Source organism: Silurus aristotelis (assembly GCF_946808225.1).
Source record: "Silurus aristotelis genome assembly, chromosome: 8".
Classification (NCBI taxonomy): domain Eukaryota; kingdom Metazoa; phylum Chordata; class Actinopteri; order Siluriformes; family Siluridae; genus Silurus; species Silurus aristotelis.
Window position 1 is genome coordinate 8,886,339 of NC_139581.1, and position 72,089 is coordinate 8,958,427.

The following is a 72,089-nucleotide window of genomic DNA, read 5'->3' on the forward strand; positions in this document are numbered from 1 at the left end:
ATGCTACCATTTTAGAAGGATGAGAACCTTCACAATAAACCCCATTTATCAACAGTCTACTACAATAGCTCAAGACCACAGGATGCATAAATAGTTATGCATTTACGCACCTATTACTGCACACCTATACAATGGGATTGAATGAATGGTGGCCCTTCGAGGATCAAGTTTTCTTCCTCATACCATCTCAGGGAGTTTTTCCTTGCCACTGACTTGCTTATCAGGAATAAACAATTATAAGGAACTATCTTATATGCAATAAACTTACACATTCTTATATATATATATATATATATATATATATATATGTATATATATATATATATATATTTATATATATATATATATATATATATATATATATCCTTATTATCGCATTATCTCTGTAAAAATAAAAATTGATTTGAAATGAATTGAGTTTATCAAATACTTATGAGACTAAATTTTAAATTTCTGACAACTTTCATCTACAAAGCATATACTAGAAGAAAATAATTACCAATAATTTGTAGTTTGTAGTAAAATTTACAGTTTATTTCATAGTAAGACACAATCTAGTCCAGCACATAACTGAGAGTGAGAGGTTTTGCCAATGGTCTTGTAAAACCGAATGGCGTTTGACATTGCTGGTATTTTTAACTCAATCTCTGGGTCACTAACTCACTAGTGCCTTAATCTCAACTACTAGTTGCACCACTGGACACATGTGGAGGGCACGAGAACTCTGAATGGCTTGCACAGGATCACGTGAGGTGCCCAAATGCACCCATACACACGCACGCGCAAAACACGTTCCCCTCCATTCCCCTTCCAAATCAGACACGGGCGGGCGCACGCACAGGCACGCGCGCACCCGGTGTGAAAGTGGGTTTTTAGCACAGCCCTGACGTCACTCCCGCACGTCACCTTCTCTAGGCTCCACTCGGCGGTGATCCGTGGACGAGTCTGGAGCGTCTCTGCGTCTCTCGGTGCCCGTGATGCTGTTTGCTGAGGACCGGAGGAGAGGCTGGTGAGCGCTTATTTAAAGGATGCTGCATGGGTTTACGGCGCTGCAGTGGCTCTGCATCCTCTCATTCCCACCCTGAGCATGGACAACTAAAGCAGGACTAAAACGGGACTACAGGAGGACTAAACACGCACATATCCACATCAAGAGGGAATTTGGTGTTTCCTCTTTATTAATAAAAACAAATACAAATTCCCACAGGAGACACTTAGCACTTCATCATGTCGGCCAAAGAGAGATTTAAAGCAAGCATGAGCAAAGAGAGCGTCACTCTGCTGCCCTGTTTCTACTTTGTGGAGGTAAGATTTCGCTCCACCAGAGACACATTTACACCCTGCAGGGACTTACTGGACCTGCTGGACCTATTACGCTGCCCGGTGATGAATTAACATGCCTACAGCATCCATGTGTGCCCGGTTGTAGGTGTTAATTCAATGCCGTCAGGTCTAAGAGCACCATGTAGGCATTAACTCAGCATCACGAGGTTCATTTGTACCCACTAGGTATTAATTAATCACTGTGCACTCATTTACTATTGTACAAATAATACAAATGAATTATTGCAGATATAATTTCAAAGCTCTCAAGTTGAGCTCATTTGATTTATTCATCTCAGTCTGGATGACTGGGATGTAGGGACCTCAGTTTGATCTTGAGCATTGGTTCATGTCATGTTTTCACAGCTTCAGTGTGGGATTTCTCTGGGTTCATTGGTTTCCTCCCACTTCCAAAGATCTAGTCAGTATGTGCAGTAGGTTGGTCCAACTAAGATGTTTTATTGCTTTATGCACAGTGTTCCAAGGACTGACTCAGAATCTACCATGACCCTGCCAAGGATAAAGAGGTAGAGATGAATGAGTGCAAATGATGTCATTTAGTTTGAATAATTATTTTTAATAAATCAGCATTGCAAGGTTTCTTTTAATCCTGCAGGTGTTTACTTCAATACTGCAAGAATTAGCTGAATACTTTCAGATCTTCTTTTAATATTAATACTGTAAAAGTTGATTCACTAACCCTAAAATTGTAATTTTAATGTGGAAAATGTATTGGAATGCTGCAATACGTAATTGTGTTAATCCAGCACTCTCATTCAAATGAATTAATTCACATTTCAGGTGACGGCTCTTTACATTTGAACCTGTAGTTGTAATTTCAATACAAAATCTAACTACTGTTCATTCAGGATTCATTTAGAGATCATCCAGCATTATGTATGATTATGTATGCTCCGTTTGTGGGCTGGGTGTTGATTTTACACTGTAGGATTTGAATTTAAACCATGTAAGGTGTTAATGAGTGGGCAGCATGGTGCTGGAGCGGATTGCCTCCTCACAGTTCCTCGATCGATCCTCAACTCAGGTTACTGTCTTGTGGGCTTCCTGCAGGATCTATGGTTTCCTAGTGGTGGAAAAAATGCCCATAGACAGATTGAGTATGCGTTGCACATGGGTGTGAATTTGTGTGTGTGTGTGTGTGTGTGTGTGTGTGTGTGTGTGTGTGTGTGTGTGTGTGTGTGTGTGTGTGTGTGGTGGCTGCAGTAGATTGGCAAGAGTTTATTAAACTCTATCACATAAATCAAACCTGGAGTTGTGTAATCAGGTTTATTTGAATTATGAAGATACCTGAATATGTTGATTCAAAAGCAGGACAGTTTTAAAATGGGAAATAAATTAAAAAATTATATTAAAGTTTTGGGAATTTTTTCCCAACACTGTTGAGGTTCATCCTCCAGTGAGAATCCATCCTGTGTATACATTAATACAGAGTCAATCCAGAAATAGCCAAACACTGTAGGTGTTTATCCAAAAATTTAACACAAGAAATACCCCATTTAGCACAGTAAAAAAGAAGACATCATGCTGAAGGATGGATATTATTTTAGACCAGTGGTATACTACTTCAGTATTGGGGAATTATTCATTTCCTTTGCTCAAAAAGATGTGAATTAACTATATTAATTAATACACAAAGATCAGCTCTGACAGAAGTGTTGGTTGTAATTCAAATCACAGAGTAATAATAATATAATATAATATATATAATATATATAATAATGCTCTATTACTATAGTAACAGCGTTTTCACAGGAGATTGACCTCTATAGTGGATGCTTCACAAGAGCATTTTACTAATGATAAGCCAGTTTAAAAGCATGTGCTGTTATGTAAACAAAGATAGAGAGATTTTAACAATTATGGAATGAGTTTCCAGTGTCAGCAATGTCAGCTGTCAGTGTGCTTCCCACAACAGCCAGGTCTCCAGGGCAAAGGACTTTGTGTTTGCTCTGTAGTTGTTCTTTAGAAAAGCTAAGAAAGGGATGTGGTAGCTCAGTGTTTAAGGCATTGGACTTTGAATTGGAAGGTCGCAAGTTCAAAACCCAGCACCACCAAAATGCCATTGCTGGGACCTTGAGCATATAAATAAAATAGTGGTTTGAGAGACAACAAGTTGTACAATAAAAGCTGCTATACCTGACAACAAGAACAAACTCTTATATCTCATAACACTATTTTTTTTAATCTGACAGCACATCCAGCAAGTAAGTTAATCTTTATACTAGGCATCTATCAGCGTAGTTTTGTCAGTTGGCTGTCCTGGTCTGACAACATTTCCTTATAATTAAAAGCCAAATTGTCTGCCCATGATCTACACCAATCACTACCCAATGACACCAGTTTGCTGTAACTTTTAGAGGAGAATAGCATGACCTTGTGTCGGTATATAAAGCAAAATGACTACTTCATACACGGCATATAAGTGTTCTCCTCTCTTATTTAAGTAAGACTAAAAACTAAGACAGTGTGCTCATGAGAAATATACTAATCCATAACCGTACCACAGGACAGCAGCCATGTGGTTTACGTCCTCCCAGGGGTCACACGTTATTTAGACAACAGCTCACAACCTTCCTCAGTGTAGTAAGTTAATAAGGATTAGATCATATCTCTTATTTACTTTATGGTTGTAATATCCAAAGTTCGAGCAGAAATGTATCCCATACATGTCGACACCAGAGCAGCACTAAACCAGCCATGTGAGAATGCTTGGAAGATCCATCACCACACAGCAGAGTAATCTCGGCATTTATGCGACAATGATATGAAGATAAATCGTAAAACATGTCTACCGTTTACAGCCACATGACTGATATACCATCATGATTATGAGAGGGTTTATGAGTCATTTTATTGCAGCATGATGGTAGACTCTGGACAACGGGTCTTATTGCAGAATTTATGTAAGCTGTACTCTAAGCTATAATCTGTTTCCAGCATAAATACCGGAAATACCAGACTTTCAGCCATTCAGCCAAAAATGTCATTTATAATTTCATTCTTGAAATGAAATCTAGTCGATCAACCATTTTGTTTGGTGTCCTGAATTAGCCTCTTTTAGTTTACTATTAGCGTTCTTTACTTTTTCAATATTTTTGCTAATTTTTTGGGTGCATAGATGCTTATATCTACCCTTTTAATATTTCAGCTACCCATTTAATATTTTCACTAACATTATTTCCACATAAGCAGCCTCATAAGTAAAAACATTTCAGTGAAACTGAATCTATAGTTTCATTTGAATCGCTTGCCTGAGTCTGATGCTCATTAAACTGTGTGCTGAGAAAAGGATGTGATTTGCCTTTTAAATAGCACTTGCTACAGTTTATAGCTCTGCAATGTCTTTTTGTTCATTTTTATGGTTGTCAAAAACCTCAAGCAGGTTTATGGTGTTTTTGTTTACTCTGGAGTTGTTTCTTATGTCTTGTATATGGATTGCATCCTGATTAGATTTTAACTGCACATATTTGCACTTGTCAAACATGTCCTCAATACACTCAAATTCAGTTTCTGTATTGTACTTATACACCTGACCAGCTTCCTCTGCTGCTCATTGTGATTGTTTATTACTTTTTCATTCTCTATATAGTCTTTAACCTCATTGATTGTAATATATTTTAAACTTTAGGAAATTTTATTTAGCTTTGCGGGATTTACACTTTGATAGTATCTAGTAGGGATGGTAAGATTCACCTACTCTTATAGGTACATCGTCAGAAAAGTTAACGAAGCGATGTATTTCTTTTCAAAAGTGTGCATTGGATACAAGTTGGCATTTGTATCGTGATGCATCGTTTTGAACATATTTGCATCAGTAAAGACGATTTATTTATATAATTATTAGTAGTAGATGCGCTATACTTTTATTATTTAAAAAGTGACCAAAAATTTTAACCAATATTTTAGATTGATATCTTCTTGCTAAACTGTTTCTCAAGCACGTTCTCTTAGCACCACTGCTGCTCTTCCAGGATCTTCCGTGCGCAATTTCAGTTTTGCGGCACGCACTTCTGGGCGGCCATCTTGCTCTTTTTCCCGCGCCTCCCGGTATTTAAGGACACCAAGGACAATACGTTAGCTCGAGGCCAGATTATTTTCCCAGCTCCCTAGCCCGTGAGATTATTCGTGCCACTCTGTCTGCTCTGGATTCCTCATCCTGATCCAGTTCCCGTTCCTGACCCCTGTTCTGCTCTGCTTCTGGTTTGTTCTCCGGACTTTTTTGGATTTGGTTTTCTCGCACTGTCCTCTTGTTCTGTTTGCCGGCTTTTGATTTTTTTTTTTTTACCGTTTTTCGGTTTTGGTTTTGTCTTTCCTGCATCGCCCTGTTTGCCAGTGTTTCAGACCCTGGACTGTTTTTGGGCTGTGTGTTTGCCTTGCCCCATTGCTCAGTTTTTTGTTTTTATTAAAGCCTGTTTTCTCTGTATGCATCCCGCATTTTGTTCCTCCCCTCCCAGTCCTCACCCTCCCAGTCTCCACTCACCTGCTTTCCTGACAGAATAATCGGGCTGTGCGTCGTGTCCCGATGATCACTGACAGCTATGTGAATAAGACTTATCACAATACTGACTGAGGCTTGTCCTGAGAGTCACATAGAATATAGATTAACATGCATCTTCTTGGTTACAAAACAGGGAAAGAACGTCTGGATTTATTTCATCTTTTTTTCTCTTTTTTTTTTTGCACCAAAAAGGACTGTTTGTGAAAGGGCCATGCATTAGTCATGTGGCCATGCGTTAGTAAGTCAGAAGGCACTTAAACAAATTTTGGATTTACTGTCTGTCTGAACCACATTGTGTTGAATTAAAATGAAATCGGATCACAATGCATTATAATAGAAGTGAATAGTATTGCATAAGTAGCTGCTTCATATACAGTGAGGAAAATAAGTATTTGAACACCCTGCTATTTTGCAAGTTCTCCCACTTAGAAATCATGGAGGGGTCTGAAATAATGAGACCTGGAATAATGACCCAAAAGTTCTATTTTGGTCTCATCTAACCACATGACTTTCTCCCATGACTCCTCTGGATCATCCAAATGGTCATTGGCAAACTTAAGACGTGCCTGGACATGTGCTGGTTTAAGCAGGAAAACCTTTTGTGCCATGCATGATTTCAAACCAGGAAAGACCTTTAGTGTATTACCAACAGTAACCTTGGAAACGGTGGTCCCAGCTCTTTTCAGGTCATTAACCAGCTCCTACCATGTAGTTCTGGGCTGACTTCTCACCTTCCTTAGAATCATTGAGACCCCACGAGGTGAGATCTTGCATGGAGCCCCAGTCGGAGGGAGATTGACACTCATGTTTAGCTTCTTCCATTTTCTAATGATTGCTCCAACAGTGGACCTTTTTTCACCAAGCTGCTTGGCAATTTCCCCGTAGCCCTTTCCAGCCTTGTGGAGGTGTACAATTTTGTCTCTAGTGTCTTTGGACAGCTCTTTGGTCTTGGCCATGTTAGTAGTTGGATTCTTACTGATTGTATGGGGTGGACAGGTGTCTTTATGCAGCTAACGACCTCAAACAGGTGCATCTAATTTAGGATAATAAATGTAGTGGAGGTGGACATTTTAAAGGCAGACTAACAGGTCTTTGAGGGTCAGAATTCTAGCTGTTAGACAGGTGTTCAAATACTTATTTGCAGCTGTATCATACAAATAAATAGTTTAAAAATCATATATTGTGATTTCTGGATTTTTTGTTTTTAGATTATGTCTCTCACAGTGGACATGCACCTACGATGACAATTTCAGACCCCTTGTCAGGGATTCACCCTGCCACGCCCCCCTCTGTAGCTGTCAGGGATTCACCCTGCCACGCCCCCCTCTGTAGCTGTCAGGGATTCACCCTGCCACGCCCCCCTCGATAGCAGTCACGCTGCTTTCCAAGATTACCGACAGCTGTGGCTCATTAAAGAACAGACTACTTAAACTCACGTTCTTGAGTCACAGGCTGTCGGTCGTTATATTGTCAAGCTGGACAATCGCGTGGCTGCTCGACCGCCGGCTGTATATCCGAATTCCACTTCCGACTTGGATTACTCATTGCCGAAGGCTTTATGGATTATGCTTGGGACATTCGAAATCATAGCGGACAACGCGTATCGAGCGGATGTCTTTGTTTGTTGTTTTCAACGGCTTATGAGTGTTTTTGTGTTGTACGGTTGTTGAAATAAAAGGACAATGATCGGACTATATCGGCTTCCGCGTCTGCAGCCTGACAGAACGACCGACCTATACCGAACGCGGATTCGCCATTCCACGATTCCGACCGCAACGGATCGGCAGCTGAACCCGGCTTCGGATTTCCTCCGGAAGCTCAGTGCCGCTTCTCGCGGTTCAGATCCACAGAAGCCGGATCATGAGAGCGCGGCTGCGCCACGCCCCTCAGAGAGCGCGAGGGGATTACCGGCTCGTTACTCGGGGAAAAAAGACGAATTGGGCGGATTTCTGCAAGGCATCGGCGAGTATGTGGCTGTTAACATTTCCCGGTTTCCTTCCGAACGAGCCAAGATTGCCCTCTGTATTTCCCTCCTGTCTGGTGAAGTTCTTGCCAAAGCCAGCTCACTATGGAGCGCCAAAGGGGGCAAATTCGGCTCACTCGCCGAATTCAGCGGGCTGCTTCTGGGGAAGTTGGGGATAGAGGTGGTGGATCTCCACTACAGTCCCCTTGAGGAGGAAGGTGCTCCATTCCAAGGTTCTCAAGAGCACGCGGCTCCGTGCCGGATCTCCCATGAGCCTGCAGCTCAGCCCCAATGTTTTGATGAGAGGGCTGCTTCATCTCAGGGTCTCTACCAGCGTGCTGCTGTGTTCCGGGGTTTTCGTGGACGCACCACACCATCTCCTAGCGTCGGCGAGCACACCATGCCGTCACAGAGCTTCTACAGGCGTGCCGCTCTGTTCCGAGGTTCCCGTGGGCGTGCCACGCCGCCACAGTGTCTCCAGGAGCGCGCTTTCCCGCCACAGAGTCTTCACGAGAGCGCCGCGCCGCCACAGAGTCTTCACGAGAGCGCCGCGCCGCCACAGAGTCTTCACGAGAGCGCCGCGCCGCCACAGAGTCTTCACGAGAGCGCCGCGCCGCCACAGAGTCTTCACGAGAGCGCCGCGCCGCCACAGAGTCTTCACGAGAGTCTTCACGAGAGCGCCGCGCCGCCACAGTGTCTCCAGGAGCGTGCTTTCCTGCCACAAAGTCGTCACGAGAGCGCCGCGCCGCCACAGTGTCTCCAGGAGCGTGCTTTCCCGCCGCCACAGACCCGTCACGAGAGCGCCGAGCCGACACCTCCGGTCACAGAAGGCGAAGTGACTCCTCTGAGTCCCTCTCCAGACGACGCCACATCCCAGAGCCCCTTCCAAGGCGACATCTCGCCCACGGAAAGCTCGGCTCCGCCCCAGGTCCCTCAAGAGAGCTCCGCCCAGCTCCAGGTCCCTCAAGAGAGCTCCGCCCAGCTCCAGGTCCCTCAAGAGAGCTCCGCCCAGCTCCAGGTCCGTCAAGAGAGCTCCGCCCAGCTCCTGGCTCCTCAAGAGGGCACGACTCTGTTTCAGGCTCCTTCCGAGAGCTCGTCTCCGCCTCCGAGCGACCCCACGAGCTTGTCTCCGCTTCAGTGTCCCGAAGAGAGCTCCACTGATGTCGTGGACCTCCAGGCGAGCCCTTCTCCGCTCGTGGATCTCCAGGCAGGCTTCACCCCATTTCCAGGCTGCCCAGTAGGCTCCGATCTGCTCCTAAGGGTCCCAAGGAGCGCTCCTACGCCCAGGGGTTTCCCTGTGCACTCACCCCGGCTCCAGGACTGCGAAAGGGAAGTCGAACCGCTGCCCCCGGGTTCCACCGAAGGCGACGGCTCACCCCACAGTCCCACAGAAGGCGACGTCTCGCCCCCGGGCTCCACAGAAGGCGACGTCTCGCCCCCGGGCTCCACAGAAGGCGACGTTTTGCCCCCGGGCTCCACAGAAGGCGACGTCTCGCCCCCGGGCTCCACAGAAGGCGACGTCTCGCCCCCGGGCTCCACAGAAGGCGACGGAATGCCCCCGAGTCCTCTTCAGGGCGAAGGATCGCATCCAGGCTCCACGCAGGGCGAAGGATCGCATCCAAGCTCCACGCAGGGCGAAGGATCGCATCCAAGCTCCACAGAGGGCGACGTCTCGCCCCCAGGTCCTCTTCAGGACGACGGATCGCCCCCAGGATTCCCGCATGGCGACGTCAGTCCTCCAGGTCCCTCTGACGGCGACGGCGGTCCTCCAGGTCCCTCTGACGGCGACGTCGGTCCTCCAGGTCCCTATGACGGCGACGTCGGTCCTCCAGGTCCCTCTGACGGCGAACGTCGGTCCTCCAGGTCCCTCAGAGGGTGGTACGACGTTCCTGGTCTCCGCCCGGGACGTCCTCCACTCCCCGGTCATTGTCATGGTTGCCATCCAGTTCCGGTTCCCCGCCATGGAGGTCGCTCCGGCTCCAATCCCCGCCAAGGGCTTTACTCAGCCTCCCGTCAGCACCGAGGGCGTGGCTCCGTTCCGGATCCTCCTGCAAGGTGTTGTTCCGTTCCGGCTCTCCGCAGAGGATGCTCACCAGGCCTCCGTTGCTCCCAGGCGTCTAAGGAGGCCTTCCTCGGAGTGCCCTGGCCCGCCTGGCATAGGTGGGTTTTGGGGCGTCAGGTGTCGGGGACTGTCAGGGATTCACCCTGCCACGCCCCCCTCTGTAGCTGTCAGGGATTCACCCTGCCACGCCCCCCCCCTGTAGCTGTCAGGGATTCACCCTGCCACGCCCCCCTCGATAGCAGTCACGCTGCTTTCCAAGATTACCGACAGCTGTGGCTCATTAAAGAACAGACTACTTAAACTCACGTTCTTGAGTCACAGGCTGTCGGTCGTTATATTGTCAAGCTGGACAATCGCGTGGCTGCTCGACCGCCGGCTGTATATCCGAATTCCACTTCCGACTTGGATTACTCATTGCCGAAGGCTTTATGGATTATGCTTGGGACATTCGAACTCATAGCGGACAACGCGTATCGAGCGGATGTCTTTGTTTGTTGTTTTCAACGGCTTATGAGTGTTTTTGTGTTGTACGGTTGTTGAAATAAAAGGACAATGATCGGACTATATCGGCTTCCGCGTCTGCAGCCTGACACCCCTCCATGATTTCTAAGTGGGAGAACTTGCAAAATAGCAGGGTGTTTAAATACTTATTTTCCTCACTGTATATCTTTTATGTGTCATATTGATAGCAAGGCATTAAGGTGCGAATTGCATCGGCTTCAGTTATGGAGCTGCACATCGCTAATATCTAGTTAAATGATGTCTCCAACCGCCTGAAAATGTGCATTTTTATACAGGTAATTCCTACAAGAGTATATACTAACGCTCCAGAGAAAATAGAAAAAAGACATGGTTTGGTTTATTGGTCGCATGTTGTGTGAGCGGTTATACAGTATTCCTTTAATTTAGTCTGAACTATTCTTTTGATTTCCTTGGTGCCCTCTACAGAACTGGATTTTTTCCTGCCATTGAATTCACTGCATAAGTCACATTTAATAAACAGTGTTGTAGCCTAAAGCTTGCAAAGCTCAATTTTGTTGTTTGCGCCACACTGAGTTATGTTCTTAGACCCAAAGAGTGACCATAATCATTTCTTTTTGTTCAGTGATCAGACAACATTTTATGAGCTGCTTAAAATAGACTTAAAACATCTGTTTCCTGAAAAGGGATTCTCTCTGTGATCATGTCATATCCTTGTTTTAGCACCTTCCTGTCATTACACGTGTTTCTCAAAGTACAGGGGCACAGGAATGGAGCACAAAAGTGGATCTATTTTTCAACATTGTGTATAGTCAACTGGAAGCAGTAATGTATATAAAGCCATTTCATTTCATTCATTCACTTCTTTTACATACAGTATATCTACAGTAAATGGATTGCAGTGTATACAGGAGTAGTATTGTACTTAAAATCCAATTAAAATTTAATATCTATGAAATGTACAGACAAAAATATCTTTCAGTGTGACTAACTTAAATGTGCCTCTATTCCTATTCACATGCCTGGGGTGTAACATCGGCAATGTGAGAGTTCAGGCTGAAGTCAAGACTGCCATAGTCGAATTCCAAGACCAGGATTAGCTAAATCTGACACAAGCTGAGTCTTTATGGACTTGAGGCCAAGTCAGGATCGAGTCTAAATTCAAAACTGAGAATGAAAACTATAAATCAAGCCAATACTTTGTTTTGTTTTTTGTTTGTTTTTTTTCTGAACAAATTTCACTTAAGAATAGTCTACAATTCTATCTTGGTCTTACTGTTATGTAAATGCATTATGGGTTATAATGAAATTAACAACGTGCTATAAAGGTGTTAACAGGCGATGATTTCAAAAATGAGAGCTAGAATGTACAATACTCACACTGTAATTCCTCAGCTCTGTAAACTTAGCTAAGCTGTACAAGAAACTTTGTACAGGCAAAATACACCATTTTGCCAAAGGTTTGCAGACACTTGGCCACAAGTATGGTATGTGCTTTTTAAACATCGCATTTCACATCTAGTATCAATTAGCCATTATGATTCCCTTTACTCTTCTGGAAAGATGTTCCACTACATTTTGTAATGTGCTTCTGCACATTTGTGTTCATCAGCCACAAGGGTGTTAGTAAAGTTAGGTACTGATGTAGGTGAGGAGGCCTGGGTTGCAGTCAGCGTTTACATTCATCCCAAAGGTGTTCATTTGGGTTGAGATCAGAGCTCTATAACAGGTTACTCAAGATCTTCCTCTACAAAGCATGTAAGCCATATGTTAATGGAGCTCGCTTTGTGCACAGGGGCATTGCAATGCTGGAACAGGTTTGGGTTTCCAAGTTCAAGTGAACACACACACACACATATATATATATATATATATATATATATATATATATATATATATATATATATATATATATATATATATATATATATATATATATATATATACAGCATAAGATCAGGAATATAAGGTTTTAAAACAGCAACTGAATGAAGTTCTACTAGGACATATCTGAGATACGATTCTGGTTTTGTATTTTTGAACATCTAACCTTAATTATAAGTGAAACAGCTTCAGGGCAACAGTTGCATGTTAAAGGGTGATACATTCTAAATTAGTCAGAAAAGGGTTCAAAATGTAAATATTTAAGCTCAAGCAGCACATTAAATTATAATAAACATTTTAATGTAATCTGAAAAAAGATTTTAGTTGCCAAATAGAATTTGTTGGGAAAATATTAGCACAACTTAAAAACAAATAGATAAATTTAAGCATTTATGGATGCCAAGGCATTTATGTTCTGTTGAATAAGCAGCTGGCTATGATGAATAGCTGTAATGAGTTGTTATTGGTCAGATTTGGCAGGCTAGTTTACAGTATGTAATGAACTGTTTATCATGGTTTGGGTCCAAACGTTCCCCCTGGATGGAAGAGTCACTGCAAATTTGTACTGCAGTTTTTCCTGTGAGATGTTACCATCTAAGTTTACTTGCTGTGTGGTTTGATCTTGAATATAAATAATAAATGTAAATCTTTTTTATGATCTTTCTTGCACACCAGGTCTCTAATTGAACATCTATGTCTATCTCTTTCTACAACCATCTTCAAAACATCAATTGAGGGGAATATCAACCTGAAGTATGGCATTAATTTGCTTCAGAATTCTAGAGACCATAATAACGCACTTTATATTGTTTTTTTCCCATAATTTGTTGCCTCTCTGTATTTAATTTACATTACTTTACAGTCCTGTGTGAAACTCTGTTATAGATCTGATGTAATATTGATCAGATGCTGTTTGTCAGTCTAGAATCGTCGTTTGATTCGTTTTCTTTCAAATATTTTCCTTTCAAGGGCTTTAGCTGCTTCCGATCTATATCTTTGTTTCAGAGAAGAGATTCACTCTTTCTTCAGACATAAAAAGATCACAGCAGGAGTTGATTTAACACCACCAAGGCTCCTGTGGACATTTGCAGGCATCTCACAAAGCAATCTTTTGTGTCTTTAGCTATAATCTGCAAGTAGAATAAGAAAGTTTTTGAGATTTCAAAATACTGTTTGTGAAAATATCTGAAAATAGGATTATTATTCGTATATATATTTAATTGTATGTATTGAAAATACTATATATTTTATTATTTTCAAGACACATCATGTGCCAAGATACATCATGTGTTTACATTTACTGTACAGCTACACTGGAAGCACAGTTGGTTTGATATTGGGGTACTTTTGTTTTATTACAATTTGTAAGCTTTAATGCAAGAAAACAAAGGAACAAAGTCTTACCTAGTTCATGCTACAGCTATCTACTTATATAGCACAATAGGGAATGTAATAATATATATGTAAACATTCCTAACTAGAAGCAGTTTATAATGTTTTTTTCTTGTTTTTTCTTGTTAAAATGTTATTGCTAGTACATATATTTATAATAATTTGAATGACAATCATTATGTATATTGTCCTAACGTCATTATTAGTTGCAATTGACTGTAATAACCTTCTTCCTTCTCTTTATGTGCAGCTCCCGATTCTGGCCTCCTCAGTGGTTAGTCTGTACTTTTTGGAGCTAACGGACATTTTCAAGCCTGTGCACTCTGGCTACAGCTGCAACGACAGAAGCCTGAGCATGCCGTACATCGATCCCACAAAGGAGGTCGTTCCATTCCTCATGCTCTTTAGCCTGGCATTTGTAATTCCAGCAGCCACGGTCAGTTCCAAATTTACATAAATCACACATAAATCCAGCTGTGGTCAGATTCAGAGTTAAACACACACCTATCATGGCTGTGTTACCAAACCTTGTTTATGATTTTATCTATTTATATTTTTTATATTTATTATTTTCAACATTGTACACTAATACTGAAAACATCCAAACTATGAAAGAGTATGTATGGAATTATGTAGTAAACAAAACAAGTGTTAAACAACCCAGAATATGTTTTAGATTTTAGATTGTCCAAAGTAGCTACATTTAGCTTTGATGACAGTTCGGCAATCTCATTGCATTCTCTCATCAGATTCATGAGATAGTCACCTGGTATAGTTTTTAATTAACAGGTGTGCCTTCTTAGGAGTTAATTTGTGACATGCCTTATAATGTGACTTTAGACTATTAGTTGTCTTGTGATGAAGAAAGGGTGAGAACAGAGTCAATAGCACATTTAGTGCTACTAAAACTACTGTACAGATCCATATTATGGCAAGAAACATACAGTTAAGTAAAGAGAAAGGCAGTCCATCATTCCAGTGCAGTTCATTAGTCAATTCAAAAAATTTTCAAGAACTTTAAATGTATCCCCAAGTGCAGTCTTTAAAACCATCAACCATCAGCTATGAAGTAACAGGCTCTCATGAGGACTGTCCAAGGAATGGAAGACAAAGTGCTACCTCTGCTGCAGAGGGGTTTATTAGAATTACTAGCCTCATAAATTTGTGATTTACATAATTGCCTCTCTGAATTCAAGTTGGAGACATATTTCAACATCCACTGTTCAGAGAAGACAGTGTGAGTCAGGCTTTCATGGTCGGACAAAGAAGCCATTAATTTAGCACAACAAGCAGAAGAAAGCTGCTTTGGCCAAGAAACACAAGAAAATGGGCATCAGATCAGTGGAAAACTGTCCTTTTTTCCTGATGAGTTCAAATTAGAAATTTATAACTGCAACGTCTTTTTTAGAGGTACATAGGGCGAACGGACGGTTCCTGAACGCGTGGTTTCGACTGTGGAGAAGGAAGTGTGATAGTATGGGGGTGCTTTGCTGGTGACACTGTTGGTGATTTGGTCAAAATTTGGGGCAAACTTAACCAACATGGCTACCACAGCATTTTACAGCAACATCTCATCCCATCTGGTTTGCACCTAGTGGGACCATATTTTGTTTTCCAACAGGACAATGACCCAAAACACATCTCTAGGTTATGTAAGAGCTACTTATTCAGGAAAGAGAGTTATAGAGTGCTGTTTCAGATGATCTGGCCTCCACAATTACCAGATGTATATCTAGTTGAGATGGTTTGACATGAGTTGGACCAAAGAGTGAAGGAAAAGCAGCCAACAAGCACTCAAGTCTTCTGGAAACCCCTTGAGATTGTTGGAAAACCATTCCATGTGACTACCTCAAGAGGCTGAAAGAATGGCAAGAATGTGCAAAGCTTTCATCAAAGCAAAATGTGTCTACTTTGACGAATCGGAAATTTAAAACAATAAAACATTCTGAGTTTTCAACACATTTTTGTTTACTAGATAATTCCATACATGTTCTTTCATAGTTTCGATGTCTTCAGTGTTAATGTACAATGTACAAAGAAGAAGCTGTGTCTAAAATGTATATCCTGGTCAAAGATGTCAAGTGCTAAGTGTAGTGGGTTGTATAATAGACTTGCAGAACCTGAGGTCTGGAATCTATTTGGATAGAATTATCATTATTAATCCAAAAGTGAGTCCCACTTATAACACAGTTCACTTTAAAGCATAAGGCACTAGGACATGACACAGCATATTAATGTTCATTTTGGTTCCACTTGTTGGATAAGACCTAGAATTAGGATTGAAGTTCATAGTATAGAATGTGAAAACTTAAATAACTCCTCTATCCTAAAGGAGGTGTTACATTTGCGTATTGTGAAAGCTTGCAGGGTTTTTTTTGCTGTTATGTAAATCAATATGCAAACATATTCAGAGTACACTACCTGACTGGCATGGCATTGACATTTAAATATAACAGATAGTTATGTGCAATTATCCCAGCCCCCATCATCGCTATACTCCAGTATGCAACATTTATTATATCTGCAATATGCATTTCTGATTTGTGCAATATTAGAAGATCTTTTGCAGATAAAGATTTTTGCCTGACTAAGAAATGCCAAATTTTCCAGTGCAGCTGGACATAAAGGCATCTCAAATATTGAATCTTTGGAATCTAAACATTGTCTGAAATGTTAGGTGACTAAAAATGGTTGGCATGAATTGACTGTATTTGTGGATTAGCAGCCAGATAATTTATTATTATTATACATTTTTTTACTTCTGCTGCATCATTTGCAAGGATCGTTCCTGATGGCATCGGCTTGATGTTACAGTACTGAGGTGGCTAGAACCTTCAACATATCTTTCTTTATAATAATAGTGCTATGAGTCACAGACTAAAATCGAGACACATTGGATTACTACATCACGGCTAAGTGATGTAGTTAAGATCCAACAAATTTTTGTAGGAGCTTTTGTCTAGGCCAGTTAGAATAAAAAATGGCTAAAAATGATGGCAGTAGAGAGTTTAACTTTAGTGTTGTATCTGTCTCTGTTTCAAAAGCGAGCAGGTATTTTTTACATAGTATGTATATATTTTTGGTGAAGTCAAAACACTATTTTTAAACCCAGGAGTAATGCAGAGAACTGTGACATAGTCCTGCTTAAAAACAGTATACCTTGGATCACTCTTCAACCAACCTAAGGGGGAGTCCACATCAAGTGTGAAAGCTATTTGGACATTGTTGTCATTTAATAAAGCTTGAACAGATGAAGTTGCAATTAGTCAGCTTTAATAAGGAGACTACAGACAAATGCAAAATGAAAATCAAAAGGGGAGGGTTAAGAAATCAAAGCAAATCATAAACAGAGTAGCAATCCCAAGTAACAAGGTGGGTACCAACCAATGTGCAAGGAAATTAGAGTGTATACTTCCTTCAATTTATTTAAAACAATGTTTGTTTTATAGCATGTGTGTGTGTGTGTGTGTGTGTGTGTGTGTGTGTGTGTGTGTGTGTGTGTGTGTGTGTGTAATGTATGTGTGTAATTAATCACAGTTCTTTTAATCAGTAGCTGGGTAAGTGGGAATATAAAAAAATATTAAAATTTAACTCCCTAATTTGCCCCTAGGTTTAAAAAAGTGCCTTATACTGTGTGTAATTTAGCCCTGAGATGGACTGGTGTCCCAGTTAGGTTTCTAAATATAAATAAAGCAATTAATTAATAAACTGACTTTTATTCATGATTATAAATACTACAAAATCCAATATAAATCATATTAGAATTGGTCTATGTATAAAGCAGGATTTCTTACTCCTGGCCCCTCCTGTGCACATTTAGATTTTTCCCCTGCATTCAACTCACGTGATTCAATTTATCAGCTAATTAATGCCTGAAGTAGGTTAAACCAGTTTAATTGTGGGAAGTAAAAAGACTGAAATTTGCTCCAGAACCACAGCTGAGAAACAATGGTTTAAAGCAGAAGTACAGCCTAGCTAATGGAATGCAGTTATTGTAAACTGTGATGCATATGGTGGCTAAAAAAAAACAAAAAACAAAGGCATCTTTCTTGAAGAGTTGCATACAGTGTCAGGGTTTTTTAATATGCAAATTTCAATGTCAAATTAGCATATACTCCCACTTCAGCATAAAGCAGTGAGTCAGGATCCTCAGCTAAACTTATTTCCTCAGGGGACAGGTACTCTCTCTCTCTCTCTCTCTCTCTCTCTCTCTCTCTCTCTCTCTCTCTCTCTCTCTCTCTCTATTTCTCTCTCTCAGTTGTCCTCCTCAGTGTCAGTGCAATTTTGGCTACCACCTACCCAGGATGCACATACAGTACACTATGCACAGAACAAAAGATGGTTTTGTTTGGTCACTCCGTGAATATGATTATCATGAACTAAGGTGCTGATACACGATTCAACACTTTTTCGCTCGTTATATCATGCTTTAACATGAAATCTCCTCTGGGTCACTGAGAGGGTTCATTTGTGGCTGAAACGTTCATGCAGGAGAGAATGAGAATGATTACCCCTGGGTTTGGAGCGATAGCAATAGCAATGAAATTCTACTTTCTGTGCCTATTTTAAGATATGTTCTTTTAAAAAAGATATGATCCAGACAGTCTTTAAGTTTTTTGCCATTTTTATTTACTATAACCTTATTATGGTGGGGTACCCGGGGATTTATGAGCAAAATGGAGATTTGAAAGTCAGAGATTTTATAACCTGCACTTATAATCTTGTATTTATTTGTTGAGTTTAAATCTGCCACTTGATTGTGTTTCATGGCCTCATTACCTTTAATAATTAATAGATTAACGCCATTGTGACCTTGACCTGATATCAAATAGCTATGGCAGCTTTGACAAACAATAGCTTGCTCATTTATAAGGGCCTAAAGAATAAAAATCCAGTAAAAATTTTTGTAAAATCTTATGGGATTAAGTCAGTAATATCATCTGAATTAAGATTATTTAATTATATTTATTAGCACACGGTATGTGATATATATCTCAATCTGCGATCTACACTTTGGGGGGGTTGTTAATGGTTCTTAAAGGCCACAAAGGTGCCACTCTTAGGCCCTTGAGCAAGGCCCTTAACTCTTAGTGCTCACCCTGCGCTCTGACCCCAACTTCCTAACATTGCTGGGATTTGCAAAGAAACAATTTTGTTCTGTGATGTACATAAAAAGCCTCTTTACCTTTGGTAGCTAGCTTCATCAAAAGGTTCTAGTTTAGAGCCTCTAATAAGAAAACATGCGTTAGAAAACACAATATGATTCAGTGTAAAGTAGGCATGGGTTAGAATCCATGTCTACTTTGCTGATATTGAACCATTATGAGTTTCATTGTAGAACATAATAGGACACATGTTCCCTGTGGAGACAAATGCTTATATTAATTCATTAACAGGTAAATTCTGTGAACTCTGTTGTGGTCACCTCTGCATGAAATATTTAACCAGAACATGTTCATGCATTTAATAACATTATGTGACAACAGGAAATTACTTCATTACATGAATATCAATGTTTTCATTTTTGGGGACACAGTGCCTTAATGGTTAGCACCAGTAGTGGACGTTACTATACTTAAGTAGCATTCTTGCATATCTGTACTTTACTATAGTATTTCTATTTCCATACTTTTACTTAAACTTAACTACATTTCAATATCAAATATCATACCTCTTTTAATCAACTACATTTTGCGAAATCAGTCATTCCTTTTTATTTATTTATAGATATTAATCAGTGTTTGACTCATTATCATTCTATTAATAAATTGCCATTCTAAGAGTAGCATTAGTGTCTTTTCAAATAAAATGAGTTGATTAAACAAGAGTCTTGTGACAGATATTGTAATAGGACATAATAGCCATAATAAATCATTGTACTTTGGATACCTAAGTACATTTGAAGGCAAATACTTTTGTAATTTGTTCAAGTAAAAGATAAAAGTTGAAAGTTTACTTTTACCTGAGTAATATTTTACCTACTGTATCCCTACTTTTACTCAAATACATGGTTTGTGCACTTCATCAAACACTGTTTAGCACATTTGTTTCATAACTTCTGGGTTAAACATTTAAGACTAACTTCCCCATATGTGTGCAGAGTTTGCATGTTCTAACTGTTTTTTGGGGGGTTTTGTCTCAGGTACTCTGGTTTTCTCTCACAGTCTAAACATCTGTCCTAGGCTGATTGTTATTTCCAAACTGTCCATAATGTGTAAACAGGCATGTTTTTGTGATTATGCCCTGTGATGTATTGGCATCCCTTTCGTTATGTCCCACGCCTTGTACCTCGATTTCCCTGGGACAGGATTGTTAATTTTATCATATTGTTTTATGTGCTTAAGATCAGTGGAAACTTGGCTAATGTTCAGGCCCTCGAGTTCTTGCTCGTGAGATTCACAGCTCAAGAAGCTTAAATCCACCTCATTAACTCTCATTCATTGATTCTAGTTTCATCCAAGACATGTCCAATTTAGGTCAATGCAAATTTAAGCTTCTGTAGTGTCTTTAACCACGATGCACTGGATCACTCGATGGAAATGTGGTTAGACACCTCATTTGCAGCACTTTAGTAAAAATTATGGCTGATTTGTGTTTGATGGGATGGTACTTATGGTTTTTGGTTTTTCAAGAACAGAATATGTCTAGTCATGGTGTGTGTGTGTGCGTGTGTGTGTGTGTGTGTGTGTGTGTGTGTGTGTGTGTGTGTGTGTGTGTGTGTGTGTGTATGTGTGTGTGTGTGTGTGTGTGTGTGTGTGTGTGTGTGTGTTGGTTACCCAAGGACGGAACTTTTGGAGAGAGCTACATTTAATCTCTATATCCTCTCTAGATCCTCTGTCAGCCATTCTTTCTTTTCCTTTTTATTATACTCAGTCTCACCATTTTAAGGAAAAGACATCAGTCACTGTAAATCCAACACTTCACTGCATCTTTCTCTCTGGATTTCTCTCCATCTCTATTCTTTTGTTGTTTTGGTCTGAATGACAGACGCTATTCTCACTTAGACAAATCATAAAGATAAAAAATGTGTCTTTTATTCAAATATACAATATACAAATACTACATGCTATCTAAAAACTTTAGAATTCAATCTAATTACAGAGCTTAGAAGTTCATAATTAATGTTTTTTGTCAACGGGCCTGCAGTAAAGTTAGACAATCTTCTCAAATAGTTGCTTTAGTTAAAGGAATACTCTGGAGAAAAGCACACACAGTTTTCACTTATGTAACAGTTCAGATACGATTTGTTTGAAGTACAGCATGTGCTTTTCATTTCCTGCAATAGAGATGCAAGACTAAAGTGTTTTCATGCGCAGAATCTTTTTAGTAAATGTCTGCCTCAAATCACTCCCAATTTTTTTGTAATGTCATTACATCTGATTTAGGGAACACTTGTACTGTAGCTGTTACTGTAACACTGTAATCCACTATGGGCAGGCATTTTGGACAACCAACATTTTTAAAGCAATCACTACTAATTATCACCTAAAAACAGGAGGAAATAAATACATTCACTAATAATAATAATACGAAAAATTAAATAAAAAAATAATAAATCCTTGTTAATTTTTAATGTTTGCCATCTAGTGTCTGAAACCATAATACATTCTGTAACCATTCTTATATAAACTGTGGCTCCAGGCTAAAAAATTTTCATAACCAGAAAATTGGCATCTTTGTGACTGTTTTTTTTTGTTGACAGAATTAAGCCACAGTAACATCCCAGACCACCACACAAATGCTCATGTGACACTAATACAAAAAAAATTAATAAACACATGAATAAATAATGGCCTGTTAAATTGGCTTGCTAAAGCATCCACTAATGACAGCACTGCATATAGAGTAACCAACAGCAAAATATTTCTCCACAGATTATGATCGGAGAAGGCATCCTGTACTGTTTCCAGGTCAAAAGAAGGATCAACATAAAAACTGAGGCCAACATCAATGCTGCCGGCTGTAACTTTAATTCCTACATTCGGCGGGCAGTGAGGTTTGTGGGTAGGCATTAATTTTTACTCTATGGTTTTTAATAATGAAGTATTTATTCTCAATATTAACAATGCTGATAATATCACAATAGTTACATAATATGTATCATGTTTTATTATAGTAGCTGTGTATATGAATACATGTCAGGTCTTACATACCTTTTAATCATAATTTGGATCGTAATTATTTCAATAGCTACTGTCTGCAGACACATTTTATAGAAAATATATAGAAATATGGACAAGCCATTAAGTATAATAATAGAAAATGGTCATAATAAATCTCTCTCTTTATTTGGGACATATATCTAAATCTATTGGCAAAGCGACAGATACATATAGTTCCCCTTTAGGAACTCGAGCTGCATCAGAAACGCTTTGGGAAGGAAAAGCGAAGGAAGGAAGCGTATATTCCAGGCCGCTTAAACCAGGGAGCAAACGCCCTCTCGAGGCAAGGGTCGAGGCCCGGGGAATGGCAACTCCACCCTGATGTGGTGGAGCGAATCTGGAAACAATTTGACTCAAGAGACATCGCACTGTCCCCTCTGTTTTTTTCCTAACACCCCCAGCCCCTCTGGATGCCATGGTACAGGCGTGGCCGAGTTCTGGAGAGAGCTCACCGGGACAGAGTCCGTCTCCTTATGGTGGCCCCGCGGTGGCTGGGCAGGCTGTGGTTTGCATCTTTATGCCACACTGCCTGCATTCCTGCAGCGCTTGCTTACCTTTTCAGAGGCTCACGCTGGTTTCACTTCTTGTGGTTTTAAGCTTCCTGGTTGTGACGTTACCCCGCCGCTGATGCAGCACTTTCCATTGGACTGATTATACAGTTAATTCAGAGTGTGGACAACGCGGAAGCGTTCCCAAAGCGTTTCTGACGCAGCTTAAGTTCCTGAAGGGGAATCATGGTTACATACATAACCTAAAAAAGTTTTTTTTTTATAGATTCAGTCAGTTACATTCTGAAATGTTAAAATTGCATGACTTTAAGTTTATTTAAGTTCCTTTATTTTGTTCACTAAATATATATTGTGTGCGTATAGGTGTCCACATCTTTGGCCTGTGCATCACAGCCCTCATCACAGACATCATCCAGCTGACCACAGGGTACCATGCTCCCTACTTCATGACAGTGTGCAAGCCCAACTACACCATCCTCAACACCACCTGTGATGACAGCGTTTTCATTGTGGATGACATCTGCTCAGGCTCAGACTTAGTAGCCATAAATGCTGGAAGGTTGGAAAACTTAAGTGTTCTTTAGGCAATTTAACTTCATTAACTATAGGGTTAAAATTTGAATATTTCTTGTAGCTGTCACAGTTACTGAGCATCAGCCGAAAGACCACACCTCACTGTTAGCTTTTACTGTGACTGCTTGATCAAGCAGCAATGTACATGCATGACCGTGCTCATTCTGCAGTATCATAAAAAGCAAATATCCTATATGTGCACATATACTAGGATATCAATTGTAAGCTTTAGTTAAGTAGAAATTAGGTTGCCCTGTGAATCTCACAGCATGTACTGTACAAGAGTCTATGGGCTTTCCTCAATGACATGCAACTCTGTGGTAGAGCTTGCTAGCAAACTCAATCACAAATACAGTGTAGAGAATAAAAATTTTATTTTCGGTCTGTGAAGGAAAATTTCAGGAATATAAAATGACATGACATAAATAAGCAAAACTGTTGTACACAGTTAAATAATGCCTGTGATGAGCTGATGTCTCATCTGAGACATGTTCTTTTGTCTTGCAGACGGGAGCTGTGCATTTATTATAACTCTGATCAGGATAAAGCGTTTGCTGAAAATGAATAGTAGAATATAAAGAAATAATATGCCTTGTATTTAAATAGTTGGATTCTGTTCATGTGATAAATCTGTACCCATTTAAGAGAAGAAGGAAAAAAACAACCCCTCACTCCTTACAAACTGATTGTGAGTAAGCATTAGGCAAGATACTTTTTTAAGCATAATTCATATCCTGATCATATGTTGAGTAATTAGAGAGGTTGTACCTAATTTAGTTTTGGTGTGAAATTGAGTTTATCTGGCTTTGGACCTGACTTATTCAAGCAAATATAACCCATAATGAAGATACTCTATGTTTGCTGTGTTAGTTCATGTGTGGTGTATCATGCAGGGAGCTTGCAGGAAATATAAATAATTTATTATTTTTTGGCAAATTTATTATCTACACTGGAGATCAAAATTAGAGAACAATTTATAACCAATTGAACAATTCTGAAATAATGTCATCTTCACTGCTCAACAGTTGAAGCAGTTTTTGCCCTGTCTATACCATGCTACCAGAACACCTTTTCCACAAAATAACTAAGGAATTAAAAAAAAAAAAACATTATTTTGCAGAAAACACACTAATCAAAATTAGAGAACAACAATAACTGTAGCATGGAAAAAGATTACAACAAAATTTTCTGAAGGTTACAACAGTCAGCAATTAGTAGGAAGTGTACAGGCCTCTGCTCTAAATGACATCTGTGACCACAGGACAGCACTAGTCTTTGTCGCCAAGGATTTTCCAGAGGTTCTCTATTGGGTTGAGATCAGGACTCTGGGCAGGCCATGTCATTATTTCAATGTTTTCAGTTTCAAGGAACTGTTTTACCCGTTTTGCTGTGTGACATGGAGCATTGTCCTGCATGAACACTGTGGGCTGATTGGGTGATGAACGCAGGGAAGGAACCATATGTTGTTGAAGAAGGTTCTGATAAACATTTGCATTCACTCTGCCATGTATCTGTATAAGAGGCCCAACTCCTGCTGCAGAAAACATGCCCCAAACCATGACACTTCCTCCTCCACTTTTCACTGACTTCTTTACACACTTTGGGTTCAGGCTTTCTCCAGTTTTTTTTGCCGAACATAATGTTTCCTATCGGACCCAAATAAATTAAACTTTCAACACTGAAGTGAACTTTGGACCAGTTCTCCTCTGTCCCCTGCTCCTCAGCAAAGCTTAGTCTAGCCTTTTGATTCTTTCTGCTAATGAGAGGTTTGGTCACTGCAGAGTGGGCTTTCAGTCCAAATGCTCTTAAACGTTGAGACACTGTATGACGAGACAGATCCTTACCCTGTTCAGCGCTGAACTGGTGAGCAATTCCAGCTGCAGTGTGGAAACAATTGCCCATTGAGATCCTCCGCAGTATCCTGTCCTCTCTTGTATTTGTCTTCCGTGGATGACCAGCCTTCTTGACGGACTTGAATGAGTTTGTGATGTTGTAAAGATTAAATATTCTTGAAATCACAGATTTGGAACGACCAACTTGTCTTGCTATGGCTGATAACGTCATCCCTTTGGTCTTCATCTGGCCAACCTGCTGCCGGAGGCTTTCAGTCACTTTAGAACGGCTCACCATCTTGCAGAGTCAGTGAAACTGAAAGTGAAGTTAGGCTGCCAGTTAAATAGGGGGTTGACAGATAATCAAGGAAATTAGCACCAGGTGCCAGATTAACACCAATAACTGGGAGGTATCTGAAAGTGTTCTCTAATTTTGATCAGTGTGTTTTCTGCAAAATAATGTTTTTTTTTTTTTTAAATGCCTTAGTTATTTTGTGGAAAAGGTGTACTGGTAGCATGGTATAGACAGGACAAAAACTCCTTCAACTGTTGAGCAGTGAAGATGACATTATTTCAGAATTGTTCAATTGTTTATTAATTGTTTTCTAATTTTGATCTCCAGTGTGTAATTGATTTTTTGTTTTTTATACCCTGTTTGACAATGCTGCAATAAGTTAATTTGTGCGTATGGAGGACTTGGAGTATATAATGTATGTCTTCTACAGTAACATATAAAAAGTAGTGTTCCAAGAGCAGTAGATTGACATGTGCCAGCACTGTCACTAGAAATAAGCAACCATGCATGTTTTACTGTTTCTGTCAGTGTTGTAATTTTCTAAACTGATACATATATTGGCATGATATATATGATATATTAAGCATTCTAGCCCAATAATATGATAACCTGATCATCTGTGGTTTCATTTAAAAAGTCTTCAATCTTTAGCTTCTTTTGTAGGGCTACAGAAAGAAGATGTGAATTTCAGCATGCAGCGTTCTGCAAAAACCCACACAGAGTTCAGTCCTGCTTCGCTTGTGAAGCACCAGCTCCAAAACACCCACACACATCCATTTGCACTGCTCCGCTATTCAGTCCTTGACAGCCTTTCCACTTAATTGCTGGGCGTAATTATGCTTGTTTTGTTTAGACATCCTGTAGGCAGACTGTCCTTACGCTAGCCAATGAAATTAATGACAAATAAAAGGCATATACATACAAAAGATGCACCGGATGTACTTTGATACATCCTTCCTAACATATCTACACTGATATAAGGTTGTGTGTTTATCATTGCAGGAAATCTTTTCCATCACAACATGCCACCTTGGCTGCTTTTGCTGCAGTGTACGTCTCAGTAAGTAATTCACTTGACTGCGCAACCGAATCGTGTGAAATTGTTTTATAAAAAGTGTGTTTACTTTGTGGTTTCATTAAATCAATCATAATTGTGTGGTTGAAATGTGGTTTTTTATTAAGATTTTCTGTGATAGCCTAAAAAAGTTTTTTTTACTGCCTGACACTAAGCACGTGCATGACATTACAACCAAAATATATTGCAAGGGGCTTCACAAGAGATTCACATCTACCTGACCATATTTGAACAAATCTGGTGCTACAATTATATCCTCGTGTACACTAAAAGTGGGTAATTATTCTAATTCAGAAGCATTAAAAAAGTAGAAGTTTCAAAATCAAAAAGTTTCATCATGATAATAAACATGAGTAATAAGTTAAAAAGTGTCAAAATAAACATGAGTCTAGTTATGAGTGTTCTGGTTGTAATAGCAATTCTTCTTCCAATGTATCACCATTTCCCTTCACATCAGGGGTGTCAAACTCATTTTACGTAATGGACAACATTACACTTAGTCCATTGTCTAGTGGGCTGGACTAAAATAAATAAGCCTAACACATGAATATCTCCTCTTGTATGTGTTTATTTCTTTGGATTTATTTATTTATTTATTTATTTTATATATATACATATATATATATATATATATATATATATATATATATATATATTTATTTATTTTTTTGCTCTATTGTGCCTTTAGTGGAAAAGATTCAACTGGCTCTTTTTTTTTAATCTGGCATCTCAATTGCAGTCATTAAAAACATTCTAAATTGATTTTTGGTACCTTATTAGAAACATTATAAGACTGTTCTGAAATATGATGTTTGCTGCTACACCTTTGCTTATTATATAACAGCTACCAAAACCGGAAGAACAAAAGCTGAGGCACATATTGTCAACCACTAAATATTTTGGAAGTGGCACTTAATTTATACACTTTATAAGGCTATTGTATTTATCCCTGGTGGTCTAGTGGTTAGGCTTTTACTGCTGCGGCCTGGGTTTGATTCTCGGTCAGTAAACCAATCCCAGCCACTCTTAGTGCCGGTCCCAAGCCCGGATAAATGGGGAGGGTTGCGTTAAGAAGGGCATCCAGTGTAAAAACATGCACCAAATCAAACATGCGTATGATCTGCTGTGGCGACCCCTAATGGGAGAAGCCGAAAGAAAGTTTATAAGGCTATTGTATTTATGTGAACATAACCAGTGACTGGTTACCATTTACAAAAAAAAAAAGCAATCCCATCCTTCCTACCGCATGAGCAGATGGCGGTCAGGATTTTATCTGAAAAAGGAAAAAAACCTTATACAGTATGCCATATTTCTTTCCTTTTTTTAATAAATTATAATGCTGACTTTGCTAGTCATGGCCCCTGGGCTAACGTGTACTTTAAGTTAATTAGGTCAAAAAAATATTTTTGTTAGCTCTCTTCAAAGTTACTATATAAGGAGGTTGTGACAGCACTAGAACACATTGCTGCTAAAATTATTTATATGTATCATTAGTTATTTATATTAGTTTGTACATTATATGCACATTTACAAATACCAGGGTAGGCTTCAGTGTGGACCAAGGCCAAAATAATGCTTTTTAAGAAAACTAAATTACCTGCAAAAGAAAGACAGTTTACCTAAACTCCCACAACAAAACAGTGAAGAAACCCACAACCAACGCAAATGGGAGCCACAATTCTACTATTTGTTAACACAACAAGACTACTACTACAAGACAAGACAACTAGCCAATAAAATTCAGCAAAAGGGACAAAGCAAACCTGGAATAAAAAAAAAATGGCCATAAGTCGAAACCAGTCTTTCAGAATTACAAAACACTAGAACAGAATTTTGAAGCGAAATTTAGCATTAGCTAGCAAGCTCCCGATCCCAGTTTCTGACCCGACTTTATATGGTCACTTTTTGTGACATTATCTAGGATGGGTGGATAGTCTGGAGTGCAGGAGGCCCAAATTGTTCGGAATGGCACCTGCACAGATTAAACACTATATACCAAGAAATATTGTGGGTTGTAACATTCAGTTCAAATTTAAACTTTATCTTAATAAAAACTTCAAATTTTTTAAAGATTTTCAAATAGTTAATAAAACAAGGCACTAGTTTTTAATGGTATAACTACAGTTATTTTATATACTATATTTGTTTAAATTGCAGTTAGTAGTAGCATGATAAACCATATGACCTTTTGTCCCTCTGAAAAAATTAAAGATAAAAGTAATTAAACATTAATATATTTTATTTGTTTCTATGTATGAATACATTGTCACTTTCAGAAATTTGGGGGTTATTTGACACTGAGAGATTTCTGTCATATGTACAGGAAACAGTCCGTTACACAATACAATGCCTTTTTTTACTCTGTGTATCCATCCAAGCAGGATATGACATAATGAAATCAGACAAAGGCACAAGACATACTTTGCAAATGTACAGTTATATATATATATATAGTGCAAATGCAAGAAACAAAAGTATGTGCATGTATAAAATGTGCAGTGTGCAATGTAACATTATAGAAAGGTAATAAATTGGGTCCATGTTGGTATTTTCTTTGTAAAGATAGGGCCTATGTATTATACTGTATGTGTGCAAAATATGCAGAGGTAGTCTGAGGTAAATTGGGTCAATATGCTTATTTGCTTCCTCTTTGCAGATGTACTTCAATGCCACATTAACTGACTCCTCCAAGTTACTCAAGCCCCTACTGGTCTTTTCCTTCATCATGTGTGCGGTCATCTGTGGTCTGACTCGCATAATCCAATTCAAAAATCATGCCATGGACGTCTACAGCGGCTTCCTCATCGGAGGAAGTATCGCCGTGTACCTGGTGAGTGTCTCTCCCATGTTCTCTTTATTCTTCTCTGCCATTTTTAATTTTGTATTGCAATGTTTCTGCTAAAGCCAAAGATAACTAGGACAATGTAGGGACATTTTTATGATAATGTTATAGTCTATGATGATGGTCTGAGGTGCTTCATATGTTCTTACAGTCTAGGGAGGCTTGGTGTGGAGTGATAAGACAATGCTGTGTTTAATGGACTTATAAATAGACTCTAAGTAAATCCCATGTGGCTGATTCTTTGCTCTCCTCCCACACACTCCTCCGCTCGTTTTTCGGTTCTCCAGCTGCTTTGTGATCACCAACATGCTGAGTTGTGTTAAGCTGATCTTATACCATGCATTTAAGCCTTAAGGAAAAAGCATGTTGCATTGGTTTCTGTTCTTAGATGCTTTTGTAGCAAGGATTGGTTGTTGAAGTGACTTACCAGAAAGCACATAATCCATGGAGTCCTAAAGCATCAGCTGTCCTCTGGAAGAAAACACTTAGTGTGATTAGACACACCAAGCCCTTTAATGACTTTATGTGGGTGGAGAAGACATTCAGTTGTAAAAAAAAAAAAAAGACATTCAACTGTTCAGAGCCCTCTTTTATACAGCATATAGGCAGGTGCCAGTATTATACTATCATTCCACAATAACTACTTTGAGCTCAATTCTTTTCTCATTTTACGATTTTACTGATTCGCATTGGTGCACCGGCATAAAAGTTCACAATGTGATGCATTGATTTTTTGAAGTGTGCATCAGATACAATGTATCACACATATACACTCATATACACTCTACAGAGACTTGTATCTTCTTGGAGACAGAACAGGAAAATAATGTCTTTGTTACATTTTTATTTTTATTTTTTGCACAACAAAGGCCTGTGTTAGAATTCAGAAGGCACTTGAGTACATTTATAATTTGCTGTCTATCTGAACCGAAGAAATAATTGTGAACTATCTGTACCAGATTGAACTGCATAGTAACATATTTTTTCCATTGCATTGTATTGTATTAAATCGCATTGTGATAAATCAAATTGAAATCGGATTGCACTGCATTGAATTATATCCCTTTACATCTGTAGCTGCTTTATATGTATCTTTAATGTATCTATCATTGGCTATGCATCTAGATGTGAATCACAATAGCCTCTTTAATGGAGATACACATCAACTAATTAAAACATCAAATAGGAAGTATACTATTATTTATCTTGGCAAAAAGGTCAGCATAGTATCTGTCTGAGACCAAGGGTGTGTATCAAGACTAGAATCACATAAAAAGTGGGAGTTTATACTTCCATGCATAAGACAAGCTTATAAGTTACAAAATATGGAAATGTCTTGCAATCAAAGAACCAGGATTGCAAAAATTGCGTTAATATTTCTTTGTGGGTTCTCTTTCAGGGTCTGTATGCAGTGGGTAACTTTAAACCCAGTGAGGACACGTCTCTCCGCCAAAGGCCACGTCCACAGCCACGTCACCAGCCCCCACCCATGCAGATTCCCCCTCAGCCTCAGCCGATCATGCCCCCTCCTGCTCTCCGTGAGCCCCTGCGTACTCTCCCTAACCTTAACACAGATCTCCCACGTCTTCTCCAGCCCAAAAGTCTGAGCATGCGGGAGCGTCCAACTTCAGCTCGTTCGGAAAGCATTTTGCTTCGAGGACCTCACCGTGACTCTTCCTTCAGCTTGAAGAGGGCTAGCACTGAACTGGAATGTATCACGGCTGCTAGCCAACTGTGCCAGGACAGCATGGTGACCTTTAGCAACACCCTGCCTCGCTCACACTCTATAGGTTCAGAGGAGCCAGTGCCACGTCGTCACACCGCCATACATGCTTCTATGGACTCCACGCGATCCAAGCAGTTGCTTTCACAATGGAAGTGCAAGAATGAGAACCGCAAATTTTCACTGCAGGCAGGAGAATGTCCTGAGGGTGGCATGGAAGCACGCTGTAGTTCTGAACCCACTGCCATGGGTCTGGACGGGCCACCTGGCCAGTATATGAAGATGGCTGCCAGTGTTGTGCCACTGGCTAACCATAATGGCGGAGGTGGGGGTGGGGCCAGGGTATCGATCCAATCAAGGCCAGGTTCATCACAGCTAGTACACATTCCTGAGGAGACACAAGAGAATGCATGCTCATCTTTGCAAGAGGACAATGACGAAATAAGTGATGGTGGTGGAGGAATGGTGGGGAATGCAAGGTCGAAATGGATGAAGATGGCAGAGAAGAGTGCCCCCTGCAGGACTAATAGTCAACCACGGATAATGCAAGTAATTGCCCTGTCTAAACAGCAGGGCATGATTCACGGAAGCCCCCAGAGTGAGGGCAGTGCTGTCAGCCGCACAGGATCAATCCGTTACAAGGCACTGACAGAGCAGGACCCTGGGACAGGCATTGTGCATGTCGATGCCCACCCAGAAAACAGACCCAATTTAGACGCCGGTGGGTCCTGGAGGTGGAAGGCACCACCAGAGCGTGGCAGTGTGCGCCAGTGTTTCGAGCTCAATGATCTCAACCGCAACTCAGAGAGCTGTGATTCCCTGAAGGACGGCTCTGTACATGACATAAGCAACCCACATCATCCACACTTTCACCATCATCACCATTTTCACCACCCACATCAGCACCATCAGGCCATCACCACTATTCGTGTGACACCAGTTGAGTCAAGCAGTGAAGCTGAAGCTGCCTCGGAGACACTTTCTCTTGCATCCAGTCGTGATTCCACCCTGCGCCGCAAAAACGTCATCCTGCTACCTGACCGAGGCCCGAGTCCGGACAATGCCAGAAACCTGCCACACTTTTTCAAATCATCCCCTACGCCTCCTCCCACTGTGACCTTCAAAGAGTGAACTTGAGTGCATTCTGTCTTTTTGTTCCAGAGTGGCCTTGCTCTCTTACCTGACTCGCAATTCTCTGGAAAGACAGATGGGAGTCACCCTGGATATACCGTATCTTTCCTTTTATCCTGCACTGGCTCCATCCAGCCCTGTAAAGTGGTGTTATGTATTTTCACATTTTTTGATGTATCGTGATATTGAAAAAGCACAAACTTTTTTTTTTGCCGACTCGTTTGAAAGGGTGGTTTTGTGGTTTAAAAAATTACATTTCTCATTTTATAATAATTGATACAACGCATAATACATAGGGAAACTTTTTTTTTTTTTTGTCGAAGATAGCGTGTTCACTACCTAGCCAGGGTTTTTTCTTTTGTTTAGATTTTCAACTCTAAATGTGCTTAACAGATTTGTGCGTTTCCTGAAATGGCAACATGGGGGTGCTTTTTCAAATGTACTTTCCTACCTTATTCAGTGTGGTAAACTTTTTTCTCTGGGTAAGCATTTGTAATGGAACACATTATTCAAACCTATTATTATATCTCTGCTAATGGCTAATTATTATCCTACACATTGCTTTTTAGGCAGTAGGGAAATGTGATTGCGTCATGGCGATAGTGCACTTACCAAATTTCAGGATATGGAGTGATGGAGGTGTGATTCAGTCTCCTATACACACTGTGCATTGTGTTAGCCAGTCTTTCATTTTACTTAGGGATTAGAGAAATGCTTTTTTTCACAGCATTGGGGAAGGTTTTGCCTTAAGACAGATGAAGAGGTTTAAACACAACGCATATTAACCTCACATTCCAGTACATTCACTTTCACTATATTGAATTCATATTTGAAAATCTTTTTTTTTTCTCTGTTTTTATTTAGGTTTTTGAAAGCTCGGTTTGTTTCTCAGTTGTGGTTTGAGCACATTTGTAAAATTGTGTTTTCTGGCTTTTCGCTTGATGGGCTAAATATTTACACTGACTTTCCTGCTGAATTTGTTTACCTCTTCCCTGCTTCTCACCTGCCAAGCTGCTTCTCCTCCTTCACCTCTCTTTGGGTGTTTAGAAAACTCCAAGCACCCTTCACAAAGACTTCAGAAGAAGAGCCGGTGATTTAAAACTCTTTAGTTTGATTTTGACACCTTTCTCCATACTGCAGGAACTTTCTGCTAATAATCTTTCTTCATAGAGTGCCTCGGAGAGATTTGGAGTGTTTTTTTTTTTTTTTTTCTGTCAATTACTGTTACAGTCTAAACATTGTACAGTGTTTCCTCAAAATGGTGCAAAAATTGACATCCTATACTCATTTACAAACTTTTCTTTAGATAGATTATGTTGCATTTTAAGATTTTACAATTTAGATTTGCTAGCATTTTAAATACCATATTTTCTTGAATTTCCTATAACAGATTTTACTTAGTCTTACATGGTACTAGTCCAGAAGATCCAGCTAACATCAAAAATCCCGGACTATAGCACAGCCAAAATGTTTGTCTAAACATGTCTTATCATCTACAATCTTAGTTAGCTATAAAATGTAAGTAAAAAAAAAAAAGTAGATATCGAGAAAATAATATATAGAGATAAAAAAAATTATCAATTATTTATTGCAAATGGTTCAGCAAAATATTTGGTCATATTTTATCTAAAATGTCAAGTACTTAATAATAATTTCTTGTTTATAAAACGGTTCTATAAAAGCGATGTCACACCCGCAGTCGGTTGTAATGAATATCAGCATGAATGTGATTTTCTGCTGCCTCATACATACGGCCAAATTTCAGCTTTGCTGATATTCAGTACAAATACAGTTTGGCTTGTATGGTATTGCTTTATTAAGGTTCTTACATATTATTGTTTCTATAGTAACTATTTCAAAGCGGTTGTAAGACATGAGAGCATTGGACTCTTCACATAACAAACATAATATAAACAGATTTTAATAACATTTTAACAAATAATAATATGAAAGATGCAGTACAAAAGAGTCTGGATAGGGAATTACAGGATTATAAGTAATAAGAGGAAAAACTATACATAGTTAAAACTATACATGGTTAGAACGCATGATTATTAATTATAAATTGTAAATGTTGGCAAATCGTTAAAAGGAATAAATGATTTCACGATGTGCTTTTACAGGCGAACAAAGAATTGATACACATCCTGATTATAGTGACTGCTACTAGTAGAATGAGGTAACCAGTAGTGACTTTTTATACCAGATATAAAACTAATATTGCACAGAGAATTTGACAGTGATGAATTAACTAAAGAACTAAAGAAGCACATCATGGTGAGTCTGAGACTTCTGTGAGATGAATGAAAGAGTTCCTTATCTGTGAAAAATCTTCTAAAACTGTGCATTTCTACATTTCTACAGTTCTAATCCATAACAACACCATACATTTATGAAAAGAAATGTATAATAACCCTTATATCTGTAACCTGGTCAGAAATGAATTTAATTAAATGTACAGTATCATTTATATAACTTCGGGTCTTTTATGATTTTCCATTTTTTTTTCTGTTTGACTTTCATTTTTTGGGAATTCGACATGGATTTGTGTATACAGGTTTTTCAGTGGCATGTACGTCTTAAAACTCAAAAGGGATCCGTGTCATTTACGAATTTTCTACCTGACTGTACAGTATAAATGTACCCTACTCTAAGGCTTTAACCAGATCTTATAACTGCATGGTCATTTGATACGGTTCGTAGTGTAACTACAGTTTCTGTTCTTGTTTTGTACATGATGCCTTTTAAATGGTGGTGGTCAGTACCTTTATGCTCTGCCATGCATTTTATCCAATCAGCTGAGTAAACCACTAGATCTTTGTAACACTGTAAATAGATATTTGTAACTTTGAGAGAGCTCTTGTGGTGATGTACATTTAGAAGAGAGATTACATTTGCAAAGTGTTAAACTTTCATATGAGTATTTGTTTAAAAAGAGATCACAGGGTGCACACTTCTCCGTGTGCCATAAAGAAACATTTTTTGGGTTGGTTTTTTTGTTATTTTAAATTTTTTTTATTTAAATATTTTTTTTTTTTTCATGTGAGAATTGACTTTTTCTGAGTGAAGTTTTAGAACAAATAATCAAACATGGGGCTTTTGCTCTGCAATGTGTTTTGATTTGGGGACAATATATCTAATTCATATTAAAATAAATGTTTGGTATCAAGGTCAAGCTTGATTTGATTTTGTTTTTCATTTGATAATTGTATTCAGCATATTTTTATCAGACTACTTGGAACATTATAGGGTTTTTACTTTGTGTTATAGTTTTTAAAATATATTTGTCTATTGTAATGTATCAGTGGTTACAGCTATTACCGTTAGTATAATAAGGTTGTTAGCTTGATGGCAACAATATGAGGAATTCCAAGTTTGTGACTAAGAAAATTATAGCTTTCATGGCAGTAGTGTACCGACAAGCAAATACTACACCGTTTCAGAATGAAACATTACTGTGTAATTAGTATGTGATGTAATTAAGTCAGGACAGCTTGTCATGTGATCAAAAACCAGAAAGCACAAACTACTGATTTGTGAAATGTCCTATCTCAGGATTAGTTTAGATTAGATTAGATTAGATTAGATTAGAGACTTTATCATTGCAGTGATGCAACAGAGTTTGTTTGGTAGCTTTTGGAGACCAGCAGCATTTAGAAAATGTAACAATACCAAAAGAATAAACAAAAGATAATTGCAGTAAAATATATTAACATGACAATATATACAATTAAATATCTGTGCAGTGGAACCTGGATTTTGGTGCAAACAGGATTGTCAGAATAAGGAAATATTGCAGTTATACTAATAACTGTTAACTAATAACTAATAAAAATAATAATAAATAATACAGTCCTGGGAGACTAAATAAATATATATATTTTTACATTTCCTATTCACTTATATTATTATTATTATTATTATTATTATTATTATTATTATTATTATTATTATTATTATTATTATTATTATCCAATTTTGTGGTGTGTCCACCATACTTAAATAGAAAATATTAAAACTTACACAGTTCGTGTTTAAAATTACTAATATAACTAATGCCAGAAATGCACCTGAAAAGTCTGGTTTAAAAATACATTAGCACTGTGTTACAATGTAACGTATAAAACAATATCGATTTTTTTTTTTCAGAAGACATACTTTATTATTGCAATGTAACTTGTGAATTGAGGAGTGAATTATGGTCTTATAGTTTGTTTCTATCTTGTACAATGAGAAACATTACAGCGATACTAAAGAATATTTGGTGAAACTAAATTTTTGAAAACTAAAACCAAATCCACTATAACAGCTAGAAGTGGTTTTGTCAAGAATGCAAACACAATATATTGATTGAAGTCAATATACATTAGATTTTTTGCATTGCATCTCTTTGCCATCATCTATCACTACTATTGTATCACTTTACTCCTTAAAGAATTTGTACATTCCTATTAATTAAAATATTAAAATTTTATTCAAAAGGATGAATTGAAATGTAATATAATTATATCATCTTGCCATTATAATTACCCTGTAATTGCCCTCACTCGGTGAAAAGCATTTTATCCGAGACTGAACATTTGCTGAACAGTTGGTCTTACTCCTCCTTACTTCCACAGCTCTTCCACCAGTCCATCTGTGAGCGTGTGAAATAAAAAACAAACTCACAGTCAGAGACTCCATACAGCTTTGAGGTTCGCTTTCACTTACTGCCCTGCTCCGTAAAACCCAGAACAAATGACCCGCATTTCGCCAGCAGTACAAATGGAGGCTTAATATCCCTGTTTTCCCATTTGTGTCTTTGTTTGCCTGCTTCTGTGCTTAAAATGTGTAACGAAAAAGCATTGTAATGGTCATGCAGATTAAACACACAGCATGGAGTGTAGGGAAAGTGGGTCTAGTTAGCACTGCTGAATTTTGCCAATGAGCCTTAAGTAGGTCAGAGAGCCGACCTAATTCAGAAGAGAGGACTTTCTTTTGTGGCAGCTCAAGCAGCATCCCTAAAGACTAAAGGGATTGTGTGCAGATTGAGAATACTGCAAGGGAAGGAAGTTGAGAGAGTAAGAGTGAGAAGCTGAGAGATATCAAGGAATCAGAGAAAAGTCAAGTAAAATAACACACTTTTCAGTGTAATTTCTATGAAGTAATCATTTTCTCTTTTTTTTTTTTTTCCCCAATATTTGTATGCAAGGCAAACTAACTCCCAATAGAGCAATATAGGACATTATAGGACTTGATCTAATATTCTTTTATTAATTTCTTCTTTATTAAATCAGAATTGATATTCATACTTTAATGACTGGACTAAATTACTAACTATTTTTAAATGAAGGACCTTAGTGCCCTGCCATGGGCACAGTTTTTTCAGTTGATTTTGATGTATACATTACAAGAATTTGGCTTCCTTTCACCATAGGAATTGACAATGAGACCAATAGACCACATGTCACAATAGACCTGGGTCCACCAAATTACTAAACTAAGTAAACTAAACCAATAATTGGCCCATGTTATTTGGACCTCTATTGTCTGTGCCTAAATCAAGAAGTGACATTCAGTAGTGACATTTGTGTCCATACTTTTAAGGGTGACAGATTTTTGTCAGCTAATGGCATTCTAGACAGATTCAAAGACATCCTTTGTCTTTATTTAATGAGGACTGAAGTACTATAGAAGTGGTGGTGGTGGTCCTATGGTGGTTCAGAGCTATGTTAGCAGGATCCCTCTTCCTTCAACAAAACCCCTGAGAGAAGGAAACGCCTGCAAGAGCCATAGCACAGATGGTCTTGCTAAGCCTCCAAATCTGGGCAACATGTCCATGCTATATCCATGTATCTACAATCATGATTCGCCTTCATTTTTTTTTTTTTTTAAGCACTAGGTGAGGACATTAGGCACAAATGTATAGTTCAACTAGAACTTACATTTTAAATTGAGGAGTCATTGCACATAGCTAACAAGTTGACATAATGTTCTGTCATATTGAAGTATATTAAAAACTAATTTGTAAAATAGGATATAAAGACATGTTTACTACATGGAACACCTAATACGTAGCTTATTTTTCCAATGTAATGTTCTATAATTATACGCAGAAAGACCAAGTAGCTACTGTAGTTCAACTAGCTTGTTTATCAGTGAGCTACTATAATAAATATCTTTACCCACCACTTTTCATTATAAATTAATGCTGTAACACTATGGGAACTATTTTCACAAAATGTTTAGCTAAAATTGATCAAATTAATAGTAAATGAAGACTTTGTTTTGTGGAAAAGATTCAGAATGAAGATTTAGAACCCTAATTCTAACCCTAGATCAATTTTAATAACTTCCTCATAGAACCATCTAAAATCTGAACCTTAAACACCTTGTTTAACCAATATGCATTTGGGCTGAAAGGAAATTGCACAGAACTCTTTAAGCATTGTAATAAATGAGGCTGGCAGTCATCCAAGATATTTTCAAACAATGTTCTTCGAACCCAGACAAATCAATTACAATTACATTAACAATTTGTTACACTGAATATAAATCAGCAGATAGCACCAAGTAGCATGGTGCAACCTGATGACTACAAAACAGCAACTGGTAAGTAAAAGAGATTTGGCCTATTGCCTGTGTAGTATTAGCATATTGCATAACCATTACAACAAATACACTGTAGATAATGCAGGGTAAAGTGTTCAGTTTTCATAAAAAATGATGTCCTATCCATTTCTTGCTGTTAGCTTTGATGATTTGATGATCATTCCTAATAGAAAAAAAACAGAATCTAATCAATAGCTTGGTGCATAAACATTCTGAACTTTTGCAGTAAATGGTGTCCTATTTAGCTGCTGCAAGGCACAAAATCTGTGAGGCAAAGTACTGTAAGTTTGCCAGAGGTTGCCATGGCAACTCTGTCTCCGGCTAGAAAGAGACTGGTTTTTTCTCTATCCATCCTGGTTTTTTTTTTTTTTTGTCTTTTTTTTTTTTTGTCTTCAAGAACAAACCACACAATAAGCATGCACATTGTGTTGCCTTGAAAGACCCATCACCGAGTCTCAAACAACTCAGATTAAAGGGTATGTGTTCATTTCCAAAGGGGGTCCTTCATAATAAGGACATTCTGTTGTCTCTACGTTTAAAAACCGCAGTCTCCTGCTGTTGATCCAAGCTCATACCAATTACCATGTTCTGTGTTTGATAAGAAAGCTTCAATAGATAAGAGCAAAGTGCTAGTGGATGTCTAATGAAAGTGAGAAAATGATAGTGTGTCAGGAGTTTTAGCAGCAAAAAGAAAATCATGTTCATTATCCCTACTGAGGAACTGAGTGTTTCTATGTCCTCCTTTAATAAATTAAAGAAAAGGCTTTACAATTTTCTTGGTATAAACACAAACTAAACACAACTCAAAGGTATATTAAGCTGTTGCCTAGTTTCTTTGTTGCTATCTGATTTATTTTTTTAAAGAAACACTGCCACTTTTCAGTTATTCCAAAAATAGCACTGCAGAATAACTAGCATATCTAAAAATTAGCAAAACCAGCAAGTAGACTAGGTTTATTTACAATCCTGTGAAAAACACAAGGTTTACCATTTTTAAGAAGCAATCACAAATTAAAATGTTTTTTAATGGAGGTTATCAGATTTGTAATATCATGTTAGCATGCTCAGTCTTAACAAATCTGTTTGACAGAAAATCATCCTTCAAAATTGTCTATGGTTAAAAAACCTAGCTGAATAATGATCAAAATCCAAATAAATGATCTCAAGCCAGGGACAAAAAAAAAAGGATATTCTACATTTATATCAAATTAGGTGGTGACAAAGGCAAACAGGAAGTGAGCCTGTAAAAGCTTAGTCTTTCCACCAATAGGTGGTACTATAAAAATAGGTTAATTAAACTAGGAGATTTTTTTCTTCATTAATGTAATTTTCCACATAGAAAAAATTTAATTAAACCAAGAAATAAAAAGCACGAGTCATTACATCCACATGTTACAGTGTACCGTGCAGTCATAGGACACCTTAATCGCCTACTGTGCTTATTTGTACATGTTGAATGCATTCTAATAGTACATAAACAAAATGTAATTGTGTGTATTATGTGGTGTATTATATTTTCCTTGCTTTTATGAATTTTATGTGGTGCTGCTTTTGTTAGCAGTAGCACTATATGGCTATATAACAGAATATCTATAGCCATAGTTTGGCAAATCTCCACTTAAAATTAGAACTGATATAAATCTTACATTCTTATTCATTCACTACATAAGATCACAGCCTCTCTCAATAATATTTAATGTATAGCAGTAATGTTTTATATTATTTTATTACAGTATATAAGCTCCAGTTATGGCCTCACCTCCAGCATTTGGCATACGGACGTCCCTGCATCTGCTTCTGTCATTCAGGGACATACAGGACAGTAATGCAGTGACCATCATCATCGCTCAGCTTCATTCATCTCAATTTGTCTCCTGGGTTTTTTCCAGCTCAGTCAGAAAATGGATGCCTTCTGGTGTTCTTATGACCTTAAGTATGAGTTCATAGAGTTTGTTAGCTGCAGTTTTACATCACAGGAATTGGGAAAGGAGAGAAGTATGCCATGTGGCTACAGTACAAAATGACCTCGACCCAGTTTGGGATGAACTGCATCCCTAACCGCTCATTAGGCTTTGGCATTAACCAGGCGTTAACCAGCTTAAGGCGTTGGCCTTTGGATTAGAAGGTCACAAGTTCAAATCCCACCACCACCAAGCTGCCACTCCTGGGACCCTGAGTAAGTCTCTCAACCCTTCCCTGCTCAGTTGTAAGTTGCCCTGGATAAGGGCTTCTGCCAAATGCCGTAAATGTAAATCATTGACTGTGAAGCTTTTGACATATTGTAGGTCAAAATCCTGCTATGTATATTATTTAAATTATTTACATTTTAAGAGCAAATAATTATACAGGCTTGGTCCTTTATTAGCATTACAGTCTATATTTATTTTCATTTGCATATTTAAATCAATCCATAGGCCTGTTCTCTACTTTATTTAAGATACACAGATGATACAATACTGTCCTTGAACATGACGTTCCATATCTTGCACCATAACATGAAAACTCAGGTTATTTTTATGCTATTGCAGGTTTCTCTGCAGGAAACAGATTTACAGCATCTTTCTCAATTGAATCTTGGATATTAAAAAAAATGAGAGGGTATCTGTGAAAATTTCTAGCAATGAATGCTGCTTTCCTGAGCTGAGGACACTCTCACACATCTGGATTTCCTGGGGGAGATACAGTAGATTGGGGTGATGCTTTCAGAAACTGCCTAAAGTGGCTGAGGTGTTGTGGAGAGTGTGATGTGTTCTTGAAAATATTTCTACAGTCGAAGTGACATGCTGGTCAACAGGGAATAGCCACAGGCCAAAGCATATCTTTTTATCATGCCTCTCATAACGTTTTTGTCAGCTGCAATGTGGCTATTGCATTAATCAAGGCTCTTTGTACAATATACCAAAAACTCTGTGCTTATTTCTACTGTGGTAATATTCTGAAAATACTTGATCTTACAAGGACTACAACCAATGTAAAATATTACATCTCCTGAATGAATTAATGAACCTATCCTAAAAGCCCAATATATAATATACTTTATATCAGTAATAGGAAGATCAGATAATTTTAGTGACTTGGTTCTTTGAATCTTGTTATAAAAATTAACTAATATTTTGTTGAGCCATTTAGTTATTTTTATTTCCTTTGATCAGAAATAAAATAAAATGTTACATTTTTAATATCAGATTAAACACCCCAACACCTCTACATACACAATCTTTGACTATAATTCCAATAATAAAAATATGATAATGCAGCTAAAAACTAATTTTAATAAACAAAATAAGTAGCTTACTTTTCATATCTTCTGGTCCGTGTCATTAGTTCTTTTGTCACGTTACTCCCATAATTATTGTAGGAATAATGTCAATATTCTGACCAAAATATTATCTATTGAATTGTTTAGTGTCTATGGGAGTCACGTGAAAAAGAACGAATGGCTCAGACCAGAGTAGACATGGAATTAAATATTTAATTCTGATTCAGTGTCTGTGGCAGAAGTGGCAAAAGTACGCACGTCCTTAACATCATATTAATATATTAATACAAAATCATTTCAATTTTTGTTACGTGATTTATCCACACTGAACAACCACTATATAGAACGCCAAGCAGAGAAAAGATTAATCAGGTGATCAGGAATGTCTCTGTTCTCAGTCATGTTTACATCACTGTCTCCCTCTGTCTCATCCATGTTAACCCCATACTTCTAGCTGCCTTCTGCCTTGCTTGTTGTTAGCTTTGTAGGCTGGCCTACATCTGTGGTGTGTGAGAGCCAGGAAATGATACACTAGTCATAGATTGAAAAAGCCACGCAATGAAAAGAAATAGATTGAAGGACTAAAGATGGCACGCAATGAGAAGAAAAAATATTGATCATGTCACCAAATAGATTAAAACTGATCAGTAAGAGCCTGATTTTGAAAATGTAAGAAGTAAAATTTACAGATATTTGTGTACAAAATTTGAGTGAGGGAAAGTAAAAAGTTGTCAGAAAAAATAAATAGTGAAGTAAAATATTGATATCAGAAAAATCTATTCTTAAGTACAATGACAAAAATATTTGTACTTCATAACTTCCCATCTCTGGTATAAAGGAGTCACGTGATAAAAGAACGAAAATCTCAGACTAGAAGAGTCGAGAGGTAAATACTCAATTCCGTTTCCTGTACAGTATATAACCTATGCGGATTGTGTGATACTTTTTGTGATACTCATGCGCATCCAGTAGAAAAAGAATGAATCACTCTTTGAGACTACTTCTTCTACTGAGTCACATTTAAGATTCATTCAAAAGTAACTAATCATTCATGACTGCTGTATCATTTAATAAAAAGGAGAAGCTGTGAATGAAATACAGATAAAATATAATTTGTGTACAGTACTTAAGATACCAATAGAAACCCCTGAGCAATTAGAAGTGCCAAAGAAATGAAGTGCCAAAGAAATGGTTTAATAATGCAGTGGTGCATTAAACTATTTATTTAAACAAAAGTCCATTTATTAAATGAAGACAGAGCATATATTGAGAAACGTTCTTTCAGGAGCATTGCAAATAAAGCAGTATTTTGACCATACTTCTACTTACTACTACTACTACCTACAAAATACAATATTTCATATTACTAGATAGATAGATAGATAGATAGATAGATAGATAGATAGATAGATAGATAGATAGATAGATAGATAGATAGATAGATAGATAGGTAGGTAGGTAGGTAGGTAGGTAGGTAGGTAGGTAGGTAGGTAGGTAGGTAGGTAGGTAGATAGATAGATAGATAGATAGATAGATAGATAGATAGATAGATAGATAGATAGATAGATAGATAGATAGATAGATAGATAGATAGATAGATAGATAGATTTACAATATGCAATATGTACATTTTATGTACAACTGTGCAGAAGTAAAACACAGTGGTTATACAGTGTTCTAACAGTGTAGTGTAAAGTTCAGTAGGGTGATGGTGGATGGAAAAAAGCTGACCCTGAACCTGCTGGTTCTGGTGCGTATGTTCCTGTATCTCCTGTTTGATGGAAGGCGGTTAATCAGTTTGTGACTGGGATGTGAAGAGTCCTTGATGATGTTTTGAGCTCTGTACAGACATCTGCTTTGGTAAAGGTGCTCAATGGCAGGTAGTTGTGTGCCAGTGATGCGTTGGGAGGTTCTCACCGCCCTTTGCAGGGCTTTACGTTTACAAACAGTGAAGCATCCATACCATACAGTGATGGAGTTGGTCAGGATGCACTTGCTCTTGATGATGCAGTGGTAAAAACTCCTTACTTGTTCATGCTATATAAAGTAGTTGTGAATTTGAAAGAAAAGGTACAGCAAGCATATTAAATATGTTCCATTATTTTAGATATAATCCCTTATTTTTACAGATAAACCATTAAAAACTCAAACTAGAGCTCAGTTACTTGCCATTGTGATGTAAATGTAGTCAAATATATTGCCATCGACCTCGTAACTTTGAGCTAAAGTGTTGGCACCAGTGAATTAAAACAGGTCTTAAAGTAAACATAAATAAACACACTTACTAAGTAATGGTGTGGCTTAGTGGTACGATATTTATCTGTTTGTCTGAAAGAGCAAAGTCATGACTACTGAGATGTGTGGGATTGTGGGAACTGATGAGAAAGAACATGTAATATTGTAATACTGCAGTTCTAAATCAGTGCTAAGTCACCAATAAGTGACATCCAACAGGAAAAGCCTAAAAGGAGCAAGAAGTGTGTGTGTCAAGTCAAGTCAAGTCAAGTTTATTTGTATAGCGCTTTTCACAACAGACATTGTCTCAAAGCAGCTTTACAGAAAACAACAGTGAAGGTGAATGGTGTGCGTTTGTCCCTGATGAGCAGCCGTGGCGACAGTGGCAAGGAAAAACTCCCTTAGATGATATGAGGAAGAAACCTTGAGAGGAACCAGACTCAAAGGGGAACCCATCCTCATATGGGTGACATCAAAAGTTTGGTCATAAATCTTTCAACAATACAGAACAATTTGTGATCATCATAGATCCAGCATCAGCTTCTCCATGCCAGGGCCTTTAAACACTCGGCATCTACTTCTCCATGATCATCCATAGGTCCATAATCTTCACGAGGTGGGACGTGACTGGAGCTGGCCAAACCTCAGGATGCCTCGGGATGGGGAGAGAAAGAGAAGCAGTGGAGAGGAATTAGCGTAGCTGCTGTTCATGATATTAACAGCACAAGTTGATAATGTGCATGTGATCAGATGTTCTGGAGCACAAGGTTGTGATGTGATGTGTGTGATGTGTGTTATGTGTAGGCTTTGCTAAAAAGATATGTTTTTAATCTGCACTTAAACTGGGAGAGTGTATCAGAACCCCGAACACTGTCAGGAAGACTATTCCAGAGTTTAGGAGCTAAATGTGAAAATGCTCTACCGCCTTTAGTGGACTTTGCTATTCTAGGAACTACTAGAAGCCCAGAGTTTTGAGATCTCAGGGAGCGTGACGGATTGTAGCGTGTTAAGAGACTGGATAGATACATGGGAGCCAAACCATTTAGTGCTTTTTAAGTGAGTAGCAGTAGTTTGTAGTCTATTCGAAACTTAATAGGAAGCCAATGTAGGGACGATAAGATTGGGGTTATATGATCGTATTTTCTTGACCTAGTAAGAACTCTTGCTGCTGCATTCTGAACTAACTGAAGCTTGTTTATTAATGATGCAGGACATCCACCTAGTAATGCATTACAGTAGTCTATTCTAGAGGTCATAAACGCATGGACGAGCTTCTCTGCATCAGATATAGATAACATATTTCTTAGCTTAGAAATATTTCTAAGGTGAAAGAAGGCTGTTTTTGTAACTTGATTGATGTGATTTTTAAAAGATAAGTTGCTGTCTAAAATAACTCCCAGGTCTTTTACCGTTGAACTAGTAGTTACAGAACAACCGTCTAAATGCAGGCTGAGATGCTGGAGCTTCTGTGTACTATTTTTTGGGCCGATGAGCAAAATCTCCGTTTTATCAGAATTTAATAGCAGAAAGTTATGGGTCATCCAATCTCTTATTTCTTCAACACACTCAGTTATGCGAGCTAATTGAGCTGTATCGCCTGGTTTGGATGAAATATATAGCTGGGTATCATCAGCATAACAATGGAAGCTAATTCCATGCCTTCTAATAATATTTCCTAATGGAAGCATGTATATTGTAAAAAGCAGGGGTCCCAGAACTGACCCTTGTGGCACGCCATAATTTACTAGCATTATCCTGGATAGCTCTCCATTTAAATCTACGAAATGGTAACGATTGGACAGGTAGGATTTAAACCAGCTTAATGCCTGTCCCTGAATACCGATGTAATTCTGTAAGCGATCGAGGAGAAGATCATGATCTATAGTGTCGAACGCAGCACTAAGATCTAGTAAAACTAATAGGGAGATGTAGCCTTGGTCTGAAGCTAAAAACAGGTCGTTAGTGATTTTAACTAGAGCAGTTTCTGTGCTATGATGGGGCCTAAAACCTGACTGAAACTCTTCAAAGATATTGTTCTCCTGCAAGTGGTTACATAGCTGGGCAGCGACAATCTTTTCTAAAATCTTAGACATAAATGGGAGATTTGAAATTGGTCTGTAATTCGATAGCATGTTTGGATCCAGATTAGGTTTTTTAATGAGGGGCTTAATAACTGCTAACTTGAGGGATTTAGGGACATGACCTAACGATAGTGAGGAGTTAATAATATTTAAAAGAGGCTCACCAGCTGTATATAACACTTCCTTCAGTAGTTTAGTGGGAATTGGATCTAACTGACATGTTGTTGATTTAGCTTTCATAATAGCATCATACAGCTCTTCCTGTCCTATACATGTAAAACAGTGTAGTTGTGGGGTTGTAAGTACGATTGTGTCGGGAGATGCTGTCAGAGGTTGAACTGCCACAATTGTTTTTCTAATGTTATCTATTTTTTCAGTGAAGGAATTCATAAAGTCTTCACTACTAAACTGTGATGGAACACATTTTTCAGATCCCTGATTTGTTGTTAATTTAGCGACTGTACTGAAAAGGAACTTGGGGTTGTTTTTGTTATTTTCTATGAGTTTGCTCAGGTGTTTAGCTCTAGCAGCTTTTAGCGCCTGTCTGTAGCTAAGCATACTGTCTTTATACGCAATTCTAAATACCTCCAATTTAGTTTTCCTCCATTTTCTCTCCAGATTACGTGCTGTTCTCTTTAGGGCATGCGTATGACTATTATACCAAGGTGCAGGTGCTTGTTCTCGAACCTTTTTTAACCGGATGGGGGCAACAGTGTCTAAAGTGCTAGTGAGGACAAGGTCTATGTTGTTTGCCATCTCATCAAGATGATCAGCAGTTATGGGTTTAATATGAAACTGAGATAAATCAGGCAGGTTATTTATGAATCTGTCCTTAGTGTGTGTGTGTGTGTGTGTGTGTGTGTGTGTGTGTGTGTGTGTGTGTGTGTGTGTTTTTAATAACTAGTGATTCTGTGGTAAAGCTGATCTAAAGTCTCTTCCACTGAGAACTTGAAGGAATAGATGTCTATAAAATGTATTAATGCTGATACTTTTGTAAAAATGCAAATAACACAAATAAGCAGTTAACAGCTAATGACAGCTAATGGCAAAGGCAACAGCTCATGTTAATAACAAATAAAGTTCAACAGAAACAGCTTACTTTGTGTTCATGCCAAATACAGTTAGCTAATTGATGCAGCTAAACATATTACTGATACAAAATCATGTATGCTAATTAGTGGTAACGGCTAGTTAATGTTAACATAGTTATTATTAATATTAATATAGTATAATTGCCACATATACTTAGCTACTTAATGACAACATTGTTAAGGTAAAATATAGATAAATATTAGCAAAACGAATGTAAACAACCAGAAATCATGTTTGAACCAAAAAATGCTAACTAACTACCAGATGCTAGATTTAACAAATGTTAATGTTGCTAACTAATGAAATTATAATAATATTTATGCCATTTGGCAGACATCTTTATTTAGAGTGACTTACAACTGAGCAGGGAAGGGTGAAGGGCCTTGCTCAAGGGCCCTGCAGAGGAAGCAGGATTTGAACTTGTGACCTTCCAATCCAAAATTCAATGCTTTAAACACTGAGCTACCACCTACCACAATTGATGTAAATGCCAAATGGGTTTAGCTTACCGTAACATCTAGTCTTAGTGTTGCCATAACATATAGTCTTACTGTTACAGTAACACCAGCTAAAATTTGCTGTCATTCCCATCTGCCACGTTTTTCTATAAGTTAGAGATCTGCGTTTTTAAAGTTTGAGCTAAAATCATGTAATCAAATGTCTACTTGTTCCTTTTTAATTCTTTTTGAATATTCTCAAATCATTTCTTTGCCATTTCATGTAAATTTGAGTCATTTTTGTGTGACACACAAGCATTAACACAATTGTACATGGTTTTTTTCCAGAACTTATTAAAGCACCAACTGTGTAAATTAAATGTAGCAGATTGATCCATACTGTATAACCACGACAGATGGCTTTTTATTAAACAATATGTATTAATGTTGGCATTTCTGAGAATATTACACCTGGACGGCAAATATAGACTGATATGTCAGTTGAAAGTTCATGTCTGCGTGTAGTAAATTAAAAACATCTTTTTAACTTTACAGTTTATATGTCTTGGCAACTATTTCTATGTTCCTGCAACAGATTATAGGTAATATATAGGTAAAAACTTTGGGTTATTTAAACTGTTCTTAATACTTGGTTGCTTTTACTGAAGATTAATGCAATCCAAACCAGATGCCTCCACAAGTACAGGAAAAGATCCTAGGTTTCTTTATGTTTGGGATATACTATTTTTTTTCTATATTTTTCTTATACTAATAGCAAAAACGCCCCCAAGATAGTGCTTTCTATAGCAAAGAGTTAACACTGGCTAAATCTTTTTAAAAATAAATTTCATGCTTGTATTTAAGCTATGGTTTATCTTCCATCTCTTAAAGATTTTTGTTGCGGTTATATTTCTTGCCTCTACAGACAGGGAAAGAAAAGGGAAAGGTTTTTTTTTTTTAAGGCACAAAAGAATGGCCCTCAACCATCAGCCTTTTACTCCTAGCATTTGTGGCTATTTTTTCTTTTTCATCGAGCATGTTCATGGTTAGCTGCTTGACACACTGAGGAGGGCACTAGAAATTCACCATGGCAACCATGCCACCGCATCAACTGGAGCGTCGCGCCATTCAGTCGATTCTCAGCATGGCTCAGAGTGCACTGCAGATTTGTCTATTGCAGATCGAGCTTTAAACACACACATACATCTGTGTGTGTTTATGCCTCATTAATAATGAATTAAATATATTCACATCATGTCTGTGTCCCGACAGGTGTGTGTAATGCCTGCATGGCTATCTCTCAGACATTCTTCTGTTTCAGTGAGTGTATTTGTGCATCAGTGGATGTGTGCTTTCTTGTGTGTATCTTTAAGTGTATGTGTTTAAATGAAGTGCATTCACTGCATTTGGCCAACAAAATGTATTTGATATCTGCTAAATCACTGACATTTGTAATCTGGAATTAAAATCTAAAAACCAGTCCTATAAGATCAGCCCACAACATGCACCTGAGACCCAAAGTCTCACTTTTTTTTATTACCATGAAGAGTAGAAAAAATTCAAAAAGACATTTTTAGTGATTGATCTTGTAGATGAAGTCAGCCAAAAGCACAGCCAAATAACATCATCATCCTCCCATAATGGAAACAATTTTTCAAAACAGGAAATCATTCAAGGGCTCATTGTCCTTTAGCAAGTTGGCACAATGCTTTAGGGGTTGAAATGCTAGTCTACACTCCCTACAATGATTTTTACACCAGCCATGATGTGGTGTAGTGCCATCTGCTGGCAAGTCTTATAAAGCATCAGCCATTGTTTGTGTGTTTATAATCGGGGTGCAAATGCACATTTGCTGAGGGCTATGCAAGATAATGGTTGCCCACCACTTCACCCAATAAATACAAGATTATATTGACATTTACGTTTACATTTGGCAAACACCCTTCTCCAGAGTGACTTACATTTATCTTATTCATACAGCTGAGCAGCAAGGGGGTTAAGGGCCTTGTTCAGGGAGCCAGGAGTAGCAGCTTGTTGTGGCTGGGATTTGAACAAACAACCTTCAGATCCAAAGTTCAATGCTTTAACCACTCTTACTGTAATAATAAATACACAACATGTAATAATTAATGCTTTTTTTTATCAATTGTTTTTGCTGGGTTTTGTTTATTTATTATTATTATTATAATTATAATAATTATTATTATTATAATTAATGAAAATTGTGTTAGATAAGTAAAAAGAGTGCAGGCAGGGTAGAGTGAGGGGAGAAGAGTGGAAGGAGTGATGTTTGAAAGAAGGGTGAAGTGAATGTTTATAGGACTGTGGTGAGACCTGCTATATGTATGGTTTAGAGACAGTGGCATTAACAAAAAGAGGGTTGGCAGAGTTGCAAATGCTGAGATTTTAATTAGAAATGAGTTTAATAAAGGGACTGTGCAGGTAGATAATTTTGGAGAAAAGGTGATGGAGACTAAATTGAGATGGTTTGGACATGTGCAGAGGAGGGACATGGGGTATATCGCTAGAAGAATGCGTAGTATGGAGCCACCAGTCAGGTCGAAACGAGGAAGGCCGAGGAAAAGGTTTATGGATGTGGTGAGTTAAGACATGCAAGTGTTTTGTTTGACGGAAGCAGATGTACAGAGTGGTATGGAGACAGATGATCCACTGTGGTGACCCCTAACAGGAGCAGATATAAAAGAAGAAGAAGAAAATTATGAATTATTATTATTATTATTATTATTATTATTATTATTATTATTATTATTATTATGTTGTTGTTGTTGTTGTTGTTGAGAGGATTTGTGCTCATTTAGCCACATGCCAGGTACTAATGTTATTTAAAAATGTCTCTATGCACAAAGTTTTCAAAAATAACCTGAAATTCATTAAATGAAGTTTGCATTTATTGAAGGCACTGATGTTAGGATCCTTGTATCTAGCTAAGGCCAGGCCTGCACAGCTTTAATAAACACAACAGCGTTTATATATAATGGTAGACCACCATATAAACATACATAATTCTATCTCTGAAATGTACATTAGTACATATTTTAAGCAGCAAAAGAATGTACAATACTAAAGCACACCTTCACCGGCTCACAGAATTTCTTCTGCAAGGGTCACAAACTCGTCTGCCGCAATTAATCTGTCAGCGAGAGACAAGTTAATGACAAGCTGCTTGCTTACTGTGTCCATGCTGATCGCATCAAAACAGAGCTAAAGTTCTGCAAAAATAATATGATCCTGTTCTCAGGCCTTTCCAGTTTCTGTCAGCATTTGTTAACTGTTATGAGTTTCTCTTCTATAAATTGATTAATAGAACTATTGCTCATGAGCAATGAATAACCTGAAAATCATGCTTCACCCCAGTGTTATAAATGATGTTAACACCCATCACTTCAATACAGAGGGGTCAGATGCCTTCAGATAAACATACAGATGAAACTGATGACACTGTTGCATATTTATAACTATGCTATTCTGTGCTTGAACATAAATGATGAAGATTCAATAATATCCCCCATATCAATTGTATATGTAAGCTCATGGTGTTTTCAATCCCAGAGGTGCAATGCAGGATATACTGTATGTGAACATTTTAAAAAACTAAGAATGATTTTGGCAACTAGTTAAGAAAAATTATTTTGCTTTGGGATCATGTGATGCTATTCAGTCACTTATATTGAGTGTGTCATCATGCTTAGTGCTGTGAGGTCCTAACAGAAAGTAAAGCTGCTGTCCTGAACTACAGCTGTTTCATGTTCTTAATATTTGTTAAACCAGTATACTTACAAATTTTTTATTAAATCACACTTGTAAAAACGAAGCCAATAGACAGACAGACAGACAGACAGACAGACAGACAGACAGACAGACAGACGGACAGACAGACGGACAGACAGACGGACAGACAGACGGATAGATAGACGGATAGATAGACAGATAGATAGATAGATAGATAGATAGATAGATAGATAGATAGATAGATAGATAGATAGATAGATAGATAGATAGATAGATAGATAGATAGATAGATTTGCCAATATACTCATACTGATGTATTACAATGGTAGAGGAAAAGTTAGGAAGGATTAATAAACTCTCCCACTAGACGTTAGGTTCAGTGAAACATGTGTTGGGAATTTTTCTAACTCTGAGTAAAGAATAGAAAGAAATTCAGAGAGATTAGTGATAAAATCAAAGCAAAGCTACACTATATGTAGAGAATAGGGCCTGGCTACTATGCTAATTTACACACACACACACACACACACACACACACACACACACACACACACACACACACACACACACACACACACACACACACGCACACACACACACACACAAACACACACACACACACATAACACACCTACACACTGCTTCAAAGACAAAACAATTCATTTATAAGATATTAAAAAGTCATTAAACATGCAGATGTGTACTGTTTCTTGCACATTTTTCATTATCAGGGGTGTGAGGTAAATTAATTGCAACTTTGTTCTCTTTTTTTGTACATTCTGTTCTGCTCATGCATCTGTGCCAATTTTAGTGATGTTTCCTTAAAGGACTCTGCTTGTAAAATATACCTATGCTGACCTTAGCTGTCACTTATAAACATGGCTTTGCATCAGGACATGACCTTTTATTGCTACCATGTGTGTGGTTGAAGAGAACGAACAGGGTGTGTGGCAGGTGGGCCTGGAAGGGCAGCAAGTTCAGGTGTACGTAAACAGATTTTTTATTTTAAGAAGTGCAATGTCAGAATAACAATCTTGAGTGTAAAGTAAGTTTTACTTAAAAATCTATATGAATATGGTATTGTTTCCTCTTTGATGCATTTTACTGAAAGTTTATTTTTTTTTGTAGAATTGATGTACTGGACAAAAGACACACAAAATTCACAAAAAAACACAATGAAAAAATAAATAACCCATACTCAACATAGAGCATGAAAACGAAATATTCTTGTAAGGTTTGAAAGCAATTAAGGTGTTTTATATTACTTAAATCAACAGAACTTTTGCTATGTTTCCACACAGACAGTTTTAATTGCCGGATGTGTGCATTGCGGCGGATTTGGTGCTTGATTTCAGGTCTGGCGCATCAGTAAAACAAATGTTTAATGATAAAAAAATGTTTTTTTTTTTTTTTTTTTTTTTTTATGTCTGGGTAAAGAAAGGACATGAATAACCTGTGTTGCATTGGAAATATATATCATTTTATTTTTTTATTTTTTTTAGTTGTGTGTGTACGGTTCAGGTCGGTTCAATTTCGGTACGGGTAGGGGGAAGAAATACAAACCATAAAATTGCTTGTAGTTTTTTATTAACACAGTTTATTTATTATTAACATTCATGAATTGTGACTATTTGAACAGTTTAGATTTTGAAAATAATTTTAAATAAAATGCCTGCTTGGTTAAATAATATATTAAATAATATTTTATAATATTATATAAAAAAAAAAAAATAGAATAAATCTAATTAACACAATATACTTTTTATTATATTGATTAAATTGACTAAGCAATTTAATTGCAACAATTAAAATATATTAAATATAATTAACTAAATGAAAAAAAAATTGTTTACAGCTCTTGAACAGCTACATTTATACATTCACCAAAATGAAGAAATTTTACTCCTGGCATATTTAATTTTAAATTACTATATAAAACATGTTTTAACACAAAGTGTACAAGTAGTTTGACATCAGTTTAATAGTGGGCTTTTGCACTTTATTGGACAAGCAGTAAGGTCAGTCCGATACACTGGACCTCCTTTAACTTTACAGCAAATTGTTATTAAAGAAAGTCTTCTATTGGTAACTCATCAGATAAGGTTTTGGAATTTGGATTTGAAAATTGTACATTGAAATCTAAACATTGCCAAACTCTCAGTGTTGCCTCTCTGAGCGATGTCTTTAACTGTCTTTGCACCAGAGATGATTTAGGGTGGCAGACCCAATGCTTTATGTTCTTCATTATTTATGATCATCTACAGCATCCGCCTACTGGCACATTTAAATCTGACCGTGTTGACCTTGGCCCTTTAAATTATCAGAGAAGTTTTGAATGCCGCCTACTTTCTAGGCTACGTCTCTTCTTTCATTAGAGACTGCAGCAGGAATGTAGCATTCTGACATGCACTCGTTTTTCATAGGCCCTGTAAATAACTACAGGAACGCCTGACACCTGACCGGAGTGTGCGAGCTGCCAGCTGTCAGGATGATCTGTGGCACTGTTTTTTTTTTTCCTCTGCAGGAGCACATGTGGAGTGTGTGAGCTCATTTCAGAAGACATCGTGGAGACTGTCTATAATGACCTCACATCACTGGCCTGAAAGCAAATCTGAATTTTTTATAATTCATGCACACTTTTGCCCGAGGACTGCTATTCTAAGCACTACTGTAATCATTTCATGTAACTGATTATTTACTGATTGTCACTTTGTTCTGAGAAAGTTTAACGCTACACTTAAAGTTAAAGGAATCTCAGAGAAAATTCCATTGAGCTTCATAAATCATTTTTTTACAGTCTGCTTTAATAGATTAGCTGTAGTGCTTGAAATGTTTAAATGCATTTACACAATTTATTTTCAGACATTGAATGTGCTTTCATATAATTGGAGCAGCTTGTTGTCACTCATCTCCATTTCCCCACCCACAGCACCTGCATGCCCTGTTAAAGGGCAGTTGTAACACTCTGATCATTTTCCCTTCAGAAGACCTGGTGAGTGTGTGTTCCTTTTTCTACTACAGAGTTCAAATACTTTAACTACAAGTAGCTTTTTCTTATACAGTATTTTAAATAAAGTCAGACTGGATAACTCTCAATAATTATTGCTTTTCATTAACACCATTGTTTAATATTTTTATAACATTAGTAGTGGAGTGAATATTATGTTTATATACTGTAGACTCCATTAACTAAACATTACAAAAGAACACTATAAAAAACAAAATTAATTTTTGATTCTCTATTCCAGCAATTCTTTTACTGTTTTACAAATTACAATTTCTAAAGGAAAGTTATACCAAAAACAATTACTAATTTAGAATCCAATCATTCTATCTTGGTTTTACAAACAATGAAACTGACTTGGTTATTGAGCTCTTGTTGTGGTTATATGCATAACAATTTATATCATATTCTGTACGAGTTAAAGGTCTTCATCGGTCTTTATAATCTTCATTCACTTTCATTTCTGTATAAAAATGAAACCGGATCGAATCATGCTTTGTTACTCAGGTGCACTAAAGTTGGTGCACAATGAATCGTATTGCTTTTAATAAAACCTTGATGTGTCATTAATGATTGCAGTAAGAGAGAAAAGGAATGGATGTAGGCAGAAATGATACTATGGCATGTTTGCTGTGAACAGGAGGTTTATGCAAGACTTTGAAAATATTGCACAAAAAGTTATGACATCTTGTATACGAAACACAATCATATGTAGGGATTTGAATTGTTGATAAATCTGACTGCATATGAAAAGACGTTTCTTGTGTCTGGTGATTTTGGCACATATTCTTCCGAACCCCTTGCTGAAAAGAAGGATTATATGTATATGATGATCTCAGTGAAGAGAAGTAGTTGAAGAATGTGGTGGCCTCAGTGAGGTCAAAGATGATGTTTTTTTTGTACTCATTTAACTTGTGGGTGTTAACTAATCTGTTAATGCCACAAAGTGTGCACATTAAGTTTCTGGAAGTCATCCTGATGGATTGAATGACACGCATGTGTTGACGTGAGAGTCGTTCTCGCTCAGGTTTTAACCTCTTTAAGTATCTAATGAATCATGAACCAGAGTGCTATGGCACATCCTCTGCTTGGTCTGCTCTCATGTTTGTTGTGCAAACCATTTAAACGGATTTCAATTTTTTTTTTTTTTTTTTTTTTATTATTTTTTTTTTTTGCTGATAGAATTTGCAGCATGATGAAGTTATAACACTTACAGCCAACAAATCTTACACTTACAAATTTCTTCCTGATTCTGTTTCTGTTTCTGTTTTTATTGCCTCCATTTGCATAATTAAACTGTATGACAGACTCTGTTAATTATGCGAGAGCAATTAACTCGTTTCTGCTAAAACACTTGCATTCATTTTCATAGTTTATATTAATGCCTGTGTGTATTACAATAGCTGTGTGCTACATAGTGTTTGCATGGTGGTTAGGTTGCAACAGATGCCACAGGAGATTTGTGGATTAAGTCACTGTTGATCAGATTAGTGCAGATAAGGGGAAACACCCTCCTGAGGAAACTGGAAGTGTGGAGCCACAATGCGTATCTTTTTGGTCTTGGTCCATATGTCATCATCTCTATGTGAGGCTACGGCTCACAGTAATGGAGTATTTATTTTGTACAATGAAGAATAAAATCATTATGGGCAGGTAGAATAGGCATTATGCTTTTGGGCTCTGCACACATCAAAGATACACTTTATTATGATATCTCAAAGATAAGCAGTTTATGAACGGATCAGATTTTGAAATTGGGTCAAGACCACTGCAAAAGTCAGATGTCTGAAATTATTTCCTACTTGTTTCGAAGTATGTTTTAAGGAAATAGACATTTTAAAACATTCATGTACAGTAGTGGGAAAATGCTTTGACTTGTGGGCAACGAAGCCATTCCCATCGATCCAGAGTTCTACCTGTTTGTTTTGTGCAGGAATTGAAGCAAGGTTGATGATGTCACCTGTTATCTATCGTCAGAGATGTATGAGTTGAGGTCACAGTGGGGTAGGGTGGCTCTGTAGCGCCAAGTGGCCTGCTATCTATTTCTAGACTTTGCTTCAGGCCTCTGGGAATGCAGGAAACAGGAGGGGTCCGCATACTCATTCTCATGGGTGTGCGTGTGTGTGTGTTTAGGAGTTTGTCCTGCTGGAAAAACCTTATGTTTAAGCAGCTGGGTCTGAACGGGACTTTCCATTTGCTTACATACGTCCGGCTTTTGGACCATTCTTGGATCTTGCAATGTTTCATTGAATGCTTATACTCTCCCACATCTGTTCAGCATTTGAACTAATGATACAAACCTAAAGTAATTTACAAACAAAATTTTACGACCAATATTTTATCATACTGAAATAATACACTCTCATCTGAAATCATATAAAAATATTTAGTAGACTTGCTTATCTGATGTCTCCTGTCCAGCAAACTATAAATATCTGCCACATTACTGACCTACTGACTGATATGATTGACCTCCATGACCTGGAAGTTAAACATATATACTGTACAGTGTGTAGATTTATACTGTTTCCATTTTCCTTAAATTTGTCAGAATATGGAATTCCTGGACATTTCATTATAAAGACTACTCATGATTTAGAATTTATTAGGATGCCAGAAGATGGGATTCACTGTGAATCCACTGGTAATTTCAGTAGCCAGCTTGGTATGTGAAGCCTACATTGTATTGATAATACAATGTATTATAGTACATTATAGTATATAATAGTATATAATATATGTATTATTTTCCATATACTGTACATTATCTGTCATGTATGAAACACGCAGATCTCCACTGATGAACTGCACAGATTTAGAAGAGTGCTGAATGATGAATGGCTCTGATGACCAAATCCTATCAGGCAGATTATTTTTGGAGTCCATGTGTGGGTCAGAGCCTCCACACATGCTATTCCTGGTATAACAGAGAGGAAGAGAGCGGCATGAGTCTGCTGATTTCCTGATAGATCTTCAGTTACTTCATATAACATTCAGCTCATTTAGTCCAATCCACATCCACTCCGCACATTAGTCAGACCTCGAAGCGACAGAATAATATACTTGGAAATGAAATGTATCTGTAACTGAGAATTGTTTTTTCTTGCTAGAGTCACGATGGAAGAGACAGAACTATTAAAGGAGAGACTTCAAGCTATAACAGTAATGTATTCTTTTTTATTACAAAGAAAATTCCATGGAGTATGTAAAGGACTTTATTCATGCTGATTTACTCTATAAACTTGTTTAATACATTTTTGCAGAGTGTATATAAGGCAAAAAAAATGATATAACTCTTTTAGCTTTAATGTTAGGAATGTTTTCTTTTTTTTTCCTACACACGTACATGAACAGAATAAACGAAAAATCCAGGAGGACATCGCATCAAAGCGGCTGGAAATCGACAAGGAAAAACTGAAACTTCAGCAGCTAAAGGTGAATTTTAGCAATAATTAAGAAATTATGTTTAGCATCTACTTTTTTTGGATAGACTTGTGGAGATGTCAATTTTGACAGTATATAACTATGACATGGGTGTTAGTGCCAGATGATTTGCTGTTTATCTGAGCAGATGTGCATATTAGTGGATGTGTGATTGTACAGTATATTTAAAATCATACATATACACATGTATGTATATATCTTATCTCTACTATTAACCGTGCAAACAATATCTGTAGAAGTGTTCTTTTTGTTACATGTCACAGAAAAAATCAGCAAGAGATCTATGGCTTATGGGTGGTACAAGCACTGGAGCTGCCCAGAAAGAGCAAAAAGCTCAGGATGTTATCCAGCAGACCAAAACACTACAGAGCAACATTCATCGGTAAGTAGACTCTTTAAGATGTTGGATACTATATCTGCATATTTGATTTGGCACGTTTTACGCTGGATGCCCTTCCTAACCATATAGGCTGGTTTAGATATAAAATACTAGATATATGTGTGTATTTAGGTCTAATACAGAGTTATTCAAAAAGAATGAACCAATATCATGACGCATTGCTTCAGTTCTCAAGCAGCGTCATGGAATGAGTAAGTGACCATTTGAAAGAGGAGTTATCTAAGTTGAAATTTGATAAATTGTGAGTATAATACTTGTGACTTGGCTGGACTTTTTTATTACTTTTCCTTAATAAAATATTGCGTGATGAAATCGGTTCTTTCTTTTTAAAGAACCATGCATATAACTATGATGCTCCATTCTATTTATTAAAATACTAGACAAGCAATATACAAAATATTTCTATATTAATAATACACCATCCAACTAGATTCCTAAAAGAACAAACTGGATCCTGTTTCTGCCACCCTTGAGCCCTGTGGTGGCTATTCTGGACATATAAGTCTCAGTTCTGCCTTTCTTAATTGTCTGCTGAACAACCTTCTTTAGATCAAGTGGACCGATTCCAAAGATATCTGATATAAAAATAACTTCTTATTTCCAGAAGAAGCCAAGGTTCCTTACTGCTTAACTATATCCTAGGAAGTTTCTGCTCATTGCTGTCACCTCTGCTTAATACAATAATAATAAAAGCCGCTTTAAGTTTACGTTTATTGTAAAAACTTTTATAGCAATAAGGTTAGGATAGTTAAGAAAAATTATAAATACTTGTCGCAAGTATTAGACAGCAAAATATATATTCAGTATATGATACAATCTAATATTTATTTTTAATCGCAAATACACCATAGTAATTAAATGCCTCATAGGTTAATTTGTTCACCTTTATTTGTCCCAGATTGGCGATGCTTCACTTCCCAAAATAGATTGACCTTTAAAAGGAAATAAACTCTATTCAGTTATTTTCTGTTCTAAAATAAGTAGAAGGGTCCTTTGTAGGAAAGCTATAGTGGCATTTAAAGAACTGCATTTTGTTCTATTCATTTGCCCCTTACACCTCCCTGATTTCATGCCATAGAAAAAGAATGAAGCATGACGCAACAGAGATGCAACAGTGTGATGCTATGAGCTATTATAGGTTCATGTATAAGCTCTTGCCCCCTAACTTGGCAATCCTGGTGTCTGTCTCACTTGTGATGAATTTGTGAAATTACTGAGACCAACGATAAGTACGTGCCGTACATATTTCGCAAAGTCAACTCACAGAATGCTGCCAAATATTTTCTAATGTCACGCTTATTGACCTGCAACACCCTCTTGCTATCTGTAGATTATTCCACATTGCTTGTAAATGACAAAGTACTAGACGTTGTGTGATTTGAAAAAATCAATGCCAACAGTGTGACTGGCTGGCATCGAACCGTGTCTGGATTCTTTACCAGAGCTCATCTATGCTCTGTAAGAGCCAAGAGGGGAGAGCTAGAGCCAGGCAGCCATCCATCCAATTTCAATTATGTCACATAATCACTGTGTCCTGTAGGATAGAGAAAGAAATTGAGGCTCTAGAGAGAGAGGAGCTCAACATCTCCACAAATGAAGGCCTCATCCTGCACAGGCTGAAAGCCATTGAGAAGTCCACAGCAGACATTATTAAGGTAGTATTAATGCATATCCTGTTTACAGACTGAATGTCATGATTGGTAGATTATAGTATTAAGAATGCATTTATTGTCATTATTTGCGATTAGAGAGCTCATCTCACCGCAGCATTTACATTTTCTTACAGGCAGCAAATGAAAATTTCAAGTCAGGTAAAGAAAATAGAAAATAAGTTATTAGACAGTTAGTCATTTCCACTTGGTTGGTAAAATAATTTTTGGCCACTATATGTATATTGTTATGGCCTTTGCAGAACCTATCCAGGTTTATTCAGGAATTTCAGATGCTCAAAAATCTTATACACCTTTAAACATGAGGAAACAGACATCCGTGGATCAAAGACTCAATCATGAACAACAGAAACCTGGTAATAATTGTTTGTTTGACTGAATTTTGAGTTGATTGGTTGATGTTCTGAATATTTACATTTGGATTGCTCAATTATATTATGAATGACTGTTTAAAATATGATAGTACATCTTGTGGATTGTAAATCATATTCTTATCATCACACTCTCTCTCACACATGCACTAACAGCTTTGCTTGCCATGGAAATCAACGTTCAGAAAGACCTGCGCACCGGCAAGAGCCATGTCCTTTCTACCTGCACAGTCCCGGCCCAGGAATTACAGCAGCGTGGCATCAAGGTGTACGATGATGGCCGTAAGTCTGTGTATGCGTTGCACAGTGCCTTGGATCAACCTGAACCCAATGGAGTGGATGAGCTTAGCCCTAAGGAGGTGGAGGAGCTCCTGAAACAGGCCACAGAGAAAAGGAAGAAGCCTCAAGACCATCATGAGCCTCCGCATCTCAAGCACTATCAGCACAGCCCTTGCTCAGAGCTTTATAATATGGAAATGAATGAGTGGCCAGAGTACAATCACAGTGGTATACACTATCCCTACCAGGAAATTCAGGAACCTGCTTGCGACTTCACCCAATACAGTGACCAGCACGAGAATGATCACAACAGCAATGGCAAGAATTTTGAGATGTATGGAAGCAAAACGAGATGTGACCCAAGACAGATTTACGACCCCTGTGAGAGACATAGAAGAACTGATAGCCAGCATGTGAATCATATACCTCCTTTGTCTTACAGAGAGGAGGACCCTAAACTCAGTGTCTTAAACACTTTGCCTTCAGATGAACCTGTCACTATGATCTTCATGGGATATCAGAATGCCGAAGAGGTTACACAAGACACACAGAGCTATGAGGGGTCCATTCAAGCGGAGCTCGTTATCATTGGAGATGGTGAGGAAGAAACCTCTACCAGTGCTGCACCATTCCAAATAATACCCACCCATTCACTCCTAAACTGCAATACCAACAACGCGTCCACACACCTGATCTCGGAGACGCCACTGCCAGGTAGAAAAACATCTAAACAAGCAAGACTAAAATACTGCTGCTTGTTAATGTAGCAATGAATGACCTTTCTTTCATTAACTATTTCATAATTTTCAGAAGCTGTATTCTCTGCATGGCCTATGCAATACAACACTGCTTTTTCTGTGTGTTCATTTCCTTTTACTCTGTCTTAACACTTTCAGTCATGTAAAGCTTTTTCACTCACACATTTACACCATGTAACTTGACTTGAAACTATGGTTGAATATGTACTGTCCAAAGAAGGTGTTAAACCAGTAAACTTGAATATGCTATGGGGAATTTCACACACATTCATTCTCAATGAAGCGTCATACAAACTCAGCAAGGAACTGTGGGCGAGTCATAGTTACATTTATTGCATTTGGTAGGCGGCCTTATCCACAGCCACTTAAAAAAAGTGAACTTCAATCTTTATCAATAAATACATTCTGATAAAGATTCATTAGGGGACAGATTAAAAATGCCTAAAACTCTGAAACTCTGATGGGAGACAAAATAGACTTTTTTTTAATAGCAGAAATGGTAGGTGAATTTCTGTTAGTGACTCTGCTGGAAGGTTATTCCACACCATAAGTGCCAGAGAAGAGTCTTGAAGTTTGTCTTACTCCTACCTGAGAAATGTACATGGTGAAACCTGTCAAGCAATGGTTCAGGATTGGAGGGAGCATGGCAATGGTCCATTTTATTGGATTTGTAGGTGAGCATCAGTGTTTTAAATCTGCTGTGAAAAGCTACAGGAAACCAGTAAAGGGAGTGTAGCAGTAATGTGCTGTGGAAGAACAGAGGAAGGTTAAAAACAAGTCGTGCAGCTGTGTGTTTCTGTGTGTCACCCTGACATACACATTTTGTTTACTCTTCAGAATCCATTAGTTGAAACGTTCTTTTGGTAACGTTGAAAATGATGTGTTAGTGCTGAGGGTTTGTTCATTATATAAGTGTTATATAATGCCAGTTCAAACTAATCATTTTGAAATCCATGCATTTGAAATCTATGATTTCATCCTTTATATTAGCTTGCATTCTGAAATGTGTGTGTCTTGCGTTTGTAATAAATCTGACTGAATACGGAGGTAGTTTTTTCTCTCAAATGCAAAACAAAACACATTGCACCATCCGAATGTGAACCATTATAAGTGAGGCGGTGTTGTCTAATTGCACAGCTCATTCTGTAGATGGCAGGATTTTCATATTTAAATGGAGCATGCACACCCACCCATGTCCCTGAATAACACACACACACAGTATCGATCTTCGTCATCGCGTTGCAACAGGGGTGTGCAAACTTTTGCACTCACCCTGAAGCTGATTAAACATTTTAGCAATACAGATAATAGATAAAAACGGTTGTAGGAAGAAATCCAACATTTGTAATTTTTCATCTTGTTAATTCATTGTTTCGCACTTTATGTATGCTGTTTGCTTGAAATATGTTGTCTCATTTTCAACAACATTAGCCCTGAGAGTAGAACAACTAAAAGCTGAAGGCTCATATTAACGCATTACTTTGCCCATTAATGCATTCAACGCATTATTATGTATGTATGCACTACTAAGGCACTGTTGTTTCTATAGCAACAACATACACATGGACTTGTTTGCCATCAGTATCCTAAACCTCACCAGTACTTTTTTCTTTTTCACTTTTAGTATATGTCTAGGTAAAATGAGACACGTGTAACATTTAATGTATTCATACTGTGCATTTAAAACAAGTCTTTCTTCTGTATATTTTCTCAAGTGAAGCAGAGATACAATTCATTACTGTTAACATGTGATAGAGACACTATAAAGGCACTCTGCACTCCATATCATATATAACAATAACACTATATGCAGCTCTGTAACCTAAACTCTCTGTACTGTATAGTTTTAAATCATTTTTGTTTTGCAGTTGATCCTGCATTAACCTGATGAGTGATTTGTGTTATGTTGCATTTCTTTGTTGATGCCTGCTGAACATCCCAGGGTGCTGTAGCTGAAGATTTGTTCGTTTTTAAGCAGCTCCTATCTGGAAACATATTCCAAAATGTGAATTCTGGAGTAGTTTTAAATAGTAAACAAAATCTGAGGGAACTTTTTAAAATAAGCTTAAGTACACTATATGGACAAAGGTTTTTGGATGCCTGATCTGGTACTGATGTAGGTGAGGTGAGGAGATCTGGGGTGCAGTCAGCATCTCAATTCATCCCAAATGTGTACAATAAGGTTGCGGTCAGAGCTCTATAGCAGGTCACCTCCATCATAATATTCCACTCCAGCCCATGTCAACCATGTCCTTATTGTTATGATGGAACAGGTTTGGGTGTTATAGTTCAAGTGAAGGTAAAACTTTGTGCTACTGCATCCAAAGTAAAAGAACTACATAAGCCTAGGAAAATCAAATGTCCAGTTCTTTTGTCCATATATAGTATTTTTTTTATTCCAAAATGTATTATTTATGAACATGATTAACTTTAATTAATTCAAGTAGGTCATATTATTGCTCACTGCTATTATATTTTAGTATATTAACACAGTGTTATAACAAAACAGTAGTAGATTAGATGTCTATTAAAATGGATTTAAACATACTTTGTGTAACCTGTATGGCACTGCTGTGCGTATTCTTCTATGACAGCATAGCATCCCAACGTATTATAGCAGTTAGACGATACATATTTTCTTAAATTATGAAATAATAGTGAAATAATATAAAAAGGAAATATAATTTGAACCAAGGAATTCTCTTACAAAAAAACATAACACACATTCACTACCTTTTATCTTTTGACAATTTTTGTTATAATTTTTTTTAGCAATGAGTTAAAGCATTAATGTTACCTTTTTATCATTCATAAGAAGGTAACAAAGGTTCGGTAGCTTTTGTTGCATCTTTTGTTTTGCTCCTGACCTCATTCTATACTTGTGTTGCATCCTAATATACTGTAAGTTTAAAAGCAATTTACACTTCAAACTGTGTGTGAAGCTGCAGTGTGTTTCCTACACACACTCAGTTGAGCATGATCTTCATGTTCCTAATCTTAATTTGTAAACTTAAAATTTTAATTATTTAGTTCTGAGTTCAAGAGACAAAAATTTTATTATTTTTTTTTCAATCCTTTCATCAATTATTTAATCAGTTAATTAGCTAATAAGTATTTAAAACATTTAAAGTATGCATAATCTTAAACAGGAATTCACATACACAAAGGTAACCCACATTCAGGTTATTGTTCACCGGACAGGGGCCGTCTTAGATTTTGCTCCTTGCCCTATTCTATAATTATGTAGCATCTGAACATAAGTGTAACAGCATTTACACTTTAAACCATGTGAAGCTGCAGCATGTCTTCCACACACTCAGTTGGGTACGAGCTGAATGCAAAACTATAATCTAATCTAAATTTCAAAATCAATATTTCAATTTTGGGTTCAGGATACAAACAAATTGGGACATCCTCCTGTTTCACTTTTTCTTTAATTTTAAGATAAACTTTTTTAAAACTGCTTTTTTTTCTTGTTTAAGTTTTGCTTAAGCGTTTTCCGACAATGGCACAGTTTGGTGGGTTTGGTTCTGTACTTATTTATTACTGCACAGGCAGACTGTTCTGTTCTTATCTTATATATTTATATGACTTTTGCAGAGGAAGACTTGATTACAATTGCACTTAGTGTTGAATTTGATATCCTTTACATAGTGATACCAACTGACATAATTACATAATTTATTTATGTTATGCCTGTCATATTTATTAAGACATAGACACACACACACACACACACACCTACAGTACCCTCAGTTGTTTATTCCCCATCTTTCAACATTCTCTTACTCTTATATAAGCTGTCTCTTTATGCTTTAATGCGCTTTTGCAAAGCAGAAAACTTTCACTGCGCACAAGTCAAAATAGCAATTCTTTAAAAACCAAAAACCTAAAGATTGACTTTCAGTGTTCTGTGATTCTAACAGTATTATTCTTGAGCACAGAAGCATGGCCTTTGCCATAATCCCCCGCAGTGTTTCAGCTGACGGAGAGTTGAATCGATTGCTTTTCTCTCCCACTCACAGCTTCCCTGAGCAGCCAAACAGTGTAGCGAGAGGCAGATGATGGAACACAGCTCAAAGGCTCCATGGAGGAAATTGAAGATTGCTGACTACATCATCAAAAAGATTCACTCAAAAGAACTTTAAGTATCCAGTGGGAGTAAAAGAAGCAAAAGAAAAATGTCTGACTAGATTTGCATATGGATAAGATTCATGATTTGAGTGTGAGAGGTCATAGATTCAAATTTTAGCCCTTCTTTCCTAATAAACCATGAAATAATCAAAATGTACTTCTGTCAGCAGCACATGATGAGCAAATTTCATTAGAAAATCAATTAACTGTATAACGTATTACCAGTTATGTAACTAACAGCACCCAAGATTAGAATGTCAATAAAGTATTCAACATTTCCTGAGGCGGTTACAGCATGTACCCAAAAACATATTGCTACAGTGTTCTGATGCTCTAATGGCCTCTAATCTAATAATAATATTTTGTTTTTTCCCTCTCAGTGTTCTTGCCTGTCAAACAACATTCCCATATACAACCCCAGTTCCCAAAAAGTTGGAACACTGTAAAAAGTAAATACAAAATGCAATGATGGTGCAATTTTTATAAACCCATTATTAAATTATTATTATAAACCCATTATTAACAGTAGAATATGAAATAAAAACATAAAGGATAAAAGAGTGTTTAAATAAAGCAAATGTACCATTTTCAGCAAAAAAATGAGGAAATGTTGAATTTGATGGCTGCAAGGCATCTTAAAACAGTTGGGACGACGCAACAAAAGTCTAGAATCATACGTTTTACTAAAAAAAAAAAACATCTGCAGGAAACAGGTCAGTAACATGATTGGGTATAGAAGGAGTAACTTAGAGGGAAGAATCCCTCCGAAGTCTACAAGATATAGAAACATTTTCAGAATAGTGATGCTCAACATAAAATTGGGAAGGCTTTGAATGCACATGGGACAAGGGCAAAAATCAATATTGGATGCCTGTGATCTTTAGGCCCTCAGGCAGCACTGCATTAAAACCAGACATGGTTCTGTAATGGAAATCACTACATGGGTTTAGACATCCCTCCAGAAATCATGTGTCATCCACAAATACAGTTGTATAATACAAAGAAGAAGCCATCTGTGAACATGATTCAGAAATGCTGTCACTTCTCTATGCCAAAGCTCAATTAAAAAAAGACTACGGCAAAGTGAAAACCTGTTCTGCGGTAATAAACTTTTTTTGGAAACCATGGAAACCACATCCTCCAGACTAAAGAGAAAAAGGGACCATTCTTGTCATCAGTTCTCAGTTCAAATGTGTGCATCTCTAAATGTATTGGGGGTGCATTGGCAGCTTTCGCTTCTGGAAAGACACAATTAATGCTAAAAGGTTTTAGAGCAACATTTGTCTACATCCAGATGATGTCTTTTTCAGGGAAGGTCTAACATATTTCCGCAAGACAATGTTAAATCACCTACTGCATTTAATACAACAGCATGGCTTCATAGGAGTCTGGGTGCATCTTTAAACAAGTAATATTACAAAAAGATGAAACAAAACAGCTAAATAGTATAAGACATGAATGGGAAAACATTCCTTTCCAGAAACTCCAGCAAATGGTCTTCTCGGTTCCCAGATGTACACGAACAGTTATTAAAACAAGAGGTGATCACAACCCTGTCTCACCTTTTTGAGATGTGTTGCAATCATCAAATTAAAAATGTATCTTTTTTCCCCTTAAAATGGTAAATTCCCTTACTTTAAAGATTTGATATGTTTTCTATGTTCAATTGTGAATACAATATGGTAAGAAAAAAAATTGTGGTAAGAAAAACATATAAAAAATATTTTTTTTTATTGGGGTTAGATTCTCAGGCTTAGAATAGAATAGATTATAATAGTCTTTATTCGTCACATATATGTTACAGCACCATGAAATTTTTTCTTGTTGCATATCGCAGCTTGCTTAGAGGCTGGTGTCAGAGCACAGGGTCGGCCATCATACGGCGCCCCTGGAGCACAAAGGGTTAAGGGCCTTGCTCAGGAGCCCAAAAGTGGCAGCTTGGCAATACTGGGGCTTGAACCCCGACCTTTCAATCAGTAACCCAGCACCTTAACCACTGAGCTATCACTCCCCCGAAATATTTTACTTTGGTGATGCCGGGGCTTGAATCCCAGACCTTGTGGGGACCTGCTGATCGGTAAACCAACACCTTAAACACTGAGCTACCATTACTGCTACCGCGATCCTGATGCCGAGTGAACCTGACCCTGATCTTGAGTTACTCTCTGTGCAATTTCATGTTCTTCGCCTTTCCTTTGTATGATACCCCTAATACAATGTGTAATTTCATAATACTGTATTTTTCAATATTTATATTATTTCCAAAAATATTACAGCAAACACATATTTACTTAAATCTGTATTGCAACATGTATGATTATATATATTATACATTATAATCAGTACTTTTTCTAGTTAACATTTTTTCCCTGTCATAAGTTTCTAAAAATGTCATGATTAGCACTTTTTCTAATAATAAGATGAACTGCCACTAATGCGTACTTCTTCATATGTAATGTCCATTTATTAACCTGTTATAAAAACAATCTATAATTAATAATTCTAGTAAACAACGTTTATTTTGAAAAGGTTTGGCCTTCCAGTGAGAATTAATTATTATTGGATGATCTATTATGGATATGGATATCTATCATTTAGCCCAGGGGATCGGCAACCCGCGGCTCCGGAGCCGCATGCGGCTCTTTCATCCCTCTTCTGCGGCTCCCTGTGGCTTTGGAAAATAAATAATGAGTATTTAATTAAAATGTATTTTATTTTAGTTCGTTAGTTTTTAAAATGTAATTCTAAATTTGAAGATTTTGGTGATCTTGTAAAATCTAAATAAAACTTAAGGTTTTTGTCGCTCTTCATATGCGTCACAACCGCTAATGTGCGACACCCACCGGCACGCGACTTCTTAAACTTTGGTTGACGGCACACAGAAGAGGACGGCATTTGTGGTTTGCTGCCGGTGGATAATTTATGTTCGGCGTTCTTTTCATAAATACAAGAAGGACTCAAATAGACATTGAGTATTTTACTTGAAAGTAACCTTCAACCCAATGTCTTTTTTTAAGGAGTTCACAATTTTTTTGTTGCATGCAGAAATGTAATTTCATTCTCTCTGCAGTTCATTGATTTCATAAATGCAACACATTATGGTTTGATTATACATAGCATAAAGGCAAAAAAAACAAAAACGTTACATGTAGTCAGGCTGCAAACGCGGAAGCAGATAAAGTCCGATCATTGTCTTTAATTCAAACCGTACAACACAAAAACTCACAAGCCGAGGAAAACAACAAACAATGACATCCGCGCAAATCGAGTTCTCCATCCTGAGCGCGAATGTCCAAAACATAATCCAAATTAAAGTAAAGCTTTCGGCAATGAGTAATCCAATACGGAAATGGATTCCGGAGTTCTAGCCAGCGGTGAATGCCCGCGGTCGAGCAGCCACGCGATTTACCGGAATGACAATATAACGACCGACAGCCTGTGACTCAAGAACGTGAGTTTATGTAGTCTGATCTTTCATGAGCCACAGCTGTCGGTAATCTTGGGAAGCAGCGTGACTGCTATCGAGGGGGGGCGTGGCAGGGTGAATCCCTGACAGCTACAGGGGGGGGCGTGGCAGGGTGAATCCCTGACAGCTACAGAGGGGGGCGTGGCAGGGTGAATCCCTGACAGCTACAGGGGGGGGCGTGGCAGGGTGAATCCCTGACAGTAGTGTTATTTCAATTTAAATGTCAAAAGGGTTTTGTGGCTCCCAGTGTTTTCTTTTCTGTGGGAAACAGGTCCAAATGGCTCTTTGTGTGGTGAAGGTTGCCGACCCCTGATTTAGCCAAACATTTATTGTCAGTACATTATTTGGATACAATTATTGGGACACCTGACTTTTCCAGCCAAATGTGATTCTTCCCCAAACTGTTACCACAAAGTTGGAGGTACACCGTTGTATAGGAGTCTTCGTTTTCCTCTCACTAACCATTAGACTCAAACCTGTTACATCAGCTACATGTAGATTTTACATGGTGTGGAGTGGAATCTTTTGAGTGGCTTGCTATACGGCTATATATGGCTCTGACCTCAAATATATAACACCTTTTTTTGATGAATTGGAATGCTGACTGCACCCCAGGTCTCCTCACCCTACATCAGTACCTTACATTACTATTGTCCTTGTGGCTGAATAAGCACAAACATTTCTTCCCAGAAGAGTGGAGGTTATTATATCAGCAAATGGGGACTAAATGTGGATTGGGATGTTTAAAAAGTACATACAAATCTTAAGATCAGGTCTCAACAAATTTTTGCCCATACAGTGTAAATTTATACTCACCCAATTTATCTTATTTTTATGAGGGTTAATATCAGAGGAAACAGAAGAAAGCTGCAGAGAAAATGACCTGGATTTCATTTGAATAAAAGAAGATGGTAATAATAAAGATAATGAGATAATAATAAAAAAAAATAAAAATAAAATGTTATTTATATATATATTTATATGTATATATATATATATATATATATATATATATATATATATATATATATATATATATATATATATATATATATATATATATATATATTTATTTATTTTTTTTATATTCAAATTAAGGGTAATGTTTATTCAAATAATTAGGTAAATAAAATTGTCTAAAAAGTGTTTAATCTAATATTTAAATGGTTCATCCAGCAACCAGTGAGAGAAAGTAGACGGCAGAATGCCATCTGGAGAGCTAAAGGGGCTCAGATCTGGTGTGTAGTGGCTCATTGTGCCATTTATGTTTGTTGCAGCTGTTTATGTCACCTGTAATACGACAGCCGATTTGAGACAAGGCAGTTAGACTCAAGCATGAAACATGTTATTAAAACATATGATATTTCATTCATATCACATTCTTCTTGAATTTTTTAAAAAATATTGCAGGTTCAACCTTCATATTATTAATGAAGATCTACATTGATTATTATAATTAGGTTCACAATAATGCTATAAGACAAACAAAAAAAAAATCTTTCTGTATTTTACATTTGCACTGAATGAAGAATGACAGTAAGTGCAAATGTAAAATACAGAAAGATTTTTCATATTTGTGAACATCTATTTAAAGACATGCAAGATTTCATACATTATGTATTATCAGAATAGTCTGTCATATTGTATAGGGTTTAAATTCAAATAAAAATTTATTTATATTTAACAGTAATTCTTTGTCAGTAATTTAGTAAATGAGCATGTCCTGCTTTCAAATTACATATGTATAATATATAAAATATATATAAAACACTTAGATGCCCATGCATTCCTATGATTCTTTCACTGCTAGTTGCTCATTAGTACATATAACAGCTAGTTTTGATCTAAAACAGCGAGTGTTTCCTTCAAATGAATCATGTCCACAATATTTTGGTTAGAATTTAGTTGAAGCAGGTGAATTTTGAGAAACTGGATGAGTGAAGATATTTAGGAAGCCAGTTAAGAAAATGCAAAGCTTCCTCAAGCATACTATTAGGAATTGATAAAAGAAATCTGTATCTGAACATTCTGCATGCTTCACTATTACCATATTCATTATTATTTTCAAACAATTAGAAGTGATAAAATTGAAGAGTGGTCTATTGTATCCATTATGGGGAAAAGGGGGGCTCAGTGGTTAAGGCTCTAGGCCTCTTTTTTCTATTCTTATAATCAAGAGACAAAAATCGACAGACAGCAACCCAAACTAAATACATTTAATAAACAAATAATATTTCACTAAGAGGAACTGTGAGGAGAAATGCTGATCAGGCTTGTCTTATGTGGAAAATCTTGTTATGTTATTTTTGCACCAATTGTTATATTTCGGGTTAATAATGAATAATATTACAAAATAGGGAGCTTTTTTTTAGAAGTTTATATGATATTACTGTTTTAATGAAATGTGAATTCGACTGTTTATTTGTTATCTATTTTACATGTCACATTATAACTTAGTCTACAGCATGCCATTTTGTGTGTGTGTGTGTGTGTGTGTGTGTGTGTGTGTGTGTGTGTGTGTGTGTGTGTGTGTGTGTGTGTGTGTGTGTGTGTGTGTGTGTGTGTGTGTGTGTGCGCCTGTCACTTCTGTCATTGAAACTGGCGTCAGCCATTGGCTAAATCCCACACATTCAATCAGAGTATAACGTTTCATTCACACATCGAATCCACAGAGGCAGACTGAAGCAGACAACCTTTGAAGCAACCATCGGTAAGTACACACTAATTCACACAAACACACAAAGAGAAAGACAGCAAACATCTAGAATGATGCTTTGCCATGGCTCATGCCACAGTGCTGTCTCAGCACCATGAGGTGAGTCACTCTTCGGCATTAGATGGAGGTTGGCAGAGTGGGCGGCTTTTGGAGGGGGCGCTGCGCAAATGTTGCAGTTCTGTGGGAGGAAACTGAGAAAGATGAGAAAAACTGAGTTATTGTGAGTGCGTGCCCATTAAAATCTTTTGGTGTTTATGCAGGCTATACTGATATGCACGTGTGTGTGGGATGGGTGGTGATGGAGGAAAGAAAACTGCACAGCTTGAGGTAGCATTGAAACTGGACCAAGAGATCTGTTCTAGAGCTTCAGGCTATCTAGCTCTTCTGCCTGTCAAGATATACATACATTATTTGAACAATATGGGCAATCTGACTACAGAGCTCATTTCCGGAGGAGGTTCTGTTCTTCATCCATGCTTGAAATCAGGCAGAGGAAATTTGTATAAATGAATAATGTAAAATGTATAATTTACAAACTAAACTAATAATACAATTTAATGGTCCTTTATTTGGTGTGTGTTTTGCTGCCTAAATTGGAGTGACTATATTTCTCTTGTTGGTTGGACTATTTAATCCA

The 72,089-nt window shown here is 37.5% G+C and overlaps 3 protein-coding genes across 5 annotated transcripts in view; all 3 read left to right on the forward strand.

The window, feature by feature from the left end:
- The first annotated feature begins 754 nt into the window (after window positions 1–754).
- On the forward strand, window positions 755–34,935 carry plppr4a (phospholipid phosphatase related 4a). Its single transcript, XM_083547901.1, has 7 exons — window positions 755–1,305; window positions 13,874–14,059; window positions 21,498–21,627; window positions 22,658–22,853; window positions 25,997–26,054; window positions 28,726–28,899; window positions 30,311–34,935. Exons 1-7 carry the CDS (start codon window positions 1,228–1,230, stop codon window positions 31,763–31,765), a joined length of 2,277 nt encoding a protein of 758 aa, XP_083404027.1. The 5' UTR covers window positions 755–1,227; the 3' UTR covers window positions 31,766–34,935.
- Window positions 34,936–54,181: 19,246 nt separating this feature from the next.
- On the forward strand, window positions 54,182–65,547 carry palmda (palmdelphin a). 3 transcript variants are annotated; one of them, XM_083548036.1, is made up of 9 exons: window positions 54,182–54,202; window positions 57,325–57,376; window positions 57,569–57,649; window positions 57,922–58,040; window positions 59,599–59,713; window positions 59,845–59,869; window positions 59,971–60,084; window positions 60,256–61,092; window positions 65,162–65,547. In XM_083548036.1, exons 2-9 carry the CDS (start codon window positions 57,332–57,334, stop codon window positions 65,185–65,187), a joined length of 1,362 nt encoding a protein of 453 aa, XP_083404162.1. In that variant the 5' UTR covers window positions 54,182–54,202; window positions 57,325–57,331; the 3' UTR covers window positions 65,188–65,547. The 3 variants fall into 3 exon arrangements, with proteins under 3 accessions (XP_083404162.1, XP_083404163.1, XP_083404164.1); XM_083548037.1 differs by lacking the exon at window positions 54,182–54,202 and adding an exon at window positions 57,107–57,134; XM_083548038.1 differs by lacking the exon at window positions 54,182–54,202 and having other exon boundaries at window positions 57,155–57,376; window positions 60,256–60,759; window positions 60,865–61,092.
- Window positions 65,548–71,417: 5,870 nt separating this feature from the next.
- LOC310729562 (uncharacterized protein) overlaps window positions 71,418–72,089 on the forward strand; it is a 10,624-nt gene continuing 9,952 nt past the window's right edge. The window contains exon 1 of the mRNA XM_083547889.1: window positions 71,418–71,446. The gene's annotated coding sequence lies outside the window, so the exon portion shown is untranslated. The remainder of the gene's footprint in view (window positions 71,447–72,089) is intronic.

Excerpts from the sequence above, each read along its gene's own strand:
- plppr4a (XM_083547901.1), top strand. The coding sequence starts at position 1,228 with ATGTCGGCCAAAGAGAGATTTAAAGCAAGCATGAGCAAAGAGAGCGTC. Across the intron at positions 21,628-22,657 it reads GCGGGCAGTGAGGTTTGTGG|GTGTCCACATCTTTGGCCTG; the intron begins GTAGGCATTAAT and ends GTGTGCGTATAG. Across the intron at positions 22,854-25,996 it reads GTAGCCATAAATGCTGGAAG|GAAATCTTTTCCATCACAAC; the intron begins GTTGGAAAACTT and ends TTATCATTGCAG.
- palmda (XM_083548036.1), top strand. The coding sequence starts at position 57,332 with ATGGAAGAGACAGAACTATTAAAGGAGAGACTTCAAGCTATAACA. Across the intron at positions 60,085-60,255 it reads TCATGAACAACAGAAACCTG|CTTTGCTTGCCATGGAAATC; the intron begins GTAATAATTGTT and ends ATGCACTAACAG. Across the intron at positions 61,093-65,161 it reads CTCGGAGACGCCACTGCCAG|CTTCCCTGAGCAGCCAAACA; the intron begins GTAGAAAAACAT and ends TCCCACTCACAG.